The following is a 71,928-nucleotide window of genomic DNA, read 5'->3' as shown; positions in this document are numbered from 1 at the left end:
CCCCCATATACTGACATAGAACGTAAACCACACAAGATATATCCAGTACTTGAGGGGAGAATGGGTACCACCTGATTCTTGTGTATTGCTACAATATGTGGATGATTTATTATTATGCTGCCCGGACAAGGAAACTTGTTTGGCTACCACCCTTAATTTGTTGCGCTTCTTGGCAGAAAAGGGTTGCAAAGTTAATAAGAACAAATTGCAAGTGTGCCAGGAAAAAGTTATCTTTTTGGGACATTGTATATCACAGGGTACAAGGCATCTCACCGAGGAGAGGGTTCAAGTGATAAAGGGAATGTTACCCCCACGGAATTTCAAACAATTGCGTATGTTTTTAGGTATTGTGTCATATTGTAGACAATGGATACCACATGCTAGCGCTTTGATGCAGCCATTATACGATTGTTTGAAAATTGTACCGTATGTGCTTACAGAAGTAGCGTATGAGTCGTTTGTCACTTTGAAAAAGCTATTAATTTCTGCCCCGGCTATTGGTATTCCAGATTACACTAAGAAATTTAATCTATATGTTGCCGAGATCACTGGACACGCCACAGGTGTTTTGACACAGGCACATGGAAAACAAAGACCAGTCGCTTACTTTTCAGCAGCACTAGATCCAGTGTCCAGAGGTTCACCGTCCTGTGTACGGACAGGGCTGGTGCAAGGATTTTTGATACCCTAGGCGAAAATTCATTTTGCCGCCCCCTTGGCTCCACCCCTGACTCCACCCCCTTTTCCCTGCCCATGTACACCCCACACCCATCAAATACTGCCTCACTAGCGCCCATTATATATAGCCTCACCAGCGGCCATCATATACAGCCTCACCAGCGCCCATCATATACAGCCTCACCAGCGCCCATTATATATAGCCTCACCAGCGCCCATTATATACAGCCTCATCAGCGCTCATTATATACAGCCTCACCAGCGCTCATTATATACAGCCTCACCAGCGCCCATTATATACAGCCTCACCAGCGCCCATTATATACAACCTCACCAGCGCCCATTATATATAACCTCACCAGCGCCCATTATATATAGCCTCACCAGCGCCCATCATATATAGCCTCACCAGCGCCCATCATATATAGCCTCACCAGCGCCCATCATATATAGCCTCACCAGCGCCCATCATATACAGCCTCACCAGCGCCCATTATATATAGCCTCACCAGCGCCCATCATATATAGCCTCACCAGCGCCCATCATATACAGCCTCACCAGCGCCCATTATATACAGCCTCACCAGTGCCCATCATATATAGCCTCACCAGCGCCCATTATATACAGCCTCACCAGCGCCCATTATATACAGCCTCACCAGCGCCCATTATATACAGCCTCACCAGCGCCCATTATATACAGCCTCACCAGCGCCCATTATATACAGCCTCACCAGCGCCCATCATATATAGCCTCACCAGCACCCATTATATACAGCCTCACCAGCGCCCATTATATACAGCCTCACCAGCGCCCATTATATAAAGCCTCACCAGCGCTCATTATATACAGCCTCACCAGCGCCCATTATATACAGCCTCACCAGCGCCCATTATATACAGCCTCACCAGCGCCCATTATATACAGCCTCACCAGCGCCCATCATATATAGCCTCACCAGCGCCCATTATATACAGCCTTACCAACGCCCATCAAATACAGATTCAGGGGAGGCCATTTGGCAGATCAGTCAATATAATACATATTACACACACATCAATATACATACATAATAATACAAACACATTTTAAAACTACATTTTATTGTCATCACATATACAATTTCATTAAGTCAGAGAGAAAGCAGCAGTTTTTACTTACCACACCAGTAACACCTGTTCCTCACTATGCTGTCCTGCCTGTGTACCTGCCTGCTGCTTCTGTTCTGTGTCGGTGTGGTCACGGTGCCTCTTCCAGTTAGTTCCAGCCAGCCCAGGCTCCAACTATCCTGTCCCCAAGCCCGGAGAGCCGCCGCCAGGCGGCACGCCATGTTATCTATCCCATGATGCATCCTCCATCCATGTACTCCGCTCCAGTAATGACACGGCCAGGAGAGCGTGGGGGGGGGGGGCGGGGCTGCGCTGCTGGACACACACTGACATAGACACTGTTACTGTAGAGTGGAGAGCGGCCTCGGTGGGACATGACATTTCACAGACAGTGTCAGGCAGAGAGCGCAGAGCGGAGGGAGGGAGGGGGGGGGCTGCTGCTGCCGGACACACATCAGAGAGTGCCGTGCTGGATAAATGTGACACTCACTAAGCATGATAGAAGAGCAGAGAGGGGGGAATCTGATTACTGTCTGTACTGGAAACACAGACCGTGGTGCGGGGGGGTGGGGGTGGCGGCGGCGCTGCTTGACATGGCAGGGCGGTAGTAAAGCTCTGTGGAGGACAGTGCGGGAGTAAAATAGCCAGTGGCCAAGCGCCCTAGGCGGCAGAGCGCCCTAGGCGGTTGCCTAGTCCGCCTAGTAGTAGCACCGGCCCTGTGTACGGGTGGTAGCTGCAGTATCAATCATCATTGATAAATCATCAGAGATTGTCCTAGACAATCCAGTTGTAGTGCACACCACACATGACATACATGCAATCTTGTCTCAAGTTCAGCCCAAACACATTTCAATGGCCAGACAACTGAGGTTACAGTGTACTTTACTCTTACCTCCAAATGTCACTTTTCAGCGCTGTACAACTTTAAATTTGGCCACCTTTTTGCCTCTTCAGTCACCAGATTTGGCAAGGGGGAATAATAGTGCTAATAAAGAAGGAGATGAGGAAACTGACACCCTTCTGTTTAAAGAGATAGATCAGCACGATTGTTTTCAGCTCATGGAACAGGAGACAATGGGATTCCCACATGTTACAGATACACCGATTTTAAATGCTGAGCACACTTTGTACATAGATGGCAGTAGGTTTGCTGATGACAAGGGTAAATATCACACAGGGTATGCTGTAGTAACTGATACACAGGTGATTGAAGCACAGCCCTTACCAGCCCACATGTCAGCACAGGAAGCAGAATTAAAAGCTTTAGAACAAGCCCTAGAATACTTAAAAGGACGAGAAGGGAATATTTACACTGACTCTGCCTACGCTTATGGTGTAGCGCACGATTATGGCCACATATGGAGGGCTAGAGGTTATCTGACAGCAGCAGGTACACCTGTAAAACATGGAGAAGGGATTAAGAGAGTCCTGAACAATCTTCAAAAGGTTAAACGAGTGGCCATTATGAAGATAGCGGCACACACGAGAGCAAAAACAATTGAGGCAAAAGGAAATGCATTTGCAGATTTGACTGCAAAACAGGCAGCTCTAGGGGAAGGAAGCCCTGAGACCTTAGCAGCAATAGAGGTGAGTATCCCAGAACCAACATGGCAGCAGCTGAGCAAATTACAGGAGCAAGCAGGGGAGAGCGAGAAAGATAAGTGGGCCAGGATGGGAGCAGCACCAGACCTTGACAATGTATGGAGGGAAGGAGGCAAAGTATGCCTACCTGCCTCTCTGTACCCAGCAATGGCAGCGGCAGTTCACCTACCCACACACGTCAGTTCTAATTCCTTGTATAGGATTGTGAACCAAGGATGGCTCGCCCCTGGATTCAGTAGTACTGCGAGAAACTACTGTGCAGCCTGCCAAATCTGTCTCCTGAATAACCCAGGACAGAGAGTAAAAACCCCACGAAAACACCAGGTCCGGGCCCAATACCCCTTCCAGAGACTGCAAATTGACTACATACAAATGCCTGAGAGCGGCCCCTTTGAATTTGTCCTCGTGTGTATCGATTTATTTTCAGGTTGGCCTGAAAGCTATCCAGTAAAATCAGCTACAGCTAAAGCCACAGCTAAGAAACTGATCACTGAGTTAATACCTAGGTTTGGTCTTCCTGAAACCATAGAATCAGATAGGGGGACACACTTTACAGGAGAAATCATGCAGAATGTGATGACCATGTTAGGGGTTCAACAAAGTTTCCACACCCCTTACCACCCACAGAGTTCAGGATCAGTGGAAAGAGTAAATGGGACAATAAAGTTGAAAATACAAAAAGCCATGCAAGAGTTAAACAAGCCATGGCCAGAATGCTTGCCTTTGGCTTTGTTCTCCATAAGATACACTCCAACAGGGAAAACAGGATTGTCCCCATATGAAATACTTTTTGGGAATGCACCTAGATTAGGTCTATACTTTCCACAGAGTATGCAATTGCAATGTGATAGTTTGACTGCATATGTAATACAATTACAACAACGTCTAACTAAGATCCACAAAAGTGTGTATTCTTCTCTTCCAGACCCTAACTCAATAACAGGTACCCATACGCTGCTACCAGGGGATTATGTATATGTAAAGAAACACACCAGAAAGACATTGGAAACCAGGTTCGAAGGTCCTTATCAAGTACTCTTAACCACAGCCACTTCAGTAAAGCTGGAGGGAAAGCCAACCTGGATACACGCATCACACTGCAAGAAACAACCTGAGAAAACGTCATCATGAAATCTCTACTTTTCTATAGTCTGTTTAAACTTGCCTTTGTACAAGTGTATGCCTGGACTCCTGGTATTAATGTAATTGAGGTAGAGGAAACAGCCGATTTACAATGGGTTATAGACGATCCTAATGTAGCGAATGTTTCAGGATATACAATGGACGAGTACATAGTAGTGGGTAATTTCACAGTCAAAGGACATAGGAAGCCGTTGCACATTGATGAAAACATAGGATGGATAAGGGCAGACCCATCATCAAAGGTAGATATAACGTTTCAATTAAACACTAGTATGGGTTTCACATACAGATGGAGGAAGAAGTAGTTCCCACATTTGAATCATCAATGCTAACACCCGTGCCCCACACTTGTATCAATGTATCAGTATCACAACTAGGGATGAGCCGAACACCCCCCTGTTCGGTTCGCACCAGAACATGCGAACAGGAAAAAAGTTCGTTCCAACACGCGAACACCGTTAAAGCCTATGGGACACGAACATGAATAAACAAAAGTGCTAATTTTAAAGGCTTATATGCAAGTTATTGTCATAAAAAGTGTTTGGGGACCTGGGTCCTGCCCCAGGGGACATGGATCAATGCAAAAAAAAGTTTTAAAAACGGCCGTTTTTTCAGGAGCAGTGATTTTAATAATGCTTAAAGTCAAACAATAAAAGTGTAATATCCCTTTAAATTTCGTACCTGGGGGGTGTCTATAGTATGCCTGTAAAGGGGCGCATGTTTCCTGTGTTTAGAACAGTCTGACAGCAAAATGACATTTTGAAGGAAAAAACTTATTTAAAACTACCCGCGGCTATTGCATTGCCGACAATACACATAGAAGTTCATTGATAAAAACGGCATGGGAATTCCCCAAAGGGGAACCCCAAACCAAAATTTAAAAAAAAAAATGACGTGGGAGTCCTCCTAAATTCCATACCAGGCCCTTCAGGTCTGGTATGGATATTAAGGGGAACCCCGGCCAAAATTTAAAAAAAAAAATGACGTGGGGTTCCCCCTAAATTCCATACCAGACCCTTCAGGTCTGGTATGGATTTTAAGGGGAACCCTGCACCAAAAAAAAAAAAAAAAACGGAGTGGGGTCCCCCCACAAATCCATACCAGACCCTTATCCGAGCACGCAACCTGGCAGGCCGCAGGAAAAGAGGGGGGGACGAGAGTGCGGCCCCCCCTCCCTCCTGAACCGTACCAGGCCACATGCCCTCAACATTGGGAGGGTGCTTTGGGGTAGCCCCCCAAAACACCTTGTCCCTATGTTGATGAGGACAAGGGCCTCATCCCCACAACCCTGGCCGGTGGTTGTGGGGGTCTGCGGGCGGGGGGCTTATCGGAATCTGGAAGCCCCCTTTAACAAGGTGACCCCCAGATCCCGCCCCCCCCTGTGTGAAATGGTAAGGGGGTACATAAGTACCCCTACCATTTCACGAAAAAAGTGTCAAAAATGTTAAAAATGACAAGAGACAGTTTTTGACAATTCCTTTATTTAAATGCTTCTTCTTTCTTCTATCTTCCTTCATCTTCTGGTTCTTCTGGTTCTTCTGGCTCTTCTGGTTCTTCCTCCGGCGTTCTCGTCCAGCATCTCCTCCGCAGCGTCTTCTATCTTCTTCTCCTCGGGCCGCTCCGCACCCATGGCATGGGGGGGAGGCTCCCGCTCTTCTCTTCTTCTTTTCTTCTCTTCTTCTCTTCTTCATTTTCTTCTCCGGGCCGCTCCGCAATCCATGCTGGCATGGAGGGAGGCTCCCGCTGTGTGACGGCGCTCCTCGTCTGACAGTTCTTAAATAACGGGGGGGCGGGGCCACCCGGTGACCCCGCCCCACTCTGACGCACGGTGACTTGACGGGACTTCCCTGTGCGTCAGAGGGGGGCGAGCTCACCGGGTGGCCCCGCCCCCCGTTATTTAAGAACTGTCAGACGAGGAGCGCCGTCACACAGCGGGAGCCTCCCTCCATGCCAGCATGGATTGCGGAGCGGCCCGGAGAAGAAAATGAAGAAGAAAAGAAGAGAAGAAAAGAAGAAGAGAAGAGCGGGAGCCTCCCCCCCATGCCATGGGTGCGGAGCGGCCCGAGGAGAAGAAGATAGAAGACGCCGCGGAGGAGATGCTGGACGAGAACGCCGGAGGAAGAACCAGAAGAGCCAGAAGAACCAGAAGATGAAGGAAGATAGAAGAAAGAAGAAGCATTTAAATAAAGGAATTGTCAAAAACTGTCTCTTGTCAGTTTTAACATTTTTGACACTTTTTTCGTGAAATGGTAGGGGTATAAGTACCCCCTTACCATTTCACACAGGGGGGGGGCGGGATCTGGGGGTCACCTTGTTAAAGGGGGCTTCCAGATTCCGATAAGCCCCCCGCCCGCAGACCCCCACAACCACCGGCCAGGGTTGTGGGGATGAGGCCCTTGTCCTCATCAACATGGGGACAAGGTGTTTTGGGGGGCTACCCCAAAGCACCCTCCCAATGTTGAGGGCATGTGGCCTGGTACGGTTCAGGAGGGAGGGGGGGCCGCACTCTCGTCCCCCCCTCTTTTCCTGCGGCCTGCCAGGTTGCGTGCTCGGATAAGGGTCTGGTATGGAATTTAGGGGGAACCCCACGTCATTTTTTTTTTAAATTTTGGCCGGGGTTCCCCTTAATATCCATATCAGACCTGAAGGGCCTGGTATGGAATTTAGGGGGACTCCCACGGCATTTTTTTTTTTTTAATTTTGGTTCGGGGTTCCCCTTTGGGGAATTCCCATGCCGTTTTTATCAATGAACTTCTATGTGTATTGTCGGCAATGCAATAGCCGCGGGTAGTTTTAAATGAGTTTTTTCCTTCGAAATGTCATTTTGCTGTCAGATTGTTCTAAACACGGGAAACATGCGCCCCTTTACAGGCATACTATAGACACCCCCCAGGTACGAAATTTAAAGGGATATTACACTTTTATTGATTGACTTTAAGCATTATTAAAATCACTGCTCCTGAAAAAACGGCCGTTTTTAAAACTTTTTTTTGCATTGATCCATGTCCCCTGGGGCAGGACCCAGGTCCCCAAACACTTTTTATGACAATAACTTGCATATTAGCCTTTAAAATTAGCACTTTTGATTTCTCCCATAGACTTTTAAAGGGTGTTCCGCGGCATTCAAATTTGCCGCGAACACCCCAAATTGTTCGCTGTTCGGCGAACTTGCGAACAGCCAATGTTCGAGTCGAACATGAGTTCGACTCGAACTCGAACTCGAAGCTCATCCCTAATCACAACAAAAGACAAAAGTTAAATTCAATGTAACTTTCCCTGAAATTCCAAAATGTAGGTACAGACGAGCATGGTATGACACTTTACTGGGACTGTCAGGTACAGGGATGGGAATTTTAAACTCGGTCGAAATAGAAGAAATGAACAACAGATGGAAGCATGCAGGGGGACACATAGCTGACAGCTTGACTATCACAAGCAAATGGTTACCCACCACTTTTGAAACCCAACTGCAAGAAATACCCCTATTACAATTTTTGGGAGGGTTAATAAATCACACGATAGGAGCAGAGCTCCAGCTGTGGAATCAAAGTCAACAGTTTGTAAATTTCACACAGTGCTCTTTTAACCTCTTATCCTATCATATACAAATAAATAGGGCCAGGACTGAACTACAGTTGGGAAATTATCATACCTGGATGAAATATTTTAAGGGTCTAACTGACGATGGTATATGGTTCCAAGTAAAAGGGGATAAGATAGAATGTGAGAATAAATGGTGTGTAGGAAGGTTTGAAGCATACCGGGTAGCAGATGTAATGGAAATGTGTAAAATAGTGGTCATGCCACTAGTAATTAAAGACGAGTTTTGGTATCCAGAAATATATGGGAAATATGTAGATAAAGGAAACAGAACCCATGATTTAAATCTATGTGAAGGAACTAATAAGGGAATGGTATGCGGCAGAAGTTCTCCAGTATATGAACCTTGCTTGTTAAAATACCAAACTAGCATATGCAAAATGCAAAGAACACCGGTAAATGTGAACAATAGATTCATAGAAATAGGACCCCAGCATATTTGTATCATTACTAATGATAACCGCACCATGTCAGCGTTAAATAAATCGGTGCCGTTTGCGGGATGCATAAAAAAGATTAAAACATTACAATGGGGTAACGACACCTATCTTTTTGAACCAGACGCCGATAAGGTATTCTCTTCAGTCTATGAGGTACATAATCTCACTGACACTACACCCTTTATAATTTCTTTAGACCCACTAAAACAGGTTTTGGAACAATCAGAGTTGTTAAGACAACACATAGAAACACTAGAACATACCCTACAGAATAACCTCGTATCTGCAATAATTGACAAAGATAGACTAGTGCATCTTTCCTCACAGATACAACAGGATACTGCACCACATTGGTGGGATATATTTAGTGGAATGTCTTCTACAGCAACCAATACCTTTCACTGGTTGTTAAGTCCAATGGTAATTATTATTTTAATATCACTTACAATCACAAATATATGTGTATACAGGAAAATAAATAGGAAAATTAGGAGAATAGACAGGGCATACTGATAAATGTATATTGACATCACCCTACTCCCATAAACTCCTCTTCTTGAATTTAAGATGTGAGCAACACCTGGAGGGATGGGATTTTCCCCTCTGACAACCCGCGGTCAGGGATAGTACTCTAGGAAAAGCTGACTAGAACTTGTTCATGAGGACACAGGGGGAGGGAGAGGATGATGTCAAAGGGGGAAATTGATAGGGTTGAAATAATGACTTAGAGTTCTACTTAAATTGTTTGTGCTTTTTCTCTTCTGTGTACGTATCAATTGTTCTACTTAAATTGTTTGTGCTTTTTCTCTTCTGTGTACGTATCAATCTGTATCTAGATGGAATTTGGAACTGCTGAATAATCATTACATGTTCATTGATAAGAAACTCTTTGTACCTTAACCTCATTTGGTAATGCCGATAAGATTACTGCTTGTAGAGCTGCCTATAAAAGGCCTTTGAAAGAAGTAAAGGACGCAGTCCTCTTTTGCTCCGGACTGTGACACAGACATATCTGACTCCGTGTCATCATTCTTATAGAAGCAATAATTTGACAAAGCAATATAAACTTAAAGCAACTTGTTTAAGAGTTACCCCTAACAAGAGTTACCCCTGCAATAAAGTAGCATGAAAAAGGAATATCGCATTAGATGAGGTGTAGAAGAAAACAGAAGCACTTGTACGGAAAGTAGGAAGGAGAAAATACCTGTGACTTAATGGCAGAAAAAAACGCCAGACTCCTGAGCAGCAGCAAAGTCTGTAAACCAGCCAGCAGACACTGACAGGAATACAGAGCTGTTTTTAAAATCGCCACTGCCATCACGGAGGAAGTGATGTCATGGCACATGCGCAGAAGCCCTTCGGTGCCCGCGCCATCTTTGAAGAGGGCAGAAAGGCTCCCTGGCTACCTCAATTCCTCCCGTGCATGCGCAGAACGTGGCGAGGGACGCGGCCGCCATGTTGGTTAGATACCTGGCTGCCAGAGGGACTACAGAGCCCAGAATTGCCATACGAACAGGAAATGGAAGAGGTAAAGAACTGCTTACTGTGTAGGAGGCCACTGCAAAGTGTCTGAGCTTCTTTAAAGCTCGTATATATACCAGAAAACATGCCCCCAAGACCACAAGATTGGGGTTCTCTCCATATAGCTCCTTTAGAGACTGTACAGGAGAGACTTCCATCCAGGAGAGGCTTAACCTGGTGGGGCGAATGCGGTAAGTGTGCGATTTCCATCCAATCTTATCAGGTGAGGATAAAAAAAGAGAATGAAGCGGGGTGTCTCTTTCGAATTTATAGTTAACCAATCCAGTCAGGTTGTAGGGGTGGAGTCACAACCCAGTGTGTGCTGCCATGATGCGTTAGGAAAAGTTTTTGTGTTGTCATTCATATTCTCTGAAAAATGGCCAAGAAATTGTAAATTCTGCCAGGGTATGTAAACCTATGAGCACAACTGTGTGTATATATATATATATATATATATATATATATATATATATATATATATATATATATATATATATATATATATATATATATGTCTGTGTACATAAATATCCTGTTCACAAGGTGTCATTTTCTAAAAGAATCCTTTACATTTGAAGATTAGCTCCTTCTGGCTCTTATCTGTAGGAGCAGATTGAGCAGCACTGAACATGACATCATTTGCAAATTTTCTGAGGGCTTGAAAGTCTTATTTGGGAAGTTCTGTGTTCAAACCCTTGACACATCGTGGACTCCATTTAATTGAATAAACTGGAGTTTGGAGGTGCCAATGTGTTTGAATCTTGTGGACTAACTTAAAACGGTTGTATACCCTTTTTTTGTATTTTTACCTACAGGTAAGCCTATAATAACGCTTTCCTGTAGGTAAAATGAATATCTTCTAAACCTGTACGGTTTAGGAGATATGCACTTTGCATGCAGCCGCTGACGTCAGCGGCACATGCGCTGTGAAGGTCTGGCTGAAGGTCCGGCAGATGCTGCCGGACCTTGCTGGAAAGAAGTCTCCTGCGCGCATGTGCGGGAGTGACGACATTGCGACTCCAGCCACGCACAGCGCCGGAGCCACGAACCCGGAAGACTCGCCGAGGGGAAATGTCAGCTCCTTTGGCGTGGACCAGGAAAAGCTGCCAATGCCTCGTTCTAAGGTAAGTATTTCATAATGAGCTAGTATGCGGTGCATACTAGCTCATTATGCCTTTTGCCTTACAGGTTTAAAAAAATAAAAATAATTTGTGCGGGTATACAACCGCTTTAAATGGTTTATTTTCATCATACTAAGGGCCCTTTCACACTGATATGTTTTTCCTGCGTTTTTTCCTTGCAAGAAAAATGTTTCAATTTAAATCCCATGTGACTTTTCACACCACTGTGTTACCAGTGCAGTGTGTTTTGAAAAGTCCTGCATGTTGCATCTTTGCGGTTTTGAAAACCACACCAAAAATGCAGCTTCCCATTGAAATGAATGGAAATCGCAGTAAAAAACGCACCATGATTTTTCATTTTTCGCAGGTGCAGGCAACCCAAAAATGCACCAGCAAAGCATCTCAAACACAGCTAAATTGCGGTAAAAACGCATATGCTACAGAGCAGTGATAAAGTACCCTAAGGGATTGTATTTTTACATTATGTTTAACATTAGTTTGCTCACTAAGCATATTGTCAACTTATCTGGGCATTTAGCCAAACTAGGTCTTATCTTTGTAGGCCAAAGGTTACTTTAAGCAAGTAATGTATACCCCTTAGACTTAAAGAAATATTAACCCTAGGAATGCATGCTTATCCTATATGAAAGGAAAAGTGAAGTTTTATGTTAATATAAGGTAACAAAGGATGTCCTATTGTATAAGATAATTAATGAAACTTGTGTTTGTAGCCTTCTAGATTAAACAGCACTTACATATTTCATTTAATTTTACAGTCAGAAGTAAAAATATAATTACTTAGTAAAGATAAAAGCTATTTATTTTCTAGGAAGATGATTATGTCCCTCTGTGACTATCATAAGCCTCCTATGGTTCATTCAATAAGGTTGCACATCTGCCTCAGGCAGATCGATGCCTAAAGGACTGGAGAACAGTGTTGGGTGAACGGTTTGGACCGAGCATGAGTTTGAGTCGAACATTGGCTGTTCACCCATTCGGCGAACACCTGAATTGTCAGGGCGTTCAAACGTTTGTTTGGCTCTCTGAGCGCCCCACAATGCACCGCAGGCCGCACAGTGCATTGGCAGCCCTGATTGGCTGAAGTAATGAAGGTTTTGCCCAATCAGTGCACGGAACACTGTCAGAGTTATGATTGGAGAAAGTAATGATGACTGTGCCCAATCATGGCTCACTGCTCATATATCCACCCCACACTATAAAATGTTCCTTCCCAGAGCAGCCATTTGCAGTGTAATATTGGAGTGGAGATAGATAGAACAGGGCTCTGTTCATTGCTACTAGCAAGTTAATGTGCTATAGTGTGCTATTGTGATTCTATTGTGAGTGTAGAGTGTCAGTGTAGTGTGAATATAGTGATAGTGCAGCGTGAGTGTAGTGCGACCTTCCTATTTTACATTAGTGTCAGTTTAGTGTGAATATAGTGATAGTGCAGCATGAGTGTCGTCTGACTGTTCATTTTTACTGTAGTGTCAGTTTAGTGTTTCAGGGCAGGTTACCTGCAGTATATTGAAGTGTGTCAGTGTAGAGTGTCAGGGCTGTTTTACTGCAGTATAGTAGTGTGTCAGGGCAGTTTCACTGCAGTATATTGAAGTGTGTTAGTGAACGTTTACTGCAATATATTGAACTGCGTTAGTGCGCTTTTACTGCAGTATACAGAAGTGCATTAGTGCACGTTTACTGCAGTGAATTGAAGTATGTTAGTGCGCATTTACTGCAGTATATTGAAGTGTGTTAGTGCGTGTATACTGAAGTATATTGAACTGCGTTAGTGCATGTTTACTGCAGTATATTGAAGAGCATAGTGCACTTTTATGGCAGTAAATTGAGGTGCATTAGTGTACTTTTACTGCAGAATATTGAAGTGCATTCGTGCAGTTTTACTGCAATATATTGAATTGCGTCAGGGTACTTTTACGACAGTATATTGAAGTGTGTCAGGGTACTTTTATAGAAGTACATTGAAGTGCGTTAGTGCACTTTTACTGCAGTATATTGTAGTGTGTCAGTGAAGTGTGTCTGTGTAGTGAGTACTCAAGTTAAAGTGCAGAAAATGCTACTTTGCATTTATTAAAGTGCATCCAAGTATACATTTCCCATCTCTATTAAATTTCAGGAATAAGCCCCCCCATCAAGTCTGGGAGGCCAACAAAGAGAGGCAGACGTTCCCATGTCACTATGAGGGGGCAAGCAGCATCTGTGTCCACGTGGCAAAATGTGGACATGGTCTGCCCATACTATACAGCCACAGCATGCACAGGAGGTGGTGGACTGGCTTACTAAACCATCCATATCCTCTATCACCCAAGCAGAGACTAGTTCGCAGTCCACCGCAGCTGCCAGAGCGGCTTATTCTGCCTCCTTGTCCACAGCTATTTCTGCCATAGCCCCAGCATTATGCACGGAGAAGTTAGCTAAGTTATGTGAACGCAGCATCAGCCACTTGCTCCTTGATGATGCACAGGCATTACTTGAATCTGATGTTGGTTCTGAGGTTGAGGAAGGTAGAAACCTGAACCTACAGAGAGGAGAGAACACTGGTAAACAACAAATTGGCAGTTATGTTCTCCCAGCTGCAGCATGTTGCCAAGTTGGCTACAGTGATGATGAAGATGGAGGGGATGATGATGATGAGGTCACTGCAAAAGGACCCGAGAATTTGTGGCATCACAATTGGTTGATAACCCTCCTTGACCACTGTTATAAGGGGAAAGTCTTGGAACTCATCCCATCCTCACAGAGGGAGCAGAGGATGAAATATCTTGAGGACACCTTAAAGACGAGTTTATGTAATGCCTTTCCAGACTCTGCTAGGTTACAGTCTCATGAAAAGGCTAGTTTTGAGGCTTCTGTTGGTCAAGAGAGGAGCGGTGGAAAAGGGGGCCCCGTCAGTGATACATTTAAAAAATGTTTTACTCCTCGGCGCCCAGGGCTGTCAGCTTCCACATCCCATCGGCAGCATCTGCGTTATATGGTGGGAGATTGTCTGGGGGCGAATACAGACATGGAGAGCTTTCCAGTTGACGATCCACTGGGTTATGAGAATAGACCACTGGCCAGAACTTGTCCAGTATGCAATTGAGCTTTTGGGCTGCCCTGAATTCAGTGTGCTTTCCGAACAGGCATTCAGGTTTTGTAACAGATAAAAGAGCGCGCCTGTCCACAGACTCTGTTGACCTACTGACAATTATCAAAATGAATTAGTCCTGGATTAGCAGCAGCTATCAAGCCCCTGATGCCGATGCCACTGATTAAGTGTTTTCTGGATCTGGAATCTCTGAAAGACTGTCTACGCTTCCTAGCTCTGTGGGTGTTGATTCTATCTGGAAGACATTTTTTGGTATAGGTTTCATGGGCACAATTCACACCCAAGGACCAATTTTACCACACCTGTTTAACAGGTGCATGTCATTTACATTTTTTACAGCAAAGGCAATTCTTGCATTCATCACGAGTACCTCTATAGGGTTATGTTGTGAAGGCACCACCAAAACCCAAAGCGCAATTCTTCCGCACCTGTTACTTTAATCCAAATCTGTGAAAAGCAGACACCACAACTTATCCAAAAAAAATCTCTAATCTTGTTCCAAGTGCACTAAATTGTGCAGACTGGCTCCCCAAGCCGTTGCTTATAAAATAAAGAAAGCTTGCAGGGAAAATGTCATTTTTGTTGGCTTTATAAATGTTTACAGGCAGACTAAGAGGACCCCCAGGCACTATATTTATTTAAAGGAATTTTTCATTTTTATTTTACTTTAAGTAAATCACTGCTCATTTAAAAATTATCTTTTTTACAAACTTTTTTTATTGATACATGTCCTCCAGGTCAGTAACCGTGCCCCCATACCCTTTGTATGCCCAATAACTTGCATCTAAGCTCTCAAATTGTGCAATTAAGATTTTTCCAGTTCAGGTCACATAGCCTTTAATGGGGTTCATTATTCTGCTCTGAACTTTCGTAATGTTCAAAAGTTCTGGCGCAAACTGAACCAGAGGGGGAGGGGGATGTGTTTGGCCCATCTCTACTGGAGACCTATAATGGTGGTAAGCGAGGTATCAGGTGAGGCTCTGCTTGGCTGATGGGGGCTTCCCTTGGTGCTATATGGTACTACAGTGGACATATCTGATACAACGGGTGCTGAGTAATCAGACCGAATGCTCGTTGCTTGGTGGGTGGTCCGTGTCTTTAGCAAGACATTGTTCAGTACTGATGATATTTTTTTTTTTAGTCCTACAGAAATTAGAAGGAGAATATGGAGCCGCAGCGGGGAAGAGCACCTTGACCAATAACCGAAAGTTGTGAATCATTGGGGAATCATCTTGTTAAACTGGTCCTGCTGGACTACATTTGTGAGTAATCAAGCCTTCTTGAATTCATAAACAGTACTCAGTGGAATTTGATCAATTGTTATATGATATGTGTGTTATTGCTTCTATTGTATGCCATGAATTAATGGTGATTATAGTGTTAAACTATATTTATCTTGTTGTTAGTGTATGAAGAAGCAAACAGCATATTAGCAAAAGAAAACTATAAATGTAGACTTTATAATAGTTCATAAAGATAAGCAGAAGAATAGGAATCAGAGTTTGTTATATAAGAGGAAAGGGGTTACTACAAATGGTTAAAAGTTGACAGTGACTTAAGCTGATTGTAAATGATCACCTTGGAAAACAACCTATTCAGTTTAAAATAGAAATATAAAGGCAAAACATTTTGGTATAGATATAAAAAAAATTATAAATACAAATAGAGGAGAGTTTTGGGACTTTGAGTGAGGCAATTGACAGACAGCTAGATATAGTATAAAAAAAAGTTGTATAGCATTTAACAGTAAGTACATATGTAAATGCCATTTCAAACATTATTATTATTATTATACGCAATTTATATAGCGCCAACAGTTTACACAGTGCTTTACAATGTATAGGGGGGACAACACAATTACAGTACAGTTCAATACAAAAGGTACAGGAGGGCCCTGCTCGTAGAGCTTACATTCTAAAGGGAGGGGGAGTAGTACAAAAGGTAATAGCTGCAGAGAATGATTTGATGGGGTGGCTCAGGGATAGTTGTTATGTAGGTGTGGGATAGGCTTCCCTGAATAAATGAGTTTTCAGGGATCTCCTAAAGGTGGACAGGGTAGGGGCTGATCGGACATACTGGGGCAGGGAGTTCCAGAGGATGGGAGAGGCTCCCGACTGCATCTCTGGAGCTCAGCCACAGTGATCTTTGGGTTCTTCTTTACCTCTCTCACCAAGGCTCTTCTCCCCCGATAGCTCAGTTTGGCCGGACGGCCAGCTCTAGGAAGGATTCTGGTCGTCCCAAACATCTTCCATTTAAGGATTATGGAGGTCACTGTGCTCTTAGGAACCTTAAGTGCAGCAAAAAAATTTTTGTAACCTTGGCCAGATCTGTGCCTTGCCACAATTCTGTCTCTGAGCTCTTCAGGCAGTTCCTTTGACCTCATGATTCTCATTTGCTCTGACATGCACTGTGAGCTGTAAGGTCTTACATAGACAGGTGTGTGACTTTCCTAATCAAGTCCAATCAGTATAATCAAACACAGCTGGACTCAAATGAAGGTGCAGAACCATCTCAAGGATGATCAGAAGAAATGGACAGCACCTGAGTTAAATATATGAGTGTCACAGCAAAGGGTCTGAATACTTAGGACCATGTGATATTTCAGTTTTTCTATTTTAATAAATCTGCAAAAATGTCAACAATTCTGTGTTCTTCTGTCAAAATGGGGTGCTGTGTGTACATTAATGAGGAAAAAAATCAACTTAAATGATTTTAGCAAATGGCTGCAATATAACAAAGAGTGAAAAATTTAAGGAGGTTTGAATACTTTCCGTCCCCACTGTATATACACGTAAAATTGATATAGCAGCACATTCCAGTTACCGATGTAAAAAATATATAAAGACTCCATTTGAAAAAATTATTGAAAAATTAATAAATTATCAAAATAATATGATATGCATATAATGATGATGTATATAAATAGCATTGTTGCAACCTACAGTGCTCAACGCATTTCGCGGTACAGAACCACTTCCTTAGGAGCTGATGCATCCATATGTCTGCAAAAAATACAAATACCGATAAAATCTGGTTTTGATTTAAACATCAAAAAAGGGGGGATTGGATGAAGAAAAGAAAGGATGACTAGTCCTAATTACTGACATGGAGCTATGGTTCAAAGTTATGCAGTACTGCAAAACAGGGGCCACTAAGGTTGTTGTCTGTCCGAGGAGCTGAGGTAATGGAACTGCGCGTGGGGCGACTACTCACAAAGCATCCTCAGAAATAGAAATCTCCATGATTTATTGGATGGTGACAAGAAGTGATAAGTAATAACTTCAAAGGGGTCTGTAAGAATTGAAGTAAATAATGAGTGGCTTTCATATAGAGTAGTGCTAGAAGTAATTATAGACCCATATAGATTAGAGAATGTGTGAAGCGCAAAGGATATGCGACTAAGGTATACCATAAACCATATACTGATAGCAAAAAAGGTGAAACTATGGTGCAAACTGCAAGCATGGGCAGTCATACATATTGCAAAGAAGAAATAGACAACCCGTGAAGACATGGAGGAATTGGTGCAACAGAACAGGACAGTGTGTGTCCTAAGGTTACCTTGTGTGTCTACATGGTGGCATGGTCCACATGTAGTATGCAGCATATCCGAGTATGCAGTTCAAGGAGCTGTAGCAGTAGGGGGTGCTTTATAGATGCACAACACACCCGCAGGTCCCTGCCAGCCTCACGCTAGCATGATGAATGAGGAGAGACATCCCCATCCGAGCAGCGGCCGCCATCCATGATTTGGCGCCAAGATACTCCCCATGAGAATCAGCCAATGGGTGGAAGGGGCGCACACGTCATGACGACCAAATGACGTCATGCGTGCAGCGCCTGGTGGCGTGATGCCGATGCACAGCAGGAATTGTCCGCCCGATCCCTCGCATCCCATCGCTGAAGCAAAAGGGAGGAGAGGGGAGGGCACTTGGAGTTTTTATATATTTTTTATATCGGTAACTGGAAAGTTCTGCTATATCATTTTTATGTATATGCAGTACATCACTCACATTTTTGTAAATATTTTGTTATCTTTTCATGTGAAGAAATGACACTTTGCTACAATGTAAAGTAGTGAGTGTACAGCTTGTATAACAGTGTAAATTTGCTGTCCTCTCAAAATAACTCAACACACAGCCATTAATGTCTAAACCGCTGGCAACAAAAGTGAGTACACCCCTAAGTAAAAATGTCCAAATTAGGCACAATTAGCCATTTCCTCTCCCTGGTGTCATGTGACTCGTTAGTGTTACAAGGTCTCAGTTGTGAATGGGGAGCAGGTGTGTTAAATTTGGTGTTATTGCTCTCACTCTCTCATACTGGTCAAAGACATGTACGTACAGTAGCCAGAATTGAAAATGTAGGCGCAGGACATACATGACAGGGTGTAAGTAACTTACAGAGAAAACAGGGTTAAATAAAGTAGGTGGGGGTTGTAAAAAGTAGTAGACTTACCGGATTGGTGTATAAGTCAGTGGGGGAGGAGTGGTAGGTGAAGTCCACGAGGGGATTGAGACCAGAGGTCAGCAGTTGGAGGAAGAAGGCAGGTGAGAAGTTACCTCCCTCCCGCCCTTTTTAAAAAAAAAAAAAGAAAAAAAAAAAAGTTTTTTTCTGGTAGTAGGGAGGCTTAATAAAGGAAGATATGGCGGTTGGGCCCTTGGCGACAAGCATAAAATACCTGAGGTATTGAGAGAATGGGGATCCATTCTCAGGTTTTGAGTATTCCCGGTCAGTCTGGTTTTTAAGTTTAGACTATCGGGTAATAGGTTGTTGGGGGTCTGTGGTCAGTTAGTGGTCCTCAAGGCAATTTATGTCGGCTTGGGACAGATGCGAACCATAAGTATTACAGACCAAAAAGTGGAAATGGGGGTCGTCAGGGTCCTGCAACCAAGGAGTGGGATTGGAGCTGGATTAGTTTCAGAATAGTTTTTGAATATTTATGAATAATGTTTGAATAATAGGTTATTTATTGGTTTTGATAATAAAAGGCTGAGTAGGCCATTTACATCCAGCAGGTGTCAGTGTCATCATTTATTAGTAACGATAAGTTGGTATACATGTATGTTAGGGGTAGTGAGTTATCTGACTGCCCTAGTCAAGAACTCCCTGAGAATCTGAAAAAAAGAATTGTTGCTCTACATAAAGATGGCCTTGGCTATAAGAAGATTGCCAAGACCCTGAAACTGAGCTACAGCATGGTGGCCAAGACCATACAGTGGTTTAACAGGACAGGTTCTACTCAAAACAGGCCTCGCCATGGCCGACCAAAGGAGTTGAGTGCACATCACAGTACTTTACATTACATGCTGTTGTCCTTCTAACACACTACTCGGGGTGTCTGTACTGGATGGTTTGTACTGAGGGGTGTCTTTTTTTGGGGGGGGGGTCTGTATTGGGGGTGTGAACTGAGGGGTGTCTGTACTGAGGGCTGTCTCCAATTAAGGGAGTCTGTACTGAGACACGGGGGTGTACGTACTGGGGCGAGAGAGATGGTGTCTGTACTGGGGATGTCATACTGGGGGTCTGTACTGATGTGCTGTGTTCTGAGGGGTTAGGCTGGAAAGAGGATCTGTGCTGTGGTGGTAGGTTAGGAGGGGGGATCCAGCACTGTGGGGACAGTCTTTTGTGGGGACAACAGATTTGCACCAATAACTGAAGGCCAGCACTTGGCTTCTGTGGATGGCTTTTAAGGGTTAAAGGGGTTGTAAACCCTCATGTTTTTTCACCTTAATGCAAAACCTTTAAGAGCCCTTTCACGCGGGGGCGTTGTCGGCGGTAAAGCGCCGCTATTGTAAGCGGCGCTTTACCGTCGGTATGCGGCCGCTAGCGGGGCAGTTTTACCCCCCTGCTAGCGGCCGAGAAAGGGTTAAAACCACTGCAAAGCGCCTCTGCAGAGGCGCTTTGCCAGCGGTATAGCCGCGCCGTCCCATTGATTTCCCATTGATTTCAATGGGCAGGAGCTCCTTCACCGCTCCAAAGATGCTACTGGCAGGACTTTTTTTACCGTCCTGCCAGCGCATCGCTCCAGTGTGAAAGCCCTTGGGGCTTTCACACTGGAATTAAAGCAGCGGCTGTTTCTGGTCGGTGTGCAGGCGCTATTATTAGCGCCTGCAAACCGCCCCAGTGTGAAAGGACCCTTAGGTAAATACTGCAGTAATAGCAGACATATGTTCTCACTTTTCCCCTTAATGTAATTTATAGAAATATTAAAAAAAACTTATTTGATTGTGCCCCCAACTGTCTATTAAAGGGGTTGTAAACCCTCAGGGTTTTTCACCTTAATGCATTCTATGCATTAAGGTGAAAAACCTTTTGTGCTGCACCCCCCCCCCCCCAGACCCCTCCTTATTCTAAGCTGAGGCGATTGTTCCAGCGACGGGAACAAGCACAGCAGCTCCAGCCACTGTCTCGGGTCCTTATTGGATAGATTGATAGCAGCAGGAGCCATTGGCTCCCGCTGCTGTCAATCAAATCCAGTGACACAAAAGCCGGGGGTGGGGCCGAGTCCTGCTGTCTGTTTCAATGGATGCAGCAGCAAGACTCGGGAGCGTGCCCGCACGAGTGCCCCCTTGAAAAGTGTCTCCCTGAGAGGGCACTCGAGAAGAGGAGGAGCCAGGAGCACCACAGGGGGACCCCAGAAAAGGTGCATCAGGGCCACTCTGTGCAAAACCCTTGCACAGAGGAGGTAAGTATGACAAAACAAAAAAGAAACAAACCTTTAAAATCACTTTAATTATCCTTTTGGCAGGCTGAGGTAATGAGTGTTCATATTCACATTCATATTATAACATTCCATTCGTATAATAGCTTAGGTCCTTAGGACAATCAAATACACAATCACTTTGCCTGTGCTGGTCTAGGCTGTGCAATGGTTAGGATAAAGTCTATGATAAAAGTGGGAAAATAGGACAAGGGCAAATATATGAGCTTAGTATCCCAACCTACAGAATATCGTGTCCATGGATGAACTGCGGACAGGGCATGCTCTATTGCTTGTGGGACCAGCTGCAGATTGTTGTTGCATACCAGCTTCACTGCATCAACACACTTTAGACCTAAAGAAAAAAAAAAAAAACATAGTAAAAATTAAAATAACACATGTGGCAAAAAACATGCACTGGCCTTCTGAAATTTCCTTTTATGGTCCAAATGTATGCAGGAATATTCTTTTAAATTACATTTACATGCATTAATGTAGAGAGGATCATATATATGTATATATATATATTACAGTATCTCACAAACTCTGAAGAAATGACACTTTGCTACAGTGTAAAGTAGTGAGTGTACAGCTTGTATAAGGCCCCTTTTACATGTGCGGATCCGTATTCAGCCATACGCTTGCTCAGCAGGGATCGCTCCGTTGATCCCCGCTGAGCCGAGGGATGACAAGTCCATCTTTGCACACTATGCAGAAACGGACCTGCCAGATTTCTGCTCTCCTCAATGGGGGGGGGATCGGATTATTACGGACCGCCTATCTGTTTTTCATCTGATCCGCCAGACGAATGGAAAATAGGGTTTCCATCCGTCTGGATTTTGCGGGGTGGATCGGATGTCAGCAGACATGTTACTGTAGAAATCGAGTTATTTACTGTATTAATAACTATATTTCAATAATTCATATTGATGAGAAAAGTTCCAAGAAAAATCTGTTAAGTTCTCGTGTAAAACCTCCAAAATTGATTTAATGATCAATTAGCAAAATGTTACAAAAACAATGTCAAAATGTAGAATACAAAAATAGATTATTCTTAAAATAAAGTTTAAATCAGATATGTCTGTGTGTATATCTTGAGATCTGTGTGTGTGTGTCTTGATGGAGAGCTGTATTGTGATAGGGGGTCTTTTCCCCACAGCCTGTCTGTCCTCCTTCCATTAACCCCCACCTTTTTCCATAGAGGCTGGCTTTAAAAAGGTTCGTTATAGTCCCATAGAAAAGACCGGGAAATTTGAATTACTCCTTCCAACATTCCTAAGGGTGGGGCTATGAACTATGTGAGAAAAGCTATCGTTTAAAAATCATTTAACTTACAATATATACATTTCCTTTAAACATATAAAATCCTACATATCAGTATACATATATTTAAAATGCAGTGTTCTTATTACTATCCTAATCAAGAAATATAACAATGTAAAGAAACAGCTTATTCTTAACATACTGGAACTTTATGTCTTTGGGAAAGATTGTAACTTTATCTCTTACGATGGGGGAGGTGAATTAGTCGACACTAAATTGTATCCATATGTGAGATGAATCTCTCCCAAGAAATGCATACTTTTCCATACACAGAAGATATATATATTTATATATATAATTCAATTATCACAAGAACTCAACCATTCATAAATTCTGATATTCTAACAGTTACCGCTGACATCCGTCGCTCCATAGAGATATATGGAGCGGCCGCTCAGGTCTGCTGAAAAAACTGACAGGCGCATCTGAACGGTCCGCATGTGTGAAAGGGCCCTAGCATTGAAAGTTTGCCATCCCCTCAAAATAACTCAACACGCAGCCATTAATGTCTAAACCGCTGGCAACAAAAGTGAAAATGTCCAAATTGGGCCCAATTGGCTATCTTCCCTCCCCTGTGTCATGTAACTCGTCAGTGTTACAAGGTCTCAGGTGTGAATCGGGAGCAGGTAAGTATAACATGTTTGTTATTTTTTTAAAAACACAAAAAAAACAAAGCTTTACAATCACTTTAACCGCTTGCCGACCAGCTCACGCCGATATATGGCGGCAGAAGGGCACGTGCAGGCATATTAACATACCTGTATGTTTCCCTTTAGAAAGCGGTTTGCGGGCGTGCGCGCGCCACCATGAGCTCCGTGAGTATGTTCGCGTGTCCCGCGGACTCGTTGTCCGCAGGGATACTCGCGATCATCTCACAGTGAGGAAGAATGGGGAAATGCTGATGTAAACAAGCTCTTTCCTGTTCTGCCTAGTGACAGGACACTGATCACAGATCCCTGTAATCGGGAGCGGTGATCAGTGTCGTGTCACACATAGCCCCAGCCCCCTCATAGTTAGAATCACTCCCTAGGACACACTTCATCCCTTCACTGCCCCCTAGTGGTTAACTCCTTCACTGCCAGTCACATTTACACCTTAATCAATGCATTTTTAATCGCACTGATCGCTGTATAAATGTGAATGGTCCCAAAATAGCGCCAAAAATGTCTGATCTGTCCACCATAATGTCGCAGTCACAATAAAAATCGCTGATCGCCGCCATTAATAGTAAAAAAAAAAAAATAATAAAAATGCCATAAAACTATCCACTATTTTGTAGACGCTACAACTTTTGCGCAAACCAATCAATAAACTCTTATTGTGGTTTTTGATCAGCCTAAACTGAGGAAAAAAAATGTTTTTTTATATATTTTTTGGGGATATTTATTATAGCAAAAAGTAAAAAATAATGTGCTTTTTTTCAAAATTGTCGCTATTTTATTGTTTATAGCACAAAAAATAAAAACCGCAGAGGTGATCAAATACCACCAAAAGAAAGCTCTATTTGTGGGGTAAAAAGACGTCAATTTTGTTTGGGAGCCACGTTGCACGACTGCGTAATTGTCAGTTAAAGCGACGCAGAGCCGAATCGCAAAAAGTGCTCTGGTCTTTGTCCAGCCAAATAGTCCGGGTCTTAAGTGGTTAAACATCGTCAAAAGTATATTTATCTATTTTAGTTAGGTTTCGTTCTTGTTGTAATCCAGAAGATGGTGCAGTTGAGCCCATCTCTGTTAGTGTGTGTAAATCGACAACATTTTGTTATATCTGTTTAAGAAGTTCAAAAAATACCCCGTTGATCTTGATAAGATAAGATGTGCTTTCTGCCTGTGTTGTTGACAATTACATTATTCTCTGCTATCTTTGAGGACTTCAGAACTATGGTCCTCTATGCTATGGAGAATATGAATCACAGCCATTGGCTGCCAGCGCTGATCGGATGCGGGTCAGGTCCTGGCATTCCAACATGCCTGTTCGACAGAAGATGGTTGTGAAACCGGCTTATGTAGAACAGACAGCTTTAAATATGGGCTGAAAGTCATCTGGTTCATGCCCATATGACGGATATTGGCTGATCTTCGACTTGTGTGTACAAGGCTTTACTCTTTGAAGAGTCAGGTTCTTATCTGTGATGAACATCAGCGATTATGAACTTGTAACTTCTGAGTTCATCCAGAAAGCTATTTATTCAGCTATGACTGATAAATGAAGTGAATCATTTTCCTGAATGAAGACTGGAGTGCTCATTGCTGTACACCAGGGGTCCTCAAACTACGGCCCGCGGGCCACATGCGGCCCGCTGAGGACATTCATCCGGCCCAATCCACCCAGGGCCGGATTCCCGACAATCCAGGCTCGGGCCGGGGCCAGGTCGGCTCGGCTTCGGCAGGGAGCATATCCGCTCCGCTCTGCTCAAGCCGCCTCCCCCACACCAGTAATGGAGGGCTCCGTGTGCCGCGCTGCATGCTGGGAAGTGTAGTTCCCAGCACAGTCCCGCACGGAGACAGGAGGCGCGAAGAGTGACAGAGAGAGCGGAGGCTTCAAGCAACAGCCTACAAACAGGTGAGGACCCCACTGTCCCCCTGTCCACCCCTCTGTCCCCCTGTCCACCCCTCTGTCCCCCTGTCCACCCCTCTGTCCCCCTGTCCATCCCTCTGTCCCCCTGTCCATCCCTCTGTCCCCCTGTCCACCCCTCTGTCCCCCTGTCCATCCCTATGTCATCCTGTCCCCCTGTCCATCCCTCTGTCATCCTGTCCCCCTGTCCACCCCACTGTCCCCCTGTCCACCCCTCTGTCCCCCTGTCCACCCCACTGTCCACCCCTCTGTCCCCCTGTCCACCCCTCTGTCCCCCTGTCCACCCCTCTGTCCCCCTGTTCACCCCTCTGTCCCCCTGTCCACCCCACTGTCCCCCTGTCCACCCCTCTGTCCCCCTGTCCACCCCACTGTCCCCCTGTCCACCCCACTGTCCCCCTGTCCACCCCACTGTCCCCCTGTCCACCCCACTGTCCCCCCACTGTCCCCCTGTCCACCCCACTGTCCCCCTGTCCACCCCACTGTCCCCCTGTCCACCCCACTGTCCATCCCACTGTCCCCCTGTCCATCCCACTGTCCCCCTGTCCACCCCACTGTCCCCCTGTCCACCCCTCTGTCCCCCTGTCCACCCCACTGTCCCCTTGTCCACCCCACTGTCCATCCCACTGTCCCCCTGTCCATCCCACTGTCCCCCTGTCCATCCCACTGTCCCCCTGTCCACCCCACTGTCCCCCCTCTGTCCCCCCCTCTGTCCACCCCACTGTCCCCCCCTCTGTCCCCCTGTCCACCCCACTGTCCACCCCAACGTCCCCCTGTCCACCCCACTGTCCCCCTGTCCATCCCACTGTCCCCCTGTCCATCCCTCTGTCCCCCTGTCCACCCCACTGTCCCCCTGTCCACCCCACTGTCCCCCCCTCTGTCCCTCTGTCCACCCCTCTGTCCCCCTGTCCACCCCTCTGTCCCCCTGTCCATCCCTCTGTCCCCCTGTCCATCCCTCTGTCCCCCTGTCCACCCCTCTGTCCATCCCACTGTCCCCCTGTCCATCCCTCTGTCCCCCTGTCCATCCCCTCTATATATTATTATTTATTATTCATTCTTTTATTCTTTTGCACTACAAAAAAGATGTGTGCATAGGAATTTAGGAATTAGTTCATATTTTTTTTAAACTATAGTGTGGCCCCCCAACAGTCTGAGGGACCGTGAACTGGCCCCCTGTCTAAAAAGTTTGAGGACCCCTGCTGTACACCATCACAATTCAACATATTTCTGTGGCCAGGAGTACCAGGTGCTTGCATACTGCCGTGGACAGTATCCTGTATAATTCAATGATAGGCTGACAGCCACTATGGCTGTATGAAGGCAACAGCACATTCAAGCAGTTACATACAGTATGTACAGGGACAGATAAGCGGTCCTGGATGCAAACTGTCTGCTGTTCATCTGTCCCTTTACAAAGGTAACCCATCATACATGCATACAGCCATGGAATCTGTCAGCCTGTCCGAATTTCCAAAATTAGGAATTTCCGAAATTAGGAATTTCCGCATTTTTAATTTCCGCGTTTCCGAAATTACGAATTTCCGAATTTTCAAATTTCAGAAATTCGAATATTTGAAATTTCATAAATGTAAAAATTTGAAAATTTGGAAATTTGAAAATCCAAGAATAAGAATGAAAATCTGAACATTCGAAAATCTGAAATAATAACTAACTAATAATAAATATTAAATTATAGGTATTGGAATTTCCTTTCAAATTTGGCTGATAGTGAATGTAGCGAGTGTGAATTTTTCCGAAGTTACGAATTATCTGAAATAACGAATGCCGAACAGCCAAATTTGAAAGGAAATTCCAATACCTATAATTTAATAGTTAGTTATTATTTTGAATTTTACTGATTTTCTTTCTTTTTTTCAGATATTCGAATTTTCGGATTTTCAAATTTTTGAATTTCTGTAAATTCGGAAATTTGAAATTCGGAAATCCGAAAATTTGAAATTCGGAAATCCGAAAATTCAAAAATCCAAATTCTCGTTTTTCCGAATTTTCGAAAAAAGCAAAAAACGAATGAAATGAAAACAAACACATTTTTTGTCAGTGCACATGTCTACAGTGCACTAACATACTGAGGGTTCATTCACATGGGGAGCATAATGCACACACTGTTGTGCTTGTGCTCTGCAGTGCATTGTTACAAAGCATCACAGTGTTGATTTTGTTTGTTTTTATGAAACATTTTTCAAATGATATTTATTCAAATCTGTGTATTGCGACATGTTTACATGTGTTGTAAATGTATGCCTGGATATTTTGTCTCAATGCACACTAAAGCAACACACACATGGCACTGTGAATTGTGCATTACCACAATGCATAGGTGTGAAGCCAACCCACAGATTTTTTCTATAAAATGTCTTATTTAGTTTTGCATACATTTGGTTTTCACAATTTTGCAAAAAAGCCAACATTTAAATTTTACAAACAATGGATTTTTTTTGTAGCACCCTTGTCTCTTGAACAGTGCTTGAGGTAAATTTACTTATGCTAGGTGGTAGTCAGACTGGCTATTGTGTAGTATTTAGTGATGGCTTCTGTTAATTCCATTCTAAATTGTGGCTTCTACCTTCTGTCAGTAGGTGGCGCTGTTGCCTTTGACATTAGAGTGATGAGTTACAGTGAAGTTCAGGTTAGGATAAACATACTTTTCTCAGCCAATCATATTTGTGGCTAAACATGCTGGGAAAAGCTATTTAATGCAAAGAAGTCAGGTGATCAGAGAGTGTGTTCCTGCCCAGGGCTATGGCCTGGGTGGATGGTGTACGTAGAGTTCCTGGCTGCTAGGCCCAAAGTCTGGGGCCTATCCAGGTGGCTGCCGGCTGCTAGGCCTAACCGTGACCTATCTGGGTGTTCAAGTTTATGCAGAGGAAAGTCTGCCAAAGATCCAGAAAGCCTGCCAAAGATCCGGAAACGATTCTAGAGGGATGGAGTTCTAAGGAAGCACCAGAGGTGAGTTTCATGAGCTGGATTCTATGAACTGGCTGGAAGGACTTCAGAGAGAACTCATCCAAAGGAATCAGTGCATGAAGCAGTGAGTAACATTCAGTTACTAGAGGAGACAGCTTGTACAAAGTACAGATGTGCTGGTTCAGCTTAAAGGCTTTTATTTCTGTATTGCTGTCTGCCTTACTTATTTTTGTCTGAGGAGTCCGCCAATCTGCCAGTTACTTATCACTACTAAGGGTGCCCTATTCCCTTTTCTCCCGCATTTTTCCTGTTTGAGAAATAAGCTTCTCTATTGTTTAAAGCATAAAAGTGACTGGTGCCCAACCTTCTTTCTGGTTCATATCCCACCATGCCCAAAAATCTGTACCCTGAGAATGCATGCCAGCCTTCCTTACCCCCGGTAGTTACTATTAGACTCCCGGAAAGTCGGGGTAGGCGCTACAATTAATACAGTTTTATTTTTTAGATTTAGTAGTAATTCTGTAATTTAGGCTGTGTTTTTAAGCTCTTATAATGATTTTAGTGTATTATTATTTTAGAAAATAATGTTTTAATAAAGATTTGCACAACTAACAGCACCATCTTTTTATTCCACAAATCCTTTGGTTTCATAAAATGTTTTGGTTGCGGGTTGTTTTACAAACTTCCAAAGCTGTGGGTAAAATATATTGAAACATGATAAAGTGAAAACTAGCAAAAAAATGGTTTGGCCACCTCAGTGGAAAGCAGGGCCCAACACTGAAAGAGTTAAAACCTCTTCATTTAACCGGTTCCCGACCGGCCGCCGCTGCGGCAGGTTGGCTCCCCTGGATGAGCCGTCATAGCTGTACGTCGGCCCTTTAAGTGGCTGTAGGAGGCGCGCGCACGCCCGCAGCGTGTGCCCAGAGCCAGTGCGAGTGCCCGGTGGTCGCGATGACTGCCGAGCACCCACGATCGCTCGTGACAGAGAGAGAACCATGACCTGTGTGTGTAAACACACAAATCCTGGTTCTCCCAGGGGAGGGGGGACAGATCGTGTGTTCATACTAAGTATGAACACCGATCTCTCTCCTCCCCTAGTCGGTCCCCCCCCACAGTTAGAACACACCTAGGGAACACAGTTAACCCCTTGATCGCCCCCTAGTGTTAACCCCTTCCCTGCCAATGACATTTACACAGTAATCAGTGCAATTTTTATAGCACTGATTGCTGTATAATTGTCAATGGTTTCCAAAATGTGTCAAAAGTATCCAATTTGTCCGCCGCAATATCGCATTTCCGATAAGAATCGCAGATCACTGCCTTTACTAGTAAAAAAAGAAATAATAATAATAAAATGCCATAAATCTATCCCCTATTTTGTAGACGTTAAACTTTTTTTTTTACCAAAAATATGTAGAATATATATCGGCCTAAACTGAGGAAAAAAAATTTTTTTTTGAAAAAAAATTGGGATATTTATTATAGCAAAAAGTAAAAGATATTGGGGTTGATTTACTAAAGGCAAACCCACTTTGCACTGCAAGTGCACTTGGAAGTGCAGACGCTGTGGATCTGAGGGAAAGATGTGAAATGAGGGGAAGCTCTGCTGATTTTATCATCCAATCAGGTATCCAGTCAAGCAAGAATGCTGTTTTTTATTTTCCTCGCATGTCCCCCTCAGATCTACAGCGACTGCACTTCCAAGTGCACTTGTAGTGCAAAGTTAAACCCCATTGTGTTTTTTTTTTTTAATTGTCGCTCTTCTTTTGTTTATAGCGCAAAAAATAAAAACCGCAGAGGTGATCAAATACCACCAATTATTTGTGGGGAAAAAAAGGGCGTTAATTTTGTTTGGGTACAGCGTCGCACCACTGCGCAATTGTCAGTTAAAGCGACGCAGTGCCGTATCGCCAAAAATGGCCCGGTCACTGAGCACCCAATTCTTCCAGGGCTGAAGTAGTTAAACTTACAGTATAAACGTGTAAATAGTCAAAAGTCATTCAATAAAATTAAACCAGAATAATTATATTTTTGCCATAAAGAAACATATTTACAATTTTCAAATTACTCACTTTGTAAATAATATTCCTCTCCATAACTTTGTCGTACTTCTTCTGTAGTTTTTTCCCAAGCCCTTTTTAAATCTGCTTTTAAAGCTTGTGTATTTGTTATCTGGGTGTTGAAAAATCCTGGCTCAATGATGCACACCTTCACTCCAAATGGCTTCATTTCACGCCTGTAGAAACATACATTATAAGCAAGTTTGAGGATTTATTCATTTACCAGTTTTAAAATGTTGTGGATTTAAAGTAGATGTCCAGGTTCACCTTCTTCTGTGCCATCTGCTTCTGCCAGTGGTGCTTTGTGAAAACAATTGTTCCCCTTTCTATTTAACCCCTCCTCTTCCTTTCCCAATTTTTGAACAGTTGACTTTTTTATTAAAGTGCATTCTGTTTCCCATGTGGTATACACAACTTCCACAGAGCCAGGTTTAACTGGATAAAAAAGAGAAGACTTCATCCCTCCATAACTCCTTGTTTACACTGAAGTGTAAATTCCTCTGCAGCTGACACAACTGTGCTGTGCTGCTCACTATATGCCTACCTCCCAACTGTCCCTGATTTCGAGGGACTGTCCCTGATTTGGAGCAATGTCCCTCTGTCCCTCTTTCCTCCTCATTTGTCCCTCATTTTGGTCTGATCTATATAGTTGTATATAAAATGCACTTTTTATCTTTCAAAAAGTGTTTCTCAGTGCTAAACATTTCATCTAATTTCTAAATTGCTGCATTTGCACATTTTAAAAGCCAATATAAAGAAATAGTAGTGGTAAAAAAAAGCACTTCGGCTCTCGGCTGCTGCCGCCGCCATCCTCGGTAAGGGGATAAGGAAGTGAAGCCGTGCGGCTTCACTTCCTGGTTCCCTACTGCGCATGCGCGAGTCGCGCTGCGTGTCCTCTCAGGTCCCTGCTGTATTCTGTGTCTCACAGAATACAGCGGGGAAAGACGGGGTAGGCGGCGGAAGTGGCGTAGGTCACCGCAATCACCGCGGTGATCTATGCCCGGAAGTGGGAGCAAATACCTGTATTAGACAGGTATCTGCTCCATCCTCCCCCCTGAAAGGTGCCAAATGTGACACCGGAGGGGGGGTGGAATCCAGAAAGTGGAAGTTCCATTTTTGGGTGGAACTCCACTTTAAGTTCCACCGTTCTACAGTTTGGGGTATCCCATGCGCCCACCCCTATCCAAGTTCCTGTTAAAAAAAAAACCCACAAAGAAACCCCTAGACTGATCTTTCAGCTAGTGGAAGAATGCAGAAAATGCCGTGTGCCTGGCTGTGCGTGTTGTGAGTGGGGAGAAAAGGGCCAAAATTACCAGTGGCTCCTGCAGGGGTAGCTCTACAGCTGTACTTTCCTAAGCTGCTTTATATCCAAAGTGATATCACATTTCACAGTACATGCCAGAGATATAGATGACGACTGCAGCTACACGATTTTTTGACTGTTTTGCTTCTGCAATCTAAGCACTGAAAGTGTGATCTCCATAACTGTACCAGTTGTGGTGAGATAACATAGCTAACAGTCTAACTGGCAGACACTGGCAGACAGTGACTCAAGCTAAATGGCATCCAAAAAAAACTTTTGCGTATCATAACAGATGATTATCAGGTCAAAAAAATCAAAGTGTAAAGTCTAGCTCCAGCAGAATACAGCACATGTGATCAATGAAGATTAAAGAATGAAGAAGGATGGGACTAACTACACACAGCATTCCCTAGCTATTGGGTCTAGGTTCACATCTATGTGGCTGTGCTTGATGTATTTTTCAGGCACGTTTTGCAGTGCATTTTGTGTTTTTAAACCCTTGTTTTTTTATGCGTTTTTGCATGCAGTTTTCATGCATTTTGAGTTTTACAGGGTTTTTTTCTCTTTAAACGCACTGTAAACACACTGTATATAGCCGTTTGCTAAACAGGGGCTGGGAAGCCAGCCGCCGCGTCCTTAACAACCGATGAGTCATCAGCTGTCAGTGGGGTTCCCCACTGACAGCTGAATGTAAGAAAAAAAAAAAACGTGAAAAAAAACGGCGTAGGGTCACATCATACCCATTCACATGGGGGGGGGGCAGGATCTAGAGGCCCCCTTCTTAAAGGGGGGCTTCCAGATTCCAATAAGCCCCCCGCCCACAGACCCCAACAACCACCGGCCAGGGTTGTCGGGAAGAGGCCCTTGTCCCCATTAACATGGGGGCAAGGTGCTTTGGGGGGCAGAGCCCCCCATGTTGAGGGCATGTGGCCTGGTATGGTTTGGGAAGGGGGGGGCGCTCGCTCGTCCCCTCCCTTTTCTGACCTGCTGGGCTGCATGCTCGGATAAGGGTTTGGTGTGGATTTTGAGGGGGACCCCACGCCATTTAAAAAAAAAATTGGCATGGCGGGGGTCCCCTCCGAATCCATACTAGACCCGAAGGGCCTGGTATGGACCTGGGGGGGCCCACACCATTTTTTTAGCGATTTTGTATAAAAAAAAAAAGCTGATGACTCATCAGTTGTTAGCGATGCAGTGGCCGGTTTCCCGGCCCCCTGCTTAGCAACCTGCTATATACAATATTAAAATAAAAACTGAAAAAAACTGAAAAATGCAAAACACATCAAAAATCACATCACAAACACAACACGTGCGTTTCTGGTGTGACTCCACTGAAGTCTATTACCCGCAAATCGCAGGAAAAAAGTCCTTGACCCTTTCTCTGAAATTCATACCCCGGACCCCTCTGTACTCTGTAAATAATGTATTCCTGACCCGTGCACCCTGTAAATTACACACTACAGAACACTGAGCATTACACACTCCTGACACCTGCACTATATGCATTGAGTAATTCTGACCCTTGTACCCTTTGCTTTAAGTGCACCTGAGACCTGTGCTCTGTGTTACACATTTCTGACCCTGCACCGTGGTTGTAATGTACTCCTCTGTGTGGTACTGATCCCTGCACTCTATGCATTACGGACTTCCAATCACTGCATTCTGTGTGTTAGATACTTCTGTCCCATGAACCATTTGCATTACGTACTCCTGAGACCTGCGCTTTGTGCATTATACTGTATATTTCTGACCCCTATCCTCTGTGCTTTCTGTTTATAAACTCCTGACTTCTGAAATCTGTGTTCCATATTCCTGATCCTGGAACTCTGTGTGTTACACACTCAAAACCTCTGCACTCTGTGTATTAAGCCTTCCTGACTCCTGTGTGTTAAAGTGGTGTTCCAGCCAAAATGTTATTTTTTTTATTTTTAAAAGTCAGCAGCTGCAAACACTGTAGCTGCTGACTTTTAATAAGGACACTTACCTGTCCAGGGAGCCCTCAATGTCAGCCCCCCCGAGGCCGATTTATCCATCGGATCGGGTGCAGGTGCTGCCATTCCAACTAAGAGAAACCAGCAGTGGAGCCTTGCGGCTTCACTGCCGGTTTCCGACTGTGCATGAGCGAGTCGTGCAACACTTTGTGAATGACCAGCTTGTCTTCTGGGACACACATGTCCCAGAAGACAACAGGGGGGCTCGCCGCAGAAGAGGATGTGACATCCTCGGCCGTGGCCCGGCTGGATCTGAAGTACTCTTAGTACTTCCAAAAAAGGTAGGTTAGAAAGTAAAAAAAATTTTTTAAATATACAAAAATGAGGGGTGGAGAGGTGGTCTTTCGTTTAAGACCACCTCTCAAAATTGGGTGGAACTCCGCTTTAAGTACATCTGACCCCTGCACCCTTTGCTGTGGGTACTCCCGATCCCTGCACTCTACTGTATACATTATGCATTTCTTATCCCTGCACTGTGCATAATATTTTTGTAAAATTTTAGTGGACTGCCATCTGCTCTCACTGCAAGATCTGCCTGTGTACAGGTTTGAATCAGAACTACTCATACCATAAAAAGAATTCCAGCCTGTTTTGTCAAATGTTCAAAACAGAAGTCTGGGAAAGGTCCAAAAGGTGCTGGCCAATCTGTCACCAGGCAGCATACCGTGCACAGCAGGAGCTGGCTGGGGCATGTAGTCCCACCCACCGCTCTCTTCACCCTTTATTTCCATTGGCTTGCAGCGCATTTCCCACCTGGGGCTTGGGGGAGGAGCTTTGCCCGGGCCCTGGAGAGCAGAGAGCTTGTACATTGCTGTGTAGCTGCCTGCCTGCTCTATTTTACCCCCAGTTCACACATATGCGGTGCAGAAAACACTGCGATCCCTGTGCGTTTCCCACACCCCATTGCATTCACACTGTTTTGTGACCTCCTGCGGGTGTCAACTCAAAGATAACAAGACCCCAAAAGAAGGTTGCAAATGCAGTGTTTACCTGAACCAGAATGCATATTGTTTTTCCGGTGTGGTCCAAAAAAAAGGTGCCTGCACTTCTTTGGTGCGATGCGGTGCAATTTGAGCCCATTCAAAATTCAATTCAAAAGGTTGGGGATTGCTGCTTTAGAGGACCAGGTCTGTATTACTATATTACACCTTAATTAATGCAATGTTAATGTTTTGTTGCTAACTTGCTTTCTTTGAAAACAAAGGATGGTTCATGTTATGTAGAGTGTTTTGTTATCTATTAAAAAATGTTATAAAATTCCTCTTTTTTCCTGCCCCGGGATGGTTCTTTTTGCACCTGCTCAGTTTCGACACCAAGGCTTGGTTCACACCTCTACGGGTGTGGGAAATGCAGCGATACTCACAACCACCCGCAGTGAAAAAGTGCTGCTCTGTAAAAACACACAGGGCTGCCATTCATTCTGAACGGCACCCCCACACATGTAAAATCGCAGTGCGTGTACAGAAACTGCAGGGAAATTTCCCTGCGGGGCGCATTTTGAAAAAAGTACAAGCACCTTTTAATGTGGGAAACACAGGCACGGAAACCCATTAAAATGAATGGTCTGCTGTGCCTGCGCAAAGGCGGCCGAGAGAAACGCACATATATGAACCTAGGTTAAGACTGGACTATAGCTAACCTTACTGGGAAACATTCATAAAAACTGGAAGAAGGAAAAACTGAAATCAGGTTCAATTTTCAAGAGGACCCGAGAAAATAGAATTACGCATGTGATTGCCTACTATGGGTAACACATATAGTTTTTCCTTTTTCCAGTCTTTTTGAATTTGGCACCAATTTATTTTAATTAAAAAACTTTTACTTAGTATCTGCTGCTGAACTACCCCCAGAACAAAAAATGATGTATGGCCCTGCTCCTTTTTGTCAGATATATAGACTTGTATGGAAATTATATTAACTATTTTAGTAAGAATTTCCTTCTTGTGTCCCAGTACAGTAATCATTTTCTTATTTGGGTCCTAGAATTACAAATGTTACATTCCTGAGCTACACAATAACAAGTCTACTGTATGTAATAACATCTTAACCCATTTTTATGCAGAAGTAAAACTACCGTATTTAAAAGCTCACCTGAGGGTGTCTGAGAAGGATTCTACTCCATACTTGGACAAGCAATATCCTCCAGACGTTAGAGTAAACCTTCCTGCAATACTGGCTATATTGACCACGCGCCCTCTGGCTTTCCGGATAAATGGTAAGAGGTTGAGTGTAACATCAACCAACCCCAACAGATTAATATCAAGGACTTTTGCAAAATCAGCTTTAGTCATCCATTCATTGGGACTGCATGGTATACTGACTCCTGCATTGTTTACTAGGCCCCAGAGTCCTGAAAAAAAGTGCATGTATATTTAGTCATTAATGTATTGATTGATACACATTATTTCTGTAAAGCAATGACAACAGGAGTGTATGTGTGTATATATATATATATATATATATATGTAAAAAATATATGAATGACTTTTTTTCCAGTGGGAACACAGTTCCGGCACCTCCAGCACTCAATGTATGTAATAGCAAGGGGTGTGGGGTGTGCTGGAGGGTCTATTGATGCTGGCTGCTGGGGGGGTCTATTGTCAATGGTGGGGATCAGTTTTTGTGTAAGGGTCTATTGTTGCTGGTGGGGGATCTATTGTTGCTGGTAGGAATCTACTGTTGAGGGAGAGGTCTATTGTTACTGGCTGCTTTAGGGTCTTTTGATGCTGGCTGTTGGGAGATCTGTTGTTAGGGGGGACTAATGTTACTGGGGTGGATCTTATGTTGCTGGGTGTGGTATTTTGTTATGGGTGGCCCATTGTTGCTGTGTTGGGGGTCTATAGTTGTTTGGGGGATCTATTGTTGCTGGGGTGGGGTCTATTATTGCTGCATGATGCATGATTCAAATCATGTCCAATCAAGTTGTAGAAACATCTCAAGGATGATCAGTGGAAACAGGATGCACCTGAGCTCAATTTTGAGTGCCATGGCAAAGGCTGTGAACACTTACGTACATGTGATTTTTTTTCGTTTTTTATTTTCAATAAATTTGCAAAGATTTCAAACAAACTTCTTTCACGCTGTCATTATGGGGTATTGTTTGTAGAATTTTGAGGAAAATAATGAATTTAATACATTTTGGAATAAGGCTGTAACATAACAAAATGTGGAAAATGTTGGTGTGAGATGAGAAGTTCTTGTCTCACTGCCAGAGCACAAGGCTGTATACTATTTGTAGCTGAGGCTACATACATTGTATATACTGTACCCAGTGGGTGCACCTGCTAGTGTAGAAAATAGTTTGTTTGGGCCAGACTGGCCCAAGAGAACTAGTTAAAGAGACAGTTAACCTGGAATTCAACCTTAAAGTGGATGTAAACCCCCATATATACCCAGTGAAGTGAACAGCCCCAGATGATACACAGGGATGAAACAAATCTCCCTACATGAGTTTTACATGTATATCTGGTATATCTGCTGTCTTCATCTTTATATACTGTTTAGAACGTGCACATTGTGTTAGGAGATTTTCTCTTCATGGTTAGCACTGCAGTGAAGCCTGGGCATACAGTCAAGACAGCTGATTGAAAGAAAGGCACACACCCCCTCTCCTCATAGGTAGAGACTTTCAGCTGTGTCCCTTGAATAGTTCAGGGCTCTGCTAATCTATTTATAGCATCCACCCCAACACAAAACTCCACCTGCTTTTATCATATGTGATGGAACTTGTCAGGAGTTATCAGGCTGATAGCAGAAGAATGGAGAAGGAGAAAGCTGCAGGACATAGTGTTTGAAGAGAGATAACAAAACACTGTAGATAAATGCACCCAGTTCAAATTTCATGAATCGGTTTACATCTACTTTAAATTAACTAGAAAAGCCAATGCATTGCCCCATCATATTACATGTTTTATATTGCTTATAAAGAGATTGAAAATGTAAACTCTGACCTTGTTCTCCAACAATCGAAGACACCCATTTGGCTGCACTGCTAACACTCTCACTGTCAGTGACATTTAAAATGACAGTCTGCAGTCTACTGGAGGTCTCTTTTTTCAGATTTTCAGCTCCTGTCTCTCCCAGGCATGCAGCCAGAACCCTCATCCCTCGTCTGTCCAGGTTCTTTGCCAGAATATTTCCAAATCCTGTGTCACATCCAGTAATGAAGACATATTTGCCTCTGAGATTGTCCAGGATTAGACTTTGTCTGTACCATCTGTACAAGAAGAGCAAACCCAACACTACCAGCAAAGGGAGCCACATGATGAATCAGCAGTAGGATCCTTCTCACTGCAAATTAAAATCAGAAAATTAGCCAGATAATAAGATTATATTAGTCACATGTGCCTGTTTAAATAATACTGCCTGTCTTGTGAGTAGTGATGTGTTTACATGTCTACTTTCTGTAATGCACAGAAGAACTTTGGGGAAGCATTAAATGAGTGATAAGGGAGACTGTGGAGAAGTCTAGGCAAACAATATATAAATAAAGAGGGAGACTTAAGGAAAGCTCCAGATGATACAATCCACTAGCAAGCTGGGGGGCACTTGTGCAGGCTTGCTCCTGAGCTGCATTGTGCGCATCTATTGACACACAGTGCTGCTCGCCCCCCCCCCTCCCAGCTTCCTCATCACTGGATTTGATTGACAGTCAGGGCAGCCATCAGAAATTTTGGGACTCCTTACACAGCTTTAGGCCTGCCGCCCCCAGCCTGACCACCTACATTACCCAGAGTGCAGAGTTTAAGGCATAGTTCACCTTTACCATAAAACTGCCTATGCAAATAAGGGAAGTCTGTAAATAAAAATAAACTGTGGAGCTCTGACTAAAGTTGAATAATGACCTTGCTATATGTGTAGACCATTTACATGCCTCATGTATGGTTTGGCTCTGAAGAACAAGGTGCTACCTTTAATACATTTGGCTTGTCTTTGTCCCCAGTCACCAACTCCAAGAAATTTTGTAAAGGGCCTACAGGAAATGGGGGGAGAAAGAATATAGACGGGGAGTGAGGAGAGAAAGAGAGCAGAGGGGGGAGTGAGGAGAGAGAGAGCAGAGGGGGGAGTGAGGAGAGAGAGAGCAGAGGGGGGAGTGAGGAGAGACAGAGCGCAGAGCAGAGGGGGGAGTGAGGAGAGAGAGAGCAGAGGGGGGAGTGAGGAGAGAGAGAGAGCAGAGGGGGGAGTGAGGAGAGAGAGAGCGCAGAGCAGAGGGGGGAGTGAGGAGAGAGAGAGCAGAGGGGGGAGTGAGGAGAGAGAGAGAGCAGAGGGGGGAGTGAGGAGAGAGAGAGAGCAGAGGGGGGAGTGAGGAGAGAGAGAGCGCAGAGCAGAGGGGGGAGTAAGGAGAGAGAGAGCAGAGGGGGGAGTGAGGAGAGACAGAGCGCAGAGCAGAGGGGGGAGTGAGGAGAGAGAGAGCAGAGGGGGGAGTGAGGAGAGAGAGAGCAGAGGAGGGAGTGAGGAGAGAGAGAGCACAGAGCAGAGGGGGGAGTGAGGAGAGAGAGAGCAGAGGGGGGAGTGAGGAGAGAGAGAGCAGAGGGGGGAGTGAGGAGAGAGAGAGAGCGAGCAGAGGGGAGAGTGAGGAGAGGGAGAGAGCAGAGGGGAGAGTGAGGAGAGGGAGAGAGCAGAGGGGAGAGTGAGGAGAGGGAGAGAGCAGAGGGGGGAGTGAGGAGAGAGTGCAGAGGGGGGAGTGAGGAGAGAGAGAGAGAGTGCAGAGGGGGGGAGTAGCAGTGACGTACCGAAGGGGGCAGGGGCGGTCCGCTCTGAGTGACACACTTTGGGGGGTGTCAGGCACTGCCCAGGGACCCCGGTGCATGCGGGGCCCCTGCAATTTCCATGTCATCTCATCAAGTTAGGATGTCCCTCGGGGATGTTAACTATCTCCTGAGGCATCCGGAGGTGGTGGGCAGGGTTGGGGTGTGGCTGCCTCCTCTACTGTCTCTATATCACCCTAACCTGTCTCTATATCACCCTAACCTGTCTCTATATACCACACTAAGCTGTCTCTATATACCACCCTAAACTGTCTCTATATATCACCCTAACCTGTCTCTATATACCACTAAACTGGCACTATATCACCTAACCTGCCAGTATACTACCCTAATGCCACTTGACAGGGGGCATGGTGAGAGAGAGAGTGCAGAGGGGGGAGTGAGAAGAGAGAGAGTGAGTGCAGAGGGGGGAGTGAGGAGAGAGAGAGGGTGCAGAGGGGGGAGTGAGGAGAGAAAGAGAGCAGAGGAGGGAGTGAGGAGAGAAAGAGAGCAGAGGAGGGAGTGAGGAGAGAAAGAGAGCAGAGTGGGGGTGAGGAGAGAGAGTGCAGAGGGGGGAGTGAGGAGAGAGAGTGCAGAGGGGGGAGTGAGGAGAGAGAGAGTGCAGGGGGAATGATGAGAGAGAAAGAGAGAGCAGAGGGGGGAGTGAGGGGAGAGAGAGAGAGTGCAGGGGGGAATGATGAGAGAGTGCAGAGGGGGGGAGTGAGAAGAGAGTGAGTGTGGAGGGGGAGTGAGGAGAGGGGGGAGTGAGGAGAGAGTGCAGAGCATGGAGTGAGGAGAGAGAGTGCGGTGCATGGAGTGAGGAGAGAGAGTGCAGAGCGTGGCATGAGGAGAGAGAGTGCAGAGCATGGAGTGAGGAGAGAGAGTGCAGAGGGGAAATGATGAGAGAGCACAGAGGGGGGAGTGAGGAGAGAGAGTGCAGAGGGGGAGTGAGGAGAGAGCGTGCAGAGGGGGGAGTGAGGAGAGAGAGGGCAGAGGGGGAGTGAGGAGAGAGAGTGCAGAGGGAGGAGTGAGGAAAGAGAGAGAGTGCAGAGGGGGGAGTAAGGAAAGAGAGAGAGTGCAGAGAGGGGAGTAAGGAAAGAGAGAGAGTGCAGAGGGGGGAGTGAGGAGAGAGGGTGCAGAGGGGGGAGTGAGGAGAGAGAGAGAGAGAGAGAGAGAGAGGGCAGGGGGAGGAGAGAGAGGGCAGGGGGGAGGAGAGAGAGACTGCAGAGGGGGAATGAGGAGAGAGAGACTGCAGAGGGGGAGTGAGAAGAGAGAGAGTGCAGAGGGGGAGAGACCCTGACAACACTGACCTAAGGATAGCCCATGGCACCCTACAGAAAAAAATACAAACAAACACTTAAAAAGAAAAAGCAAAACTTTATCTCCAAAAACCTGCAACAGCTGGAAGAGGCACTTCTGGAAAATACTTTCTGGGAAATATGAAAGAATATTGGCTCAGCACCCAGGAAAAACAGCCTCCACATCCAAAATGGCGACATCTGGCTCAACTACTTTAAGAACCTCTACAAAGATATTCCAAAAGAGGCTCTAACTGTAGAACAAAAAGACATCATCAAAAGACTAAATGATATGGAGGAAAAAATTAAGGACTTCCAGGACCCCTAGATGTACCGGTTACACCACAAGAAATTAAGGAGAAAATCCAAAACCTGCAAACCAAAAAATCCAGTGGGATGGATGGAATCCTGCCAGAGATGATTAAACACGGCTCCCCAGATGTACACGCTGCACTATGCAAAATGTTCAATCTGGTCCTGAGTGCTGGTTACTACCCTGCAGTATGGAACCAAGGCCTCATAACACCCATCCATAAGAGTGGAGACCAGTATGATCCAGCCAACTACAGGGGGATATGTGTCAGCAGCACACTAGGGAAACTATTCAACAGTATCCTCAATAAATGGATCCTCAACTTCCTGAAACAACACAATGTCCTCAGCAGAAGTCAGGCAGGGTTCATGCCAAACCATCGCACTACAGACCACATCTACACCCTGCACAGCCTCATCAAGAACCATGTCCACAATACAAAACATGGAAAGATATTCGCCTGCTTTGTGGATTTAAAGCGGGGGTCCACCTATCTATGCTTTTTTTTTTTTTTTTGAGTTCATTCACAAACTTTTCTTCTCAGCATTACATACTCACATATTGTGTGTAATATGTCCGCCTGTGTCAGATTTCGTTGGAAAGAATAACTTATATTATTCACTGCAGGCGGTTTCCATCTTCATTGTGGGCATTTGAAGCCCACAAGCATATATTTCCTGGATGTGGTGAATGCTGTGCTCCCAGCATTCACCGCTCATTCCCGTACATGCTCAGTGGCATCCTGGGAAGCCTGAGACTAGCTCCCAGGAGTCTGGGAGAGGCTAGAAACACGCCTACTCCCACGGGAGGAGAACCAGGAAGTGCAAAGAAGAATAGAAAAATAAAAGGTAATTACGGCGATTTAAATTTTTTTAAACGGCATGTCAGCATCTAGGCAACGGAAGAGAATACATACAGATATTGTTCAAAATTTGGGTGGAACTCCGCTTTAAGGAAGGCATTTGACTCTGTGTGGCACCCAGGCCTGTTCCTGAAACTATTAGAGAGTGGAATAGGAGGAAAACATATGAGGTTATCAAGAGTTCATACACTGAGAACAGCTGCAGCGTAAAGGTGAATGGGAAAAGAACCGAACACTTCCAGCAGGCCCGAGGAGTCAGACAGGGCTGCAGCCTAAGTCCAACCCTCTTCAACATCTACATCAATGAACTGGCTGCAGCTCTAGAATTCTCCATGACACCGAGGTGAAGTTCCTGCTGTATGCGGATGACCGCCTACTTCTGTCACCAACAGAGAAAGGCCTACAAGACAGCCTGAAAGTGCTGGAGAAATACAGTGCCACATGGGCACTACCAATCAACTCAAGTAAAACAAAAATGGTGTTCCAAAAGAAAAAAAATACTAAACAAACAAAGAGCCCTTCCTTTACATTAAACAACTGCACTGTTGATGAAACTAACAGCTACACATACCTCGGCTTAGAAATGAACAAATCAGGAAGTTTCAAGCCAGCCATAGAGGCACTAAAAGACAAGGTATGCAGAGTCTTCTATGCCATCAGGAGACAGCTGTTCTACCTAAAACCACCAGTGAGAGTCTGCCTCAGAATATTTGATAGCATCATCACCCCAATTCTTCGTTATGGCAGTGAAGTTTGGGGTCCTGTCACCTACCCAGACCAATCCAAATGGGACCCCAGCCCAACAGAAATATTCCATCTGGAATTCTGCAAGCACCTCCTCCAGGTCCATCGGAGCACCTCCAACAGTGCTTGCCGGTCTGAGTTGGGCAGATTTCCCTTACTTCTCGCAGTACAGAAGAGGGCGCTATCATACTGGGACCACCTACAAAACAGCAGTCCCAACTCATACCACTATAAAGCCTTACTGAAACAGTAAAGACCAGTCCAAGCCGTGTGGCCTGCAACAACTCAAAAACATATTGGAGAATGGAGAAATGAGCTAACAAATTCCAAGAAACGAACTGTTTACCAGTCATTGCAGAGAGACTACAAATTGGCCCCGTACCTGGAGGTGCTACAAGACCCCAAAGACAGACAGACCCTGAGCCTGTACAGACTGAGCGCCCACAGCTTGGAAATCTAATTAGGATGGCACAGACAGACCTACAAGCCCAGGGAGAATAGACTGTGCCAGCAATGTGACCAGGGGGTCCTGGAGGATGAGGACCACTTCCTGCTACATTGCCCAAAGTACTAATCAGTGAGGGACACTCACTTCCAGAGACTCTCTACTCTCATCCCAGACTTCAATTCTATAGAAGAGAAGAGAAAACTCCAATTTCTACTGGGAGAAGAGGAGCCAACGGTAAAAATTTCTGCCCAATATGTGACAGTGTGTCACCAACTGAGAGGGACATGAAAGACTGAGGACTTAAAATCCTTTACACAGAATTATGCCCATTCCCCTCTATATTACCCCATAGCACCTCCCCCCCACCCCCCCACCCTTCTTTTTTCTTATAGAAACTCAACTGCTTTGGCAATGCTAATATGTATGCGGTCCTGCCAATAAAGCCTATTTCAATTTGATTTTGAATTGAATTGTGAGGAGAGAGAGAGTGTGGAGGGGGGAGTGAGGAGAGAGAGTGCAGAGGGGGGAGTGAGGAGAGAGAGTGCAGAGGGGGGAGTGAGGAGAGAGAGATTGCAGTGGTGAGGAGAGAGAGTGAAGAGGGTGAGGAGAGAGAGGGCAGGGGGAGTGAGGAGAGAGGGAGAGTGCAGAGGGGAAAGTGAGGAGAGAGGGAGAGTGCAGAGGGGGAAGTGAGGAGAGAGAGAGAAAGAGAGGGGGGGGAGAGAGAGCACAGGGGGGGGTGAGGAGAGGGAGAGAGTGCAGAGGGGGGAGTAAGGAGATAGAGTGCAGAGTGAAGAGAGAGAGAGTGCAGAGGGGGAGTGAGGAGAGAGAGAGTGCAGAGGGGGAGTGAGGAGAGAGAGCGCAGATGGGGGAGTGAGGAGAGAAAGTGCAGAGGGAGGAGTGAGGAGAGAGAGAGGGCAGGGGGTGAGGAGAGAGGGCAGGGGGGAGGAGAGAGAGTGCAGGGGGTGAGGAGAGAGAGTGCAGAGGGGGTGTGAGGAGAGAGAGAGTGCAGAGGGGGGAATGAGGAGAGAGAGAGTGCAGAGGGGGGAATGAGGAGAGAGAGAGCGTGCAGAGGGGGAAATTAGGAGAGAGAGTGCAGAGGGGGGATTGAGGAGAGAGAGTGCAGAGGGGGGAGTGAGGAGAGAGAGAGTGCAGAGGGGGGGGATGAGGAGAGAGAGTGCAGAGGGGGGAATGAGGAGAGAGAGTGCAGCGGGGGGAATGAGGAGAGAAAGTGCAGAGGGGGGAATGAGGAGAGAGAGAGGGAGTGCAGAGGGGGGATTGAGAAGAGAGAGTGCAGAGGGGGGAATGAGGAGAGAGAGAGTGCAGAGGGGGGGAATGAGGAGAGAGAGAGTGCAGAGGGGGAGTGAGGAGAGAGAGTGCAGAGGGGGGGAGTGAGGAGAGAGAGTGCAGAGGGGGAATGAGGACAGAGAGAGAGAGAGAGAGTGCAGAAGGGGGAGTGAGGATAGAGAGAAAGAGAGGGGGGAGGAGAGAGAGCACAGGGGGGGGTGAGGAGAGGGAGAGAGTGCAGAGGGGGGAGTAAGGAGATAGAGTGCAGAGTGAAGAGAGAGAGAGTGCAGAGGGGGGGTGAGGAGAGAGAGAGTGCAGAGGGGGGAGTGAGGAGAGGGAGCACAGATGGGGGAGTGAGGAGAGAAAGTGCAGAGGGGGGAGTGAGGAGAGAGAGAGGGCAGGGGGTGAGGAGAGAGGGCAGGGGGAGGAGAGAGAGTGCAGGGAGTGAGGAGAGAGAGAGTGCAGAGGGGGGGATGAGGAGAGAGAGTGCAGAGGGGGGAATGAGGAGAGAGAGTGCAGCGGGGGGAAGGAGGAGAGAAAGTGCAGAGGGGGGAATGAGGAGAGAGAGAGGGAGTGCAGAGGGGGGAGTGAGAAGAGAGAGTGCAGAGGGGGGAATGAGGAGAGAGAGAGTGCAGAGGGGGGGAATGAGGAGAGAGAGAGTGCAGAGGGGGGGTGAGGAGAGAGAGTGCAGAGGGGGGGAGTGAGGAGAGAGAGTGCAGAGGGGGAATGAGGACAGAGAGAGAGAGAGAGTGCAGAGGGGGAAGTGAGGAGAGAGAGAAAGAGAGGGGGGAGGAGAGAGAGCACAGGGGGGGGTGAGGAGAGGGAGAGAGTGCAGAGGGGGGAGTAAGGAGATAGAGTGCAGAGTGAAGAGAGAGAGAGTGCAGAGGGGGGGTGAGGAGAGAGAGAGTGCAGAGGGGGGAGTGAGGAGAGGGAGCGCAGATGGGGGAGTGAGGAGAGAAAGTGCAGAGGGGGGAGTGAGGAGAGAGAGAGGGCAGGGGGTGAGAAGAGAGGGCAGGGGGGAGGAGAGAGAGTGCAGGGGGTGAGGAGAGAGAGTGCAGAGGGGGTGTGAGGAGAGAAAGAGTGCAGAGGGGGGAATGAGGAGAGAGAGAGTGCAGAGGGGGGAATGAGGAGAGACAGAGCGTGCAGAGGGGGAAATTAGGAGAGAGAGTGCAGAGGGGGGATTGAGGAGAGAGAGTGCAGAGGGGGGAGTGAGGAGAGAGAGAGTGCAGAGGGGGGGATGAGGAGAGAGAGTGCAGAGGGGGGAATGAGGAGAGAGAGTGCAGCGGGGGGAATGAGGAGAGAAAGTGCAGAGGGGGAATGAGGAGAGAGAGAGGGAGTGCAGAGGGGGGAGTGAGAAGAGAGAGTGCAGAGGGGGGAATGAGGAGAGAGGGAGTGCAGAGGGGGGAATGAGGAGAGAGAGAGTGCAGAGGGGGAGTGAGGAGAGAGAGTGCAGAGGGGGGAGTGAGGAGAGAAAGTGCAGAGGGGGGAGTGAGGAGAGAGAGAGGGCAGGGGGTGAGGAGAGAGGGCAGGGGGGAGGAGAGAGAGTGCAGGGGGTGAGGAGAGAGAGTGCAGAGGGGGTGTGAGGAGAGAGAGAGTGCAGAGGGGGGAATGAGGAGAGAGAGAGTGCAGAGGGGGGAATGAGGAGAGAGAGAGCGTGCAGAGGGGGAAATTAGGAGAGAGAGTGCAGAGGGGGGATTGAGGAGAGAGAGTGCAGAGGGGGGAGTGAGGAGAGAGAGAGTGCAGAGGGGGGGGATGAGGAGAGAGAGTGCAGAGGGGGGAATGAGGAGAGAGAGTGCAGCGGGGGGAATGAGGAGAGAAAGTGCAGAGGGGGAATGAGGAGAGAGAGAGGGAGTGCAGAGGGGGGAGTGAGAAGAGAGAGTGCAGAGGGGGGAATGAGGAGAGAGGGAGTGCAGAGGGGGGAATGAGGAGAGATAGAGTGCAGAGGGGGAGTGAGGAGAGAGAGTGCAGAGGGGGGGAGTGAGGAGAGAAAGTGCAGAGGGGGGAGTGAGGAGAGAGAGAGGGCAGGGGGTGAGGAGAGAGGGCAGGGGGGAGGAGAGAGAGTGCAGGGGGTGAGGAGAGAGAGTGCAGAGGGGGTGTGAGGAGAGAGAGTGCAGAGGGGGGAATGAGGAGAGAGAGAGTGCAGAGGGGGGAATGAGGAGAGAGAGAGCGTGCAGAGGGGGAAATTAGGAGAGAGAGTGCAGAGGGGGGATTGAGGAGAGAGAGTGCAGAGGGGGGAGTGAGGAGAGAGAGAGTGCAGAGGGGGGGGGATGAGGAGAGAGAGTGCAGAGGGGGGAATGAGGAGAGAGAGTGCAGCGGGGGGAATGAGGAGAGAAAGTGCAGAGGGGGGAATGAGGAGAGAGAGAGGGAGTGCAGAGGGGGAGTGAGAAGAGAGAGTGCAGAGGGGGGAATGAGGACAGAGAGAGAGAGAGAGAGTGCAGAGGGGGGAATGAGGAGAGAGAGAGAGTGCAGAGGGGGAAATGAGGAGAGAGAGTGCAAAGGGGGAAGTGAGGAGAGAGAGAGAGAGAGAGAAAGAGAGGGGGGAGGAGAGAGAGCACAGGGGGGGTGAGGAGAGGGAGAGAGTGCAGAGGGGGTAGTAAGGAGATAGAGTGAAGAGAGAGAGAGTGCAGAGGGGGAGTGAGGAGAGAGAGAGTGCAGAGGGGGGAGTGAGGAGAGGGAGCGCAGATGGGGGAGTGAGGAGAGAAAGTGCAGAGGGGGGAGTGAGGAGAGAGAGAGGGCAGGGGGTGAGGAGAGAGGGCAGGGGGGAAGAGAGAGAGTGCAGGGGGTGAGGAGAGAGAGTGCAGAGGGGGTGTGAGGAGAGAGAGAGTGCAGAGGGGGGAATGAGGAGAGAGAGAGTGCAGAGGGGGGAATGAGGAGAGAGAGAGCGTGCAGAGGGGGAAATTAGGAGAGAGAGTGCAGAGGGGGGATTGAGGAGAGAGAGTGCAGAGGGGGGAGTGAGGAGAAAGAGAGTGCAGGGGGGGGATGAGGAGAGAGAGTGCAGAGGGGGGAATGAGGAGAGAGAGTGCAGCGGGGGGAATGAGGAGAGAAAGTGCAGAGGGGGGAATGAGGAGAGAGAGAGTGCAGAGGGGGAGTGAGGAGAGAGAGTGCAGAGGGGGGGAGTGAGGAGAGAGAGTGCAGAGGGGGGAATGAGGAGAGAGAGAGAGTGCAGAGGGGGGAGTGAGGATAGAGAGTGCAGAGGGGGGAATGAGGAGAGAGAGAGAGTGCAGAGGGGGAAATGAGGAGAGAGAGTGCAGAGGGGGGAGTGAGGATAGAGAGAGTGCTGAGGGGGGAATGAGGAGAGAGAGTGCAGAGGGGGGAATGAGGAGAGAAAGTGCAGAGGGGGGAATGAGGAGAGAGAGAGAGAGTGCAGAGGGGGGAGTGAGAAGAGAGAGTGCAGAGGGGGGAGTGAGAAGAGAGAGTGCAGAGGGGGGAATGAGGAGAGAGAGTGCAGAGGGGGAATTAGGAGAGAGAGTGCAGAGGGGGGAATGAGGAGAGAGAGTGCAGAGGGGGGAATGAGGAGAGAGAGTGCAGAGGGGGGAATGAGGAGAGAGAGTGCAGAGGGGGGAATGAGGAGAGAGAGAGTGCAGAGGGGGGAATGAGGAGAGAGAGAGCGTGCAGAGGGGGAAATTAGGAGAGAGAGTGCAGAGGGGGGATTGAGGAGAGAGAGTGCAGAGGGGGGAGTGAGGAGAAAGAGAGTGCAGGGGGGGGGGATGAGGAGAGAGAGTGCAGAGGGGGGAATGAGGAGAGAGAGTGCAGCGGGGGGAATGAGGAGAGAAAGTGCAGAGGGGGGAATGAGGAGAGAGAGAGAGTGCAGAGGGGGAGTGAGGAGAGAGAGTGCAGAGGGGGGAATGAGGAGAGAGAGTGCAGAGGGGGAAATGAGGAGAGAGAGTGCAGAGGGGGGAGTGAGGAGAGAGAGTGCAGTGGGGGGAGTGAGGAGAGAGAGTGCAGAGGGGGGAATGAGGAGAGAGAGTGCAGAGCGGGGAATAAGGAGAGAGAGTGCAGAGCGGGGAATGAGGAGAGAGAGTGCAGAGGGGGGAATGAGGAGAGAGAGTGCAGAGGGGGGATGAGGAGAGAGAGAGAGAGAGTGGAGAGTTGGGAGTGAGAAGAGAGAGAATGCAGAGGGGGGAATGAGGAGAGAGTGTGAGTGTGTGGAGTAGCAGCAGCACTAAAAAGGAACTCCTGAAATGTTAACGCTTTATGCTTTGTAATAAGCACAATTGAAAGGCAAAACCAAGGACGTTGAGACTACACGCAAGGCAGAGATTAGCAAGAACAAAAAAATTTAATGAAAAAGAGGAGACTAAAGATTAAACGTGCAAAAACTACATAGTAGGTGAGGTTGAAAAAAGACACAAGTCCATCAAGTCCAACCTATGTGTGTGATTATGTGTCAGTATTACATTACATATCCCTGTATATTGCGGTCATTCAGGTGATTATCTAATAGTTTCTTGAAGCTATCAATGCTCCCCGCTGAGACCACCGCCTGTGGAAGGGAATTCCACATCCTTGCCGCTCTTACAGTAAAGAACCCTCTACGTAGTTTAAGGTTAAACCTCTTTTCTTCTAATTGTAATGAGTGACCACGAGTCTTATTAAACTCTCTTCTGCGAAAAAGTTTTATCCCTATTGTGGGGTCACCAGTACAGTATTTGTAAATTGAAATCATATCCCCTCTCAAGCGTCTCTTCTCCAGAGAGAATAAGTTCAGTGCTCGCAACCTTTCCTCATAACTAAGATCCTCCAGACCCTTTATTAGCTTTGTTGCCCTTCTTTGTACTCGCTCCATTTCCAGTACGTCCCTCCTGAGGACTGGTGCCCAGAACTGGACAGCATACTCCAGGTGCGGCCGGACCAGAGTCTTGTAGAGTGGGAGAATTATCGTTTTATCTCTGCATTTGATCCCCCTTTTAATGCATGCCAATATTCTGTTTGCTTTATTAGCAGCAGCTTGGCATTGCATGCCATTGCTGAGCCTATCATCTACTAGGACCCCCAGGTCCTTTTCCATCCTAGATTCCCCCAGAGGTTCTCCCCCCAGTGTATAGATTGCATTCATATTTTTGCCACCCAAATGCATTATTTTACATTTTTCTACATTGAACCTCATTTGCCATGTAGTCGCCCAACCCATTAATTTGTTCAGGTCTTTTTGCAAGATTTCCACATCCTGCAGAGAAGTTATTGCCCTGCTTAGCTTAGTATCGTCTGCAAATACAGGGATTGAACTGTTTATCCCATCCTCCAGGTCGTTTATGAACAAATTAAATAGGATTGGTCCCAGCACAGAACCCTGGGGAACCCCACTACCCACCCCTGACCATTCTGAGTACTCCCCATTTATCACCACCCTCTGAACACGCCCTTGTAGCCAGTTTTCAATCCATGTACTCACCCTATGGTCCATGCCAACGCACCTTATTTTGTACAGTAAACGTTTATGGGGAACTGTGTCAAATGCTTTTGCAAAATCCAGATACACCACGTCTATGGGCCTTCCTTTATCTAGATGGCAACTCACCTCCTCATAGAAGGTTAATAGATTGGTTTGGCAAGAACGATTCTTCATGAATCCATGCTGATTACAGCTAATGATATCATTCTTATTACTAAAATCTTGTATATAGTCCCTTATCATCCCCTCCAAGAGTTTACATACTATTGATGTTAGGCTAACTGGTCTGTAATTCCCAGGGATGTTTTTTGGGCCCTTTTTAAATATTGGTGCTACATTGGCTTTTCTCCAATCAGCTGGTACCATTCCAGTCAATAGACTGTCTGTAAAAATTAGGAACAACGGTCTGGCAATCACCTGACTGAGTTCCCTAAGTACCCTCGGATGCAAGCCATCTGGTCCCGGTGATTTATTAATGTTAAGTTTCTCAAGTCTAATTTTAATTCCGTCCTCTGTTAACCATGTAGGTGCTTCCTGTGTTGTGTCATGAGGATAAACACTGCAGTTTTGGTTACTGAAGCCCCCCGATTCACTCGTGAAGACTGAGGAGAAGAATAAATTCAATACCTTTGCCATCTCCCCATCCTTTGTAACCAGATGTCCTTCCTCATTCTTTATGGGGCCAATATGGTCTGTCCTCCCTTTTTTACTGTTTACATACTTAAAGAATTTCTTGGGATTTTTTTTGCTCTCCTCCGCTATGTGTCTTTCATGTTCTATCTTAGCCATCCTAATTGCACCCTTACATTTCTTATTGCATTCTTTATAAATTCTGAATGCTGAGGATGATCCCTCAACCTTGTATTTTTTGAAGGCCTTCTCCTTTGCTTTTATATGCATTTTTACATTGGAGTTAAGCCATCCAGGATGTTTGTTCGCTCTTTTAAATTTATTACCCAATGGGATACATTGGCTAATGCCCTTATTTAATATGCTCTTAAAGCAAACCCATCTCTCCTCCGTATTCTTTGTTCCTAATATTTTATCCCAATTTATGCCTTTTAGCAAGGTTTGTAGTTTAGGGAAGTTGGCTCTTTTGAAATTCAGTGTCTTTGTGTTCCCTTCATGTTTCCTATTTGTGTGATTTATACTGAAACTAATTGACCTGTGATCGCTGTTACCTAAATTGCCCCGTATTTCCACATCTGTTATCAGGTCTGTATTGTTGGTAATCAGTAGATCTAGTAATGTTTTATTTCTAGTTGGTGCGTCTACCATCTGAACTATAAAATTGTCCTGCAAGACACTAAGGAACTGGCGAGCCTTAAATGAATGCGCAGTTCCCTCCGCCCAGTCTATGTCTGGATAATTAAAATCCCCCATTATGATAACACTTCCCATCCTTGCTGCTAATCCAATTTGTGATAGGAGATCCGTCTCCACTTCCTCCCTCAGGTTAGGGGGCCTATAGCATACTCCCAGTATTATTTTCCCCTTAGCTTCATCCCTTTGGAGCTCTACCCATAAAGATTCCACCTCCTCCCTAGCCCCCTCAGTGATGTCATCTCTCACATTCACTTGTACATTATTCTTGATATATAGGCATACCCCTCCCCCCTTTTTACCCTCTCTATCCTTGCGGTATAGGGTATACCCTTGAATGCTTGCCAGCCAATCATGAGAGCTGTTGAACCAGGTCTCTGAAATTCCCACAAAATCCAAATCCTCCTTGTACAACAGTATCTCTAGTTCACCCATCTTGTCCGCCATGCTCCTGGCATTGGTGAACATGCCACATAGTTTAGACCGGTCGCATATTGTCCTCGTATTGGGTGTTTCAAGATTGCAACTAGGACTTGCTACTATACTCACCTTGTGTTTTTGTGCTTTGGTTAACCTACCACTAATGCCCCCAATACTACCCTCTGGAATATCTTCCGCGCTGGCTATCCCATAGCCATCCAATACCATCCTTATCAATACAATACGGTAAAAAACCTTTAGCCTTTATAACCACTTTATTAAATGTGCCTTGTATTTGTCCCCAGTCACCAACTCTTCATTATTTTGTAAAGGGTCTACATGCTCAGACCTGATCTTTTTACAGTTAACACATCTGAAGAATTTACATATTGAGTTATTTTCTTTGTAATTCTCCCTCATTCTAAAGTGGGCCATACATGGATCGAAATTCAGCTGGTTCGACAGGGACTGGCCCAATCTCGATCCATGTATGGGCAAACTAGTTGTACACAAGTCGATCTATTGATCGACTTGTGTACAACCAGTCTGTAGGTAGCCTCCACACCAGGGTTAATTTTGGCAGCAAGTTTCGATTTAGTTTTAGTCTTAGAACTAAAATGGCATTTTAGATTTAGTACCATTTTAGTCTTCTGCAATTGTTTTAGTTTTAGTCGTATTAGTCGACCAAATCTCCAGTACATTTTAGTCGATTAAAATGTCCTACGTTTTAGTCAACTAAAATCTCCAGTACATTTTAGTCGACTAAAACTCATTTTAGTCGTCTAAAATATAATAGGTGTAATTAAATTGTAATGCATTGGTTAACATTTCTGTACAATTTCCAAACTCATTATATACTGCTGGAGTGAAAAATCTAATATGTTATTTATTATGGCATTGAGGTATGAACATGCACTACAGACCAATGTTAATTTTGAAGTCAAATTTTAATTTAGTTTTAGTTTTAGTCTTTTGACTAAAATGGCTTTTTAGTTTTAGTCCCATTTTAGTCTTTTGACTAAAATGGCTTTTTAGTTTTAGTCCCATTTTAGTCATCCCAGTTGTTTTAGTTTTAGTCGTATTTTAGTCGACTAAAATAATATTCATATAGTCGACTAAAATGTTTTAGTAGTTTTAGTCGACTAAATTAACACTGCTCCACACATACAGTTAACTGTGACATACAGTCTTGCTGGCTGAGGAGAAGTGGGACTACAATTGTATCATACTCACTTTCTCGGCAGAAATGTCATGTTATATGCAGATTTTCAATGTTTGGTGAAATCCAATTGAGGCTGTAGCTGTTCTGTGAAGTCTCATGTTCTGCTTGGGGAGCAAGTTCTTTCAAGATTTTGCCCACCATTTTCTGTTGGCTCAGACTTTTTTTTTTTTAAAGCCCATGGTGTGTGAACACACTCCCCCAGTGCAAAAAAAAGTGCACACTAAAAAAGTGAAACACAAAACTCACACAGGGTGTACACATGGTCCTCCTCCGAAGTGAAGGGACCCTTAACCTGATCCCCGAGGGCGTTAGGCTCCAGACAGAGACTGGGGTACTTCACATGGTCCATCTGGTTGAAACCAGATGGACCCCGTTCTCTGGCAGGTCCACTGAAACAGACCAACCCAAGTACCAAGTACTAGGTGGGGCTCCCCCGAAGGGAGACCCCATGAGAGAGGGCGAACTAAGCCAGAAGGCCTTGTGCATCCCCGACTAAGACTTTCAGGGCAGGCCTGAGGACCTACACCCTACTCATTAAACATGACAAAACGTGTACGTCATTCACGAAAGAAAAACAAAAAGTGACAAACACACAAATACAAGTGTGTGTGTGTGTGGGGGGGGGGGATAGTGGAGAAGTGCAATAGGTGCCATTGTGTGATACATTGACCAGCCTTTCGGCCAGGAATAAAAAATTCCTCTGGTCCTAGCCAAAAGGCTCGGCCCTAGAGGCAGATGCGGAAAAAAGCGTGATGTTGCAGTGACCTTGGTTCCGTAACTCAAACTGACCCTCACTCAGTGAGATTACGGCACCCCTGGACTGCCACTCCAGGGCAGTGCCAACCGCCCATGTTTTTACGGGCAGCCCGTAAAAAACAGGACTATTTTTTCATGTCCGTGAAAACCCGTAAAAAAAAATCTTGCCAGTAAACAGCTCCTGGCTCGGAACTGCGCATGTGCAGTCCCGAAGCATGCCAAGAGTCTCCGATCATCCTGATGATCTTTCTGTCACCGCTGCTACTTGTCTTGTCCCCCCCTTCCTTCCACAACGCGCCTTATTTGATTCTGGGAGATGCTGGGAGGGGGAGGAGTGGAGTGAGCCTGCAGTGGAGCCTGACGGACTTCAGCCTAGCAGAGGGTAAGCTAGCTATTAGCTAAATGCAGTCGTGTCTTTGCCTTGTCTTAGTGGGCAGGAGGAAGGGGGTAGAGGATGGGCTGTGTAGCAGGCTTGTGTACAGTAGATCATTTTTTGTGTGTGTCAGATCTGCTTTGCTTCTAAAGGGAAGATGTTTTCTCCCCAATCTCTACCTATTATCTCCAGTGCTCTCCAGTCCAGGCACAGCCTCCTCAGTCCTCTCCAGAGTTACCACTTCATGTGTCTGGGGCACTACAAATCCAAGCATGCCAAGAGAGGGGAGGCAGCAGCAATATGATTTAGCTGGTATTTTCTGATGAAAAGTGCTGCTGTGTATTGTGTTTGTACTGTATGGTCCTAATATAATTGATTATGTATTGTGCTTGATGGTCTTGAGGTGTTTATTCATATATTTTTATCTGAGTAAGTAGTGAGCACATTTGGTCTCCTGTACTATGTCCGCAGCCTATGACCGTCTCCTTTAGCATGTCTGCAGCCTATGACCGTCTCCTTTAGCATGTCTGCAGCCTATGACCGTCTCCTTTAGCATGTCCACAGTCTCTGACCGTCTCCTCTAGGATAAAACCCAGAGCCACCAACCTGGAGCCATTTGATTGAGCCCTGCATGGTGCACCTTAGAGGTGGTCAGTGACAGCGTCGCCAGGCCAATCTGAGGGGGAGTCATTGATGTAAGGGGGCACTGATATAAAGGTTTCCCCCCTATATTAGTAACCCCCCTTACTTTAGTGAATTCACTGTACGGAAGGTGGTCTCTGGTCACCAGAGTGCCCCCCACATCAGAGTTCCTGGCGTTCCCCTTTACATCGGAGTCTGCAGGATTTCCCCTTACAGTGCAAGGGGGAACTCAATCTGACCCTGATGTAACTGGGAACTCTGATGTAAAGGGAACACAGTGGACTCTGATATAAGGTAGTCTCTGGTCACCAGAGCCACCCTCTACATCAGAGTTCCCCCTTAGATCATGATTTGCAGATTTTATGTACTTTTTTGCAGTGCCGGTAAAAAATTGGTGCCGTTTGTAAATGTTGGCATCCTGCCAGTAAATTTTGCATCGGAGGGTTGGCAACTCTGCTCCAGGGGCACATACACCACAAGCTTCTTTCAAGTCTCGGCCATCAGCCAGACCAGTGCAGCCCCATCCCTACCAGGAAGGCATCAGAACTTTTATTTTTAAAATGCAGTGCTGAACTGTAATGCTGCCCGGGACCCGCTGTGTAGCTGATGAGGGTGAGCCCGGTACAACAGGGCCGGTTATACTGCCCTATTAGCAGCCCTGCCCTAAAGTATTATGAGATATAAATGGAAAAAAAAGGTTCATTACCTTAATGTACTTGTCTGCACTGGCTGTCACCGTCTGTGCACACTTCTCCAGTATGTTCAAATAAGAGCAAAACTGATTTACTGAACTAAAGTTGTGAAACTTGTTTTGCAAGTGTCATTACCTAACAGCCGTAACAAGTAAACCAAGAATAGCAGCATGTATGAGGGCAGCCAACTATCTTCAATCTCCTTTCCTATTTTCTTAACACATTTTTTCTGTATATATATATATTGCAGTATTGACTAGGAAACCATACACTCTTGACTATTTAGGTAAATATTATGTTCAGCAGAGCATTATGAAAGCAAACAAAGACGTAAAGCGATTAGACTTAATGCGGAGCGCCACCCAAACGGGGAAGCTCCACTTATCTTCTGCCTCCTCTCCCCCTCCGCTGCCACATTTGGCACATTTTTTTTGGGGGGGGGGGGCGAGTACCTGGTTTTGACAGGTACCCACTTTCACTTCCTGCTAACTTCGCCGTGGTGAAGTCATCCGGAAGTTCGCCCCCCTCCTCCTTCCCCCACCGCTGGGCCATTCACAAAGTGCAGCAGGGAACTGACTTCACTTCCCGTTTCTTTTACCCAAGATGGCGGCGGCAGTACCCGAGAGCTGATTGAAAAATCAGTTCAAGTGAAGACACTGCTGGATTCCTGGACAGGTAAATGTCCTAATATTAAAAGTCAGCAGCTACAGTATTTGTAGCTGCTGACTTTTAATTCTTTTCTGGAGCTCCTTTTTAACTTTTTAGTCAACCTCTAAACTATTTCAACTGTTATTTTGAAAAGCCACTATAAACGAAAAATTAGTAGTGAAAAAAATTCCATGTGACCTAAGCCAATCGTATTTTTGTTTATTAATTCTTCATGGTCTATGTAACTGAGGCATGACAGGAATGTGTTCTTTTACTACAAGCTGAAAGGTGCCAGAAGGTTGAAAGGAATGGCACAGTTCCTTGTGATTTAGATTTTTTTTCATCTGTACTTTTTTTGATTGACTTTTTGTTGTGTTTTGGTTACAGTGAGGAAGGAGTAACCCACTGACACTTTTTTGCTGCCTTGTCCCTTTGGGGAGATTTCCCTTTCAGGTGCTGTCCTAAAGACACAACAGGAAGTGGGAAATAATGTCTACAAAATTAAGGAAGGGCGTTTTCTGAAAACAGTGGGACTGTGTGCAAGACCATGGGGGTTATTTACGAAAGGCAGATCCACTTTGCACTGAAAGTGCATTTGGAAGTGAAGTCGCTCTAAATCTAAGGGGTAGATCTGAAATGAGTGGAAGCTCTGCTGATTTTATCATCCAATCATGTTGGATATTTGTTGGTTCTATTTGTTGTTTGTCATTTTTGTAAAGGAGAAAATGTTAATAAAAGATGAATTAATTTTAAAAAATACCCCCCATGAGAAAAAAAAAAATCCATTGTGCTGAATTTTGGGTGTAGGTTAAAAAAGTGTGGTCAAATAGTCTGAGATAACTTACATAGTAGAGAATGAGGCAGTATTAAATAGAGAAATGTACGGCATAGTGCACTGAATGCTTTAACCACTTCAGCCCTGGAAGGATTTACCCCCTTCCTGACCAGAGCATTTTTTGCGATTCGACAGTGCGTCATTTTAACTGAAAATTGCGCGGTTGTGCAATGTTGTACCCAAACAAAATTTATGTCCTTTTTTTCCCACAAAAAGAGCTTTCTTTTGGTGGTATTTGATCACCTCTGCAGTTTTTATTTTTTGCGCTATAAACAAAAAAAAGTGACAATTTTGAAAAAAAGCAATATTTTTAACTTTTTTGCTATAATAAATATCCCCCAAAAATATATAAAAAAAAACAATTTCTCCCACAGTTTAGACCGATATATATTCTTCTAAATATTTTTGGTAAAAAAAATCGCAATAAGCGTATATTGATTGGTTTGCGCAAAAGTTATAGCGTCTACAAAATAGGGGATAGATTTATGGCATTTTTATTATATTTTTTTTTTACTAGTAATGGCAGCGGTCTGCAATTTTTATCATGACTGCGATATTGCGGTGGACAGATCAGACACTTTTGACACTATTTTGGGACCAGTGACATTTATACACCGATCAGAGCTAAAAATAGCCACTGATTACTATATAATTGTCACTGGCAGGGAAGGGGTTAAACACTAGGGGGCGATCAAGGGGTTAAGTGTGTTCCCTCAGTGTGTTCTAACTGTGGGGAGGATGGGTTCACTACAACATGACAGAGATCACTGCTCCAGATCACTGGGAGCAGTAGCTCCCTGTCATGTTCCTAAGCAGAACAGGGAAATGCCTTGTTTACATAGGCATCTCCCCATTCTGCCTCTCCTCACCGCAAACGCGGGCCACCGGCAAACATTGAGTTTTCTGGACCCGTGGGCACGCTCCCGCGGCCGAGCACGCGCGTCCACTAGGCGGGAGTTTTAAAGGAACGTACGGGTACGCCTTTTTGCTTGCCCATGCCATTCTGCCGACGTAAATCGGCATGCGGCGGTCGGCATGTGGTTAAAATGATTTAGGCAAACTAGGGCCTGGGGTACACTGAAGAGACTGTGCGAGTGAAATAACTCCCTTCATTGATGTAGGTGCCAGCAACAACCCCCAGCAAGTTTCAGTGCCAGCATTCATCACCAGCAAGTGTCAGGGCAAGAAAAGAGAGAGAGCAGGGGTGAAAGAGAGTGAGAACAGAGGGTGGGGAAGAGAAAGAGAGAGAGAGAGAACAAAGGGTGGAGGGGGAGAAAGAGAGAGCAGAGAGGGGAAGAGAAAATTATAGAAAAAGGTGCAGAGGGAGGGGAAGAGAAAGAGAGAAAAAAGAGAGCAGAGGGAGGGAAAGAAAGAGAGCAGAGGGAGGGAAAGAGAGAGAGTAGAGGGAGGGGAAGAGATAGGGTTGCCACCTGTCCAGGATTCACCCGGACAGTTCGGGTTTGGAATCATGCGTCCGGGTTTCAGACTGCCTGAAACATAGACACATTATTAAGACTGGACTATGGCTTCCCAGCACTAACAACCCTACCCCTCTGTGTCTGTCCACACTCCAATCCCTGGTGCTGTGCCTCAGAAAAGGAAAGTTGGGGCCAGAAATTTGAAGTCCAGCAGCCTCAGATGCATCTGGATGAAAGGTGCTGACTGCCAAGGGGTGAGTGAGCTTACCTTCCATCCCTGTCTGTGACTGAAGTCTCCCCCTTCTTTCTCCTGCCTCTGAGTAAGTACACTAAGGCAAATTAGGGTTCTCAGAGCACCCCTTACATCAGAGTTTTCCTTTACACCAGAAGCCACGTTTTTCCCCTTACATCAGAGTCTTCTCTGTACATCAGAATTCTCAGTGTTCCCTCTTAAATCAGGGTTCCCAGAGCATCCCTTATGTTAGAGGCCCCAGAGTTCTCCCTTACATCAGAGTCTGCAGAGTTCCCCCTTACAGTGAAAGGGAACTCTGCGAGTTCAGATGTAAAAGGGGAACTCTGCGAGTTCAGATGTAAAAGGGGAACTCTGTGGATTCAGTAGTAAAAGGGGACTCTTGTTATTAACTTCATATGATTAGAAATGTTATTTAATAGCAAAATATATGTATAGTTTATACTATAAAAAAAATTGCTGTGCGCCGCTAAAGTGTTTGGGTTTGACTTGAAGAAAAGGTAGCAACCCTAGGAAGAGAGAGAGTGCAAAGGGAGGGGAAGAGAGAGAGTATAGGGAGGGGAAGAGAGAGAGAGGAAGAGAGCACAGAGGGAGGGGAAAAAAGAGAGAGAGAGAGACAGGGATAATTTCCTACAACTGAGAGGAGCAGGTATACTTAGCACACAGATATTTGATGGCAGAAATAGGAATATGAAACATTGCTTGGAAGTGTCGTCCAATTGTCTGTTTTGGCAGAGTTACAAGCTGAAGAAATTTTTATTTCCTTTCTAAAGCTGGAATACTTACCTTTTTTGTTAAAGTTTCACACATGGAGACATCCCTAGTATCCACTGGAGCACCTGTGTGGGACACCCTAAAAAGTTTGTTCTGGTGTCACACACTAGTGCTCCTGCATGCAGTTGTGTAAACAGCTGCTGAGTGTCCTCTACTTACACTGAATCAAGTTTACATTTCATTCTAGGTACAAACCCATCTAGACAACAAACTTATTTTAACACAAATAGGCCTGAACAAATGTAGTTAACCTGTATCTGCAAAAAACATCTTATAAGTGGGCGAACAAACGATGTTTCCTACAACCGATTACTGTGCCCATGAACCTGAAAGTTGCCATTTTAAACTGTACAACAGTAAAGAAAAACACATGGAGCATGTAAGTAATAATAATAATAGGAACACAGGGATCTTTGATCCTTCTGTACTGATCGTGGTCCCTCATTTCAATTTAGGTCTGACCAGCGTTATATCTAAAAAGAGTTTAAAAAAAGATCTAAAATCTGAGGCTGGTATTGCTGCTAATTAGGGATTAAAAGTTATTAGCTAATGGTTTGGTGTGAGTGATTGGTTGGAGTAGAGCAGATGTGTGAGATATTGGGGAGATCAATTGAAGAGAGTTTGGTGTGGTTTGAGAGATGCAGTGGCATATCTAGGGAGTGCAGCCCAAATGCAGCGTGTGCATGCTGCTGTAGTGCCTACTGCATTTGCACTGTAGCGCCACATCTGTGGCATTGGGAAAAGTGGGGCTAGAGTGTTATGGATGGTAGTCAACTGTGTAAAAGTACTTCGCACATCTGGTATCTGAGGCCTTTTTTTCTACACTCCCCCACCCAAAGCAAGCATTCTGAACAAATAAAGTCGAGTGCACATGTCAGGAGCCAGGGAGCGTCTCCGCTCGCCGGGCTCCGGTGCGCATGCGCACGGGACGAGCACTTCGCCGCACACCCGTCCGCGGCCTGATGGTGCGGCGCGCGCGGGTGCACGGCGGTCCCCGTGTGCGCGCCGTAGCCCGTGCGGGTGCCCGGTAGCGCGTCACACTGACGCGCTCGCCGGGCAGGGGGACTATATCTGACGGCTCCAGCGCCCAGTCGGGTTGCTGGTTTGTCGTCAGCTCTCCCTGTTCCCTGAGCCTGTGTTTACCCTGTACTTGCCTGATCTGTGTACCGAACCTCTGCTGCTTGTTTAAACTACCACTCTCCCGGATTAACCCTTTGTGCTGCTGCCTGATCTGTGTACCGAACCCCAGCTGCTTGTTTAACTACTACTCTCTCGGATTAACCCTTTGTGCTACTTGCCTGATCTGTGTACCAAACCTCTGCTGCTTGTTTAACTACTACTCTCCCGGATTAACCCTTTGTGCCGCTGCCTGACCTGTGTACCAAACCCCTGGCCTGTTTAACCATCACTCCGCTGGACAATCCTACCTATAACCTGCTTGACCTGGGTACCAAACCCCTGGCCTGTTTAATTACTACTCTGCTGGACTATACTGATTCTAGTTGCCTGATCTGTGCACCAAACCCTGGCCAACTTAACCACGGCACTGCTGGACCTTGTGATACCCTGATTATCACCTGCTTGTACCCTTACCTCTGCTTGTACTTTCAGCCCTGCTCCCTACGGATCCCAAGACACCCGCTTCCCGCTCCGGAGCCTATTATCCTCCCGGAAGCCCGTGCCTCCACGTGCCCTCAGCCTCCTGTACCCATCTCGGGGGTCTGGGTGCGCGTGGTCGTAAGGGCGAGCCGCTCTCGGCATCTCGGCCTCGGTGAGTATTTGTCCGTGACAGTACAAACCAGCCAGATGTCTGAGGCCGACAGAGCGCGCTCTCCTCTGGAGATCCTGTGTCAACAAGTATCTACCCTTGCGGACTTCGTACAGAAGTTACAAGAAGGTTATACACAAATTGATAACCGTCTGCAGCAGATCACCGGGTTACTACCTTCCGCAGCCGCAGCTCCTGCACCCAGCGGTGGGGGTCCACTTCCCCAAGCTCCGACCAACCCCACTGTGGTCATGGCTCTTCCTGAGCCCAGGGTCCCTATACCTGAACGGTTCTCGGGGGACCGTAAGAAGTTTAGGGCTTTCAAAAATGCATGTTCCCTCTACTTCGCTCTACAGCCGAGAACCTTCTCCTCAGAAATCGTCAAAGTGGGGTTTGTGATTTCCCTGCTATCCGAAGAACCCCAGGCGTGGGCCCACAGCCTGATGGAACAAAGCAATCCTGCCCTGAACACCATCGAGGCCTTCTTTGAGAGCATGACCCAGCTCTACGATGATCCGCAACGCATGGCCACAGCCGAAGCTATCCTGCACCACCTGTCCCAAGGGAGAAGACCTGTTGAGGACTATACAGTGGAGTTCCGTAAGTGGGCGGCTGATACAAACTGGAATGAGCCGGCCTTACGTTATCAATACCGTCAAGGCTTATCTGAATTACTCAAAGACGAGTTAGCCAGGATGGAGACCCCTGCTTCCCTAGAGGAACTCATTCAAGCAGCTACCAAGCTCGACCGGCGTCTTCGGGAGCGGCGCTCAGAACGGTTTCAGCTGCCTCGCCCTGTCTGGGCGTCACCTAGACCTCACTCCACAGTACCTCCAAATGCATCTTCAGTTTCCTCTGCATCGGTCCCTGAGGCCGAACCAATGCAGCTCGGTCTGGTCCGAGGTCCGTTAACCTCCGAAGAGAAGCAACGTAGACGGCAGTCTAACCTTTGCCTCTATTGTGGAGGAACTGGACACTTCCTACGCAGCTGCCCGATCAGGCCCAGTAAGTTCCCTCAATCAAACGTATTGAACTTTCCAAACAATAACATTCCCAAGGCTTATGTGATGTTGTTTATTTCTCTACAGCTTCCGGAAAGGGAGATTCGCCTGCAGGCCATCGTTGATTCCGGGGCCTGCAGCTGTTTCATAGATTCCACCTTGGCACACAGATTGAAGATTCCTCTACAAACCAAAGAGCAGAATTTACAAATCCATTTGGCCGACGGATTTCTTCCGTGCTCTGGTCCCATCACCCAGGAGACCCAACCTATTCCAGTAGTCACAGACTCCGGCCACCGGGAGTTCTTACGGCTCGACCTAATCCGTTCACCCATCTTCCCCATCATACTTGGCCTACCATGGCTACAAGCTCACGATCCACTAATCAAATGGAGCACCAAGTCGGTATCCTTCTCTTCGCAGTATTGCTCTCAGCACTGCCTGCTCCCGGATTCCAAGGTCTGTGCCACAATGGCGGTACCACCAGGCAATCTGCAACACGTCCCCTCCGAGTATCTCGAGTTTCAAGAAGTTTTTAGCAAACAAATGGCTGACCGCCTACCACCTCACAGGGCCTACGACTGTCCAATTGACCTTCTCCCTGGATCTGAGATTCCGTTTGGCCGGATATTTCCCCTGTCTGAAACCGAGTTGGAGGTCCTGAAGCAGTACATAGACGAAAATCTTGAGAAGGGGTTCATCCGCCCTTCATCCTCACCCGCCGGAGCGGGTATCTTTTTCGTAGGGAAAAAAGATGGTACCCTGAGACCCTGCGTAGACTACCGACAACTAAACAACATTACAATTAAGAACCGGTACCCGTTACCGCTCATCCCTGAATTGTTCCAGAGGTTCCGATCAGCCAAGGTGTTCTCTAAACTCGACCTCCGAGGGGCTTACAATCTCGTCAGGATCAGGGCGGGAGACGAATGGAAGACGGCCTTCAGATCTAGATTCGGTCACTTCGAGTATTTAGTGATGCCTTTCGGTCTTTGCAACGCCCCAGCCACCTTCCAACATCTAGTGAACGATATATTTCGACAATATCTAGATGACTTTCTCGTGGTATATCTGGACGATATCCTTATTTTCTCTCCTACGCTAGAGATGCACAGAAGGCACGTTAAAACGGTTCTTGCTATCCTGCTACAACACAAGCTATACCTGAAAGCCGAAAAATGTGAATTTGAGAGATCCACCATACAATTCTTGGGGTTCATACTCTCTACCAATGGGGTTGCCATGGACCCTCAGAAGATTCAGGCAATTCAGGAATGGCCGGCTCCATCTAATAAAAAAGGAGTACAGAGATTCATAGGATTTGCCAATTTCTATCGAAAATTTATCGTAGGATTCTCGGCCATTGTGGCACCTATTACCCAACTAACTCGGCAGCATCAATCTTTTCAGTGGTCCACAGCGGCTCAAGAGGCTTTCCTTAAGTTAAAAGAACTATTCAGTTCCACTCCAATCCTCTGCCATCCTGACCCGACTCAGCCCTTCATACTGGAGGTAGACGCATCGGAAATCGCAACCGGAGCAATTCTTTCCCAGAGACAGGGACCAAAGGCCATTCTACACCCAGTAGCTTTCGCTTCTCGGAAACTCAGCCCACCAGAACTCAATTACGACGTGGGTGACAGAGAGCTGCTGGCTATAAAGTTTGCTTTGGAGGAATGGAGGTACCTGCTGGAGGGGGCAGTTCATCCGGTGATGATCTTTACGGATCACAAGAATCTCGAGTACCTCAGAACAGCAAGACGCTTAAAACCCCGCCAAGCCCGTTGGGCACTTTTCTTCTCACGCTTTAATTTCCATATAGCGTACAGACCGGGGGCGAAGAACGGGAAGGCTGATGCCCTCTCACGGATGTTTTCCGCAGACTCCCAAATACCAACACCCAGCACGATCCTCTCTCCTCAAAATTTTCTCGGACTAACTCAAGCAGACTTGATATCCTCCATCAAATCTTCATCAGGCACTTGTACAGAACCAACTGTGCATTCCCTGAGAAGATACGAAGATCTTTTCTGGATTAAGGGAAAAATATTCGTACCACAAGTGACTCGGCCCTTAACCCTTCAGATGTGTCATGATCATAAGTTGGCAGGACATTTTGGGAACAAGAAGACGGCTGAACTCCTTTCTCGTTCTTTTTGGTGGCCGGGATGGAGAAGGGATTGTAAAGAATATGTGGCTTCCTGTTCCCTGTGTCAGAGAAACAAGGGCCAAAACACCAAATCCTGGGGCCTGCTCAGACCTTTGCCCATTCCGGAACGACCATGGGCTGATGTCTCCATGGACTTCATCGTAGATCTACCCAGCTCAGAGAGTTTCTCCACCATCCTCGTTGTTGTCGACCGCCTTTCCAAAATGGCTCACTTTCTGCCCATGAGGGGTACTCCCTCTGGCGTAGACACGGCCAACATCTTTCTTAAGGAAGTTGTTAGGCTCCATGGGATACCAAGGAGCATCGTGTCGGACAGAGGCGTCCAGTTCACGTCCAAATTCTGGAGGGAACTATGCAAGGCCTTGGGTATCAACATTTGTCTTTCGTCGGCTTATCATCCCCAGAGCAATGGCCAGACAGAGAGGACCAATCAGACGCTAGAGCAATACCTCCGCTGCTTCTGCTCGGGATCCCAGGATGATTGGGCAAGCCTCCTCTCCTACGCTGAATTTGCGTACAATAATTCTATCCATGCCTCCACCAACCAGACCCCTTTCTGGATCAATTGTGGGTTCCATCCCACATCCTTCGCTAACAACATCCCCGAAACGGCAGTTCCTGCAGTCCAGGATAGGATAAATTCACTACAAGCTAACGTTCAAAAAATACAAGACACACTACGCAAAACCCAGGAGGACTACAAGAGACAGTACGACCGGGGCAGAAAGGCAAACCCAAAATTCGATGTAGGAGACGAGGTCTGGCTGTCCACCGTTAACCTGAGATTACCGCTGCCTTCTCGAAAGCTCGGGCCTAAATTCATAGGGCCTTTTCAAGTCAGGAGGATTATCAACCCTGTGGCCGTGGAATTGACACTTCCCAAGACATACCGGATTCACCCCGTTTTTCATGTGTCACTATTGAAGCCTGTGGTGCCCAGTCCTTTCCCGGGAAGAGGAGAACCCCCTCCTCCGCCAGTCAGAATCGATGGCGAGACTGAATTCGAAGTGGAATCCATTCTTGGTTGCAGAAAGAGGGGCAGACAGCTACAGTACCTGATTCAATGGAAGGGGTACCCTCCCGAAGATAATTCCTGGGAGCCCGCCAGGAATCTGCATGCTCCACAGTTAATTCGAAAGTTTCATCAAGATCATCCGGAACTGATGACCAGCCTTGGCGTCCAGTGTCCGCCCTTAGGAGGGGGGCACTGTCAGGAGCCAGGGAGCGTCTCCGCTCGCCGGGCTCCGGTGCGCATGCGCACGGGACGAGCACTTCGCCGCACACCCGTCCGCGGCCTGATGGTGCGGCGCGCGCGGGTGCACGGCGGTCCCCGTGTGCGCGCCGTAGCCCGTGCGGGTGCCCGGTAGCGCGTCACACTGACGCGCTCGCCGGGCAGGGGGACTATATCTGACGGCTCCAGCGCCCAGTCGGGTTGCTGGTTTGTCGTCAGCTCTCCCTGTTCCCTGAGCCTGTGTTTACCCTGTACTTGCCTGATCTGTGTACCGAACCTCTGCTGCTTGTTTAAACTACCACTCTCCCGGATTAACCCTTTGTGCTGCTGCCTGATCTGTGTACCGAACCCCAGCTGCTTGTTTAACTACTACTCTCTCGGATTAACCCTTTGTGCTACTTGCCTGATCTGTGTACCAAACCTCTGCTGCTTGTTTAACTACTACTCTCCCGGATTAACCCTTTGTGCCGCTGCCTGACCTGTGTACCAAACCCCTGGCCTGTTTAACCATTACTCCGCTGGACAATCCTACCTATAACCTGCTTGACCTGGGTACCAAACCCCTGGCCTGTTTAATTACTACTCTGCTGGACTATACTGATTCTAGTTGCCTGATCTGTGCACCAAACCCTGGCCAACTTAACCACGGCACTGCTGGACCTTGTGATACCCTGATTATCACCTGCTTGTACCCTAACCTCTGCTTGTACTTTCAGCCCTGCTCCCTACGGATCCCAAGACACCCGCTTCCCGCTCCAGAGCCTATTATCCTCCCGGAAGCCCGTGCCTCCACGTGCCCTCAGCCTCCTGTACCCATCTCGGGGGTCTGGGTGAGCGTGGTCGTAAGGGCGAGCCGCTCTCGGCATCTCGGCCTCGGTGAGTATTTGTCCGTGACAGCACAGCTCGCTGTGCCGAATCGTGGGTGTGGCCATATTGCGGTGTGAAAGGGGCTTAAAGGGATATAGTTAAATAAAATCTGAGACTATTCCCCCCATACTCTGTATACATATACCACAGTCCTTTACCCACAAAATATAACTCTACAAACAGTCATGAGATCTGTTGTGATAAGCGTCACAAGCGAGGGCATAAGGCCAACCTCTCCTAGGATGGACAGGAGAGGAGAGAGAGAGCTAGATCTACTCCTGCCCCTGCCCTGTCCTCCTGTGTGTGTCTACGGTCCCATCCACACTCTATTCGGTTTGGAGTGTGGGCAGGGAAGCCTGGGATGAGTGGGCGGGAAAGCCCAGCAGTCGGGAACAGCATGGAGCATGGACGTGGAGGATATGCAGACTGCACGAGCATCCTTCCTTCTTGGGGTGAGTGAGCTCACATTCATCCATTCACCCCCTCCTTTATCTCTCCTGCCTTTGAATTAGTACAATAATTTAAGGGGACCTCAGATTTAAGGGGTGCTCCGCAGACCCTGATGTAACGGGGGCTTTGGTGAGCAGAGATCTCCTTACATCAGAGTTCCCCTTTACACCAGGGTCCACAGCATTCCCCCTTACATCAGAGCACCCCCTTAAATCAGGGTTCCCAGAACACCACTTCCATCAGCGTTCCCCTTTACATTAGAGTCCACAGAGCTCCCCCTTACAGTGAAATTCTGCGGACTCTGATGTAAGGGGTAGCTCTGCGGACTCTGATGTAAGAGGGGGCTCTGCGGACTCTGATGTAAGGGGGACTGTGATGTAAAGGGGGGCTCTGCGAACTGTGATGTAAAGGGGGGCTCTGCCGACTCTGATGGAAGGGGGGCTCTGCGGACTATGATGAAAGGGGGGACTCTGCAGACTGTGATGTAAGTAGGGTCTCTGCAAACTCTGATGTAAGAGGGGGGCTCTGCGGATTCTGATGTAAGTCCCCCATCTGTCTGTTTTTGGTAGACAGGATCGGATCAGATGGTGGTGGATGTCAGTGGACATGTGTCTGCTAACATCTTCCGCTCCACAGAAAAGACTGGAGGGTCCGATCAAGTCCTCCTAAAAAAAATTGACAAGCGGACCTGATCAAATCGCCCACATGAAAAGGTTTTTGTTTATATAAGGTGAGCATAGATCAGCAGTGGAGGTAGAGCAGAGATGTTTAGACCCCATTCACACAGGGGCAACACGACTTGCAGGTCGCCTCAGCGAGGCGACCTGCAAACGACTGCCCGGGCGACTTGCAAAACGACTTCTGTATAGAAGTCTATGCAAGTCGCCCCAAGTCGCCCCCGAAGTCGTACAGGAACCTTTTTCTAAGTCGGAGCGACTTGCGTCGCTCCCCTTAGAGCGGTTCCATAGCACAGAACGGGAGGCGACTTGTCAGGCGACTAGGTCGCCTGACAAGTCGTCCCTGTGTGAATGGGCTCTTACTGTTATTGTAGGGAAAGGTATAATTCATTGTAGGAAGATTTTTACAATGTCTATTTGCATTGAAACAAAAACTTTATCCATTTTGTTTATGGGAACGATGTATTGTAAACAGTATAATGTGGGAATATTTCATGATTTTGGTAAGGAAAATAGTAGTGGAATTATGAATTTATTTTTTGACATTGTAATAAAAACACAATGACAAAATGTACTTTTATGCTATAGTTACATGCAGATTCTTAGTACATTACAAATAAATTAGTAACTATTCAATGCCTATGCTTACAAGCCTGAGTCTTTCAAACCCTTGCAGTCCCAGTAAAACTAAGGAGAGACCTACTATTTACATTATTGAAGATTCAAAGAGTCTACGCTGTTACTGTAAGATTCAACACATTTGTGTTAAATGAAATACAGAGAGAAATGACAGAAGAGTGAGTGCATGCAGTTAGTTATTATGCATTCTAGCACACTGCAGAGGCGCTAAAATGGAAGTAAATTCAAATTACCTTTGCTGTAAGCTCTAGAAATCGTTACACACACAGACTTTCTTTGTGATGAATTGTTAGGAAGGGAGTGGTAGGAGTGTGCTTCCAAAAGCTTATGCTTTATTACTCCCTCCCATCTTCCTACCGCACCAATCCCATTCAAAGTTCCATAACATGCTTGGATCTGACTAGTGGCTGTGATAAGCATCTTCGTACTGGCATTTTTTTTCACCCTTGGTTTCTGCATGTAAAAAAAGCAGCAGCCGAGAAGGCTTTTGACAGGGTGGACTGGTCTTTCCTACAGGAGACACTTACATTCGTGGGTATGCCAGACCCCAGTCATGGATATCGGCCATCTATAATAATCCCACAGCGAAAATCCGGGTAAATGGCTACGACTCCAGCCCTTTCTCTATCTCGAATGGCACCAGACAAGGCTGTCCCCTGTCTCCTATGCTATTCATCCTCTCTCTAGAACCTTTCTTGCACCATGTCAGAGGGAATCAGTCCATTAGAGGCATCCAGTCAGGCCAATATCAACACAAGGTTGCAGCCTATGCAGATGACTTTTTATTCTACATTGCTGAACCCCTTACCTCTTTACCCTCCCTGCTACAGGAGCTGAAGCGTTATGACACACTGTCCAATTTTAAGGTTAATCTACAAAAATCGGAGGCCCTGAGCCTCTCTTTGTCAGACTCTACTATTTCTAACCTACGCCCCTTCTTCCCGTTCAAATGGGCTGCTCGCTCAATTCAATACCTGGGAACAAAGATTCCTGAAAACATGAACGACATTATTACACTCAACTACCAACCCCCTTATCCACGCTCACGGCTGATCTCAAGAAGTGGGACTCCCTGGCCCTTTCCTGGTTTGGCCGTTGCAATATACTTAAAATGAATGCAATGCCTAGACTGCTGTACTTAATACAGGCATTGACCGTCAAGATACCTCAGATGTTCTTTCACGCCGTGCACTCAATATTTATCAGATTCATCTGGCGTGGTAAACACCCACATCTCTGCAGATCGCCACTACTACGGTAAAAGACTAAAGGTGGTATCGGATTCCTAGATCCAGCCCTATACCATACTGCGGCACATATGACCAGGGTCGTGGATTGGTGTCGTCATGGGGATTCAAAACTATGGGTGTCGCTGGAGCAGGAGGCCGCCCGGGCCCCACTAGCAGGTCCACCTTGGGCAGGGAAAACTCCTGCCACTCACTTGACTACTCACCCACTGATTGGACCAACTCTTATGGAAATGAAAAGTTTTTTCCGTCTATCCTCACTAAGTAGTTTTCCATCCACAATGACGCCACTAGTTGGTCACCCAGACTTTATACCAGACCTCACTGACCCATCGTTCTTCTCGCAGGCTCCTCAAGGACTCATGAGGGCCTCCTTGTTCTTACATTCCTCCGGTTGGCTAACTACAGAGACTTTGCTCTCAGGCCGGGCTCCACTCTCTTTAGACTGCCGGAGAGTCAATCAACTATTTCATTTTCTTGGCTCGTTGCCCAAACCAACCCACTTTGTCAGAAAGCTCCACTCTTTTGAGAAACTCTGCTTGGGAGAGGGACTGACCCGGAGGTCCTTATCAACCTCCTTCACGCCACTGGAGACCCCCCATTCTTAGCAAAATGGGAGAGAGATTTACAAGTCACCTTCACAGAACCCCAAAAAGAAGGCATACTCTTTTTTGCACAGAAATCTTCTCTTGGTAGCAAATATCAAGAGACCGCATATAAAATAGTGGTGCGCTGGTACAGAACCCCTTCGGTGCTGGCTAAGATATATCCACTACAAACTGATCGCTGTTGGCGTTGCGGCCTACACTCAGGCACCCTCTTACACATTTTTTGGGATTGCCCCGTGCTCCAAACTTTTTGCCAGCCGGTGCTTAAGCTCATACAGAAACTCACAGATATATCCCTCTTCTTCTCTTTCTCCTGCCTTCTCTTTTTTCTCTTTCCCTCCCTTTTTCCATTTCTCTTTTTCAATTAAAAGACAAAAGTGATGAGCACAGAAGTTTTAGACTTCAGCTAAAGGAGTGAGCTTGATAAAGTAGTTCCCTCCACTCACAAGCAATTGATATGTATGATTGATGTACTTGATGCATTAGTAGCAACCTTTATGCAATACAAAGTTGTCTTTTTGTTTATATCTGTGTCACATCTTTAACCACTTGCCGACCGCCTCGCGCCGATGTACGTTGGCAAAGTGGCACGGACAGGCAGAATCACGTACATACACGTGACCTGCCTTCCGCGGGCGGGAGGTCCGATCAGACCCCCCCGGTGCCCGAGGCGGCTGGCATTTGTTCGCGGGCGATCAGAGGTGAGGGGGAGGCCATCCATTCGTGGCCACCCCCTCACGATCGCTCCCGGCGAATGAAATCCTTCCTCTGTCTCTGTAATGTAAACAGAGGCAGTGATGTCACATCTCCTCGAGCCGGTCTTTTCGTTCCGGTGCCGAGGAGAGAAGGCATCCAAGTAAGTGCACCAACACTACACTAACAGTAGAACACACTAGGCACACTTTTCACCCCCCATCACCCCCCGATCACCCCCCGATCACCCCCCTGTACCCCCTGTCACACTGACACCAATAGCAGTTTTTTTTTTTGCATTGGTGTCAGTTTGTGACAGTTATAAGTGTTAGGGTAGTTAGGGTTAGCCCCCTTTAGGTCTAGGGTACCCCCCTTTAGGTCCAGGGTACCCCCCTAACCCCCCCTAATAAAGGTTAACCCCTTGATCACCCCCGTCGCCAGTGTCACTAAGCGATCATTTTTCTGATCACTGTATTAGTGACACAGGTGACGCTAGTTAGGAAGGTAAGTATATAGGTTCGCTGTCAGTGTTTTATAGCGACAGGGACCCCCATATACTACCTACTAAAGGTTTTAACCCCCTGATTGCCCCCTAGTTAACTCTTTCACCAGCGATCACCGTATAAGTGTTACGGGTGACGCTGGTTAGTTAGTTTGTTTTTTATAGTTTTAGGGCACCCGCCGTTTATTACCTTATAAAGGTTTAACCCTCTAATTGCCCGGCGGTGATATAAGTTAAGTTTTTAGGGTCAGATAAGGTCTGCGTCGCCCCAGGCAGCGTCAGGTTAGCGCCAGTACCACTAACACCCACGCACGCAGCATACACCTCCCTTAGTGCTATAGTATCTGAGCGGATCGATATCTGATCCAATCAGATCTATACTAGCATCCCCAGCAGTTTAGGGTTCCCATAAACACAGTGTTAGCGGGATCAGCCCAGATACCTGCTAGCACCTGCGTTTTGCCCCTCGGCCCAGCCCTGCCCAGCCCACCCAAGTGCAGTATCGATCGATCACTGACACTTACAAAACACTAAGCACACATAACTGCAGCATTCGCAGAGTCAGGCCTGATCCCTGCGATCGCTAACAGTTTTTTGGTAGCGTTTTGAATCAGTTGCTAACAGTCAGGAGCTTTTTTGCCTGTGAGTCTCACTAGTGTACCCCTAAATTTAGAGCCCAAAATGGAAAATCGAAGGTACACTAGTGAAGAGGCCTACACGTTTCTGAGCATGACAGATAGTGCAGAGGAAGTCACTCATCTGTCAGATTCAGGCTCAGAATACGATCCTGTAGAGGACAGCGGCTCCATGACAGATAGCTCTGACGACGGAGTTGTGGTCCCTGCTAAGGTCAGGCGTACCAGACCCCAATCTTCTTCTTCTGTCCTTGAAGTGCAAGAACCGCAGGGCTCTCGTATGGAGCAGAGAAGTACTAGTGCCGCTATTCCTTCTGGTGAACTGGCAAACACCCTGGTCGTACATCCAGCACTGCAGTATCACAGGGTGACGTGGCGAGTCCCATAAGTGCAGTTCAAGCTGGCGAGGTGGCAAGCACAAGTAGTGTTCCGCTGCCACCAAGAAGACAAAGACAGCTGCATTCGCCAATCCGAATTGGGAACTGGCCAACCCGGAATTCAGGTGGAAAGACAGTTGATTTTACGCCACTGGATTTTTATTCGCTGTTTTTCACCGAAGATCTCTATAGATCTATTGTGGACCAAAGCAATTTATACGCTGGTTAACACATCGCCGCTAATCCCCAGTCCTCCCTTGCCAGAGATTGGAGATCAATTACGGTCTCTGAATTTAAGCTCTCTCTGGGCCTTTCCCTCAACATGGGCATAAATAAAAAGAGTAAGTTGCGGTCGTATTGGTCCACTGACCCAATTTACCATATACCCGTGTTCTCTGCTTCCATGGCCAGGGCACGATACGAGCAGA

At 46.4% G+C, this 71,928-nt stretch overlaps 1 protein-coding gene across 2 annotated transcripts; it reads right to left on the bottom strand.

Moving 5' to 3' along the window:
- Positions 1-21,037: 21,037 nt before the first annotated feature.
- LOC141127434 (retinol dehydrogenase 7-like) lies at positions 21,038-67,782 on the bottom strand. Of its 2 annotated transcripts, none has more exons than XM_073613861.1 (5): positions 67,672-67,782; positions 37,145-37,484; positions 35,286-35,544; positions 29,913-30,076; positions 21,038-21,379 (listed from the first exon to the last, which is right to left on the bottom strand). In XM_073613861.1, the coding sequence occupies exons 2-5, from the start codon at positions 37,455-37,457 to the stop codon at positions 21,162-21,164; spliced, it is 954 nt and encodes a 317-aa protein (XP_073469962.1). In that variant the 5' UTR covers positions 37,458-37,484; positions 67,672-67,782; the 3' UTR covers positions 21,038-21,161. The 2 variants fall into 2 exon arrangements, with proteins under 2 accessions (XP_073469962.1, XP_073469961.1); XM_073613860.1 differs by lacking the exon at positions 67,672-67,782 and adding an exon at positions 54,725-54,880.
- Positions 67,783-71,928: the final 4,146 nt, after the last annotated feature.

This window comes from Aquarana catesbeiana, linkage group LG02, assembly GCF_042186555.1.
Source record: "Aquarana catesbeiana isolate 2022-GZ linkage group LG02, ASM4218655v1, whole genome shotgun sequence".
Taxonomy (NCBI): Eukaryota; Metazoa; Chordata; class Amphibia; order Anura; family Ranidae; genus Aquarana; species Aquarana catesbeiana.
Note: the sequence above shows the minus strand (reverse complement) of the source record. Positions and strands in the feature narration are given on the sequence as shown.

Bases quoted from the DNA above. Each gene is read 5' to 3' on its own strand.
- LOC141127434 (XM_073613861.1), bottom strand. From the start codon at position 37,457: ATGTGGCTCCCTTTGCTGGTAGTGTTGGGTTTGCTCTTCTTGTACAGA. The intron at 30,077-35,285 runs GTGAGCTTTTAA...ATGTTTCTACAG, and splicing joins TCCTTCTCAGACACCCTCAG to GCGTGAAATGAAGCCATTTG. The intron at 21,380-29,912 runs GTGAGTAATTTG...TTTTTTCTTTAG, and splicing joins AGAGGAATATTATTTACAAA to GTCTAAAGTGTGTTGATGCA.